This window comes from Oryza sativa, chromosome 1 (genome assembly GCF_034140825.1).
Source record: "Oryza sativa Japonica Group chromosome 1, ASM3414082v1".
Taxonomy (NCBI): Eukaryota; Viridiplantae; Streptophyta; class Magnoliopsida; order Poales; family Poaceae; genus Oryza; species Oryza sativa.
In genome coordinates, this window is record NC_089035.1 from 10,662,901 (window position 1) to 10,733,165 (window position 70,265).

Genomic DNA, 70,265 nt, shown 5'->3' on the forward strand with positions numbered 1-70,265 from the left:
TCTTCTAATATTTTTTTATTCTTTAATTCCAAATTTCAGTTACTTCTAAATTGTATTTCTATATAGACTCTATACTCTTCTTTCAATATTTTTTTAAATTTCGAATTTCAGTTATTTCTAAATTGAATTTCTATATGGACTCTAACCTAATTTTAATTTGGAAAAAAGTACGAATTACCCCCCGAACTATCGCGGTCGTCCGAATTACCCCTTGAACCACAAAACCGGACATTCTTCACCCCCAACTATGCAAACCGGATGAATTACCCCATTTCAGAGCGGTTTCGTCTAACGTGGCGCACACGTGGCAATCCAGTCAGCGTTTTTTTAATAAAAAATTGTGGGACCCGCCTGCCATACTCTTCTCTTCTTCCCCTTTCTCTATTCTCTCTCTCTCTCTCTCTCACTCTTTTCTCTCTCGCGGCTCGCGCTGCGCGCATGGCGAGGACGGCACGGGGACGGGCGGTCGGTGTGGGCGGTCGGCGACGGCGGAGAAGGCAGCGACGGCGGCAAGGCGAGGCGGCAGCGAGCGCAGGGAGGCGAGCGGTGGGCCAGGGCGGCGGGGCAGGGCAATGGAGAAAGCAAGCAGTGGCGGCGGAGGAGGAGGTGAGCGGCGGCGGGGTGGGGCGGTGGAGGCAGCGGCGGCGGCGAGGCGAGGCGGCCAACGCCAGGCGCGACAACCAGCCCCAGCACGCGGCCGCGCCTTTCTCCGCTTCGTTGCGGGCGCTGACTCCGTCGTCGTGCTCGGCTCCTCCGCCGCAAAGAGAGGATAGGCCGGCAGCGATAGAGAGGGAAGAGGTGGCCGGCGAGCCCGGTCGAGCTCCGCCACCTCGAGGGCCTCGTGACAGGAGGAGGAAGAGAGGGAGAGGGGAGGAGGCCGACGAAAGATGGGGGAGGGGAGAGGCGCGGCGATCGGCGTTGCCGCCGGTGGGTCCGCCGTGGAGGGGGCGCAACCGCCGCCGCCTCCGGATGATGACTTGGACCTCCCTGACGAGGTATCTCCCAATGCTCTCGCCTTCCTACCAACGGGCTGGTCACCCACGCCGGTCACCCACACCGACACCTCGCCGTCCAGCGCGATGACAATGTCGTGCTCGGCCTCCTCCCCCCATCTCCCGCCATCGATCTGCTCCACTCTGCTGGCGGCCGCACGCTCGCCCACTTGCTCTAGTCGCTCGCCGCCGCCCGCTCCACTCCGCCTGCCGCGCGCTTGCCCGTTGCCCCTCACCGCGGGCACTTTGCTCCACTTCGCCGGCCGCCGCCGCCGCCGCCTCCTCCGCCGCGCTCGCTGCCTCCGCCGTCGCCGACCGCCCGTCCCCACGCTATCCTCGCTGTGCGCGCAGCGTGAGCCGCGAGAGAAAAAAGAGCGAGAGAGAGAGGAAGAAGAGAAGAGTATAGCAGGTGGGTCCCACAATTTTTTATTAAAAAACGTTGACTGGATTGCCACGTGTGCGCCACGTTGGACAAAACTGCTCTGAATTGGTTTGAGGGGGGTAATTTGTCCGGTTTGCATAGTTGGGGTGAAGAATGTCCGGTTTTGTGGTTCAGGAGGGTAATTCGGACGACCGCGATAGTGGGGGTAATTCGTACTTTTTTTTCCTTTTAATTTATTTTTTTAATTCTGAAATTCCTTTAGTTCTAAATTGTATACGGCATGGACTGTAGTTTCCTATTTCAATACTCCTTACTTTTTTTTAATTCCGAATTTCAGATATTTCTAAATTGTATTTATATATGGACTCTGTTTTTTTTTCTTCGATTAATATGAGAATTTCTAAACCGTGAGAGCGAACGTGGAGGCTCCTTTTTCTACTACTTTAATAAATTAATAGAAGATTCTTGATCGGTACATATATGTGTCTATGCCACTGTTAATTCCTCCGTTTGAATCTTTAGAACATGTCAATATATTTTTGCCAATCACTTTGCATTGCTTAATATATATATCATGTTTTATTCAGTCATAGATGGACGAGGAATTATGTAATTAGTTTTGTATTCTAATTACTCCAACACATACTTATATGCATGCAACGTGCATGTCCGATTCCTCATCAATTAAAATTTTGTAATTACTTCTCAGTTTTCTATTAGGACAGAATAGTTTAACTTAGAGCAGTAGTTTCTATTCATACTCATATCTTCAAATTAATCTACACCGTTAAAATCTAGTCAGTTTGTGATCTAACGGTTCAATATTTTTTGTTTTTTCTTCGATTACTGTGAGAATTTTTAGCCCCCACAATGACGTAGTACTTTCTTTCAAGCTGTTTTAATAATACAATAGATTATTGCATATTTGTTTCACCTGATATGTCCATTTCTTCACTTTATAATTATACTAAAATAAAACTAGTTAGTTAACACCAAAGCAATTCTTTTTGTGTGTGGGCGGTGGGGATTATTGGTCTAAAGTGGCCTGCATTGAATTTATCATGATAAATTTTATCTGATCTGTATTTGATTTGATGAACGATGGTGATTGGTGAATGGGATCGTCTATGAATGAAATGGTACAAGTTGACTGGAATTGGTTGAATGTACAAAATTACGCTACAGATACAAACTTAACAGGCGGGTGATTTGATTCTCAGTAACTGCTTCATGGAAGTTTGGTTCGGTTTAAATGACATTATTTTCTTCATTCTACTTTTAAACTTCTATCTTTTTAAATTTTCTTTCTCCCTCTTTCGCTGTACTATCTCTGTTCTGCATTGTTATCTCGTTCATCTACTTTGATCAGACTGGGCGGATCTTTTGCATGCGGAATAAGTTCACCGGAGGTCCCTCAACTTAACAGCGGGATTTTTTATGGTCACTTAATTGCAAAACCAGAAATCTTCATTCCTAAACTATACAAAACCGTCTAATTTAGGTCCCAAAACAGTATAGGTGGCTGGTTTTGATGACGTGGCATCCTAGTCAAAAAAAAATAATAAAATAAATATGTGGGGGCCCACATGTCAGTGAGAGAAAATGATGTGGGCCCCACATCTCTTTTTTCTTTTCCTTTTCTCTTCTCTTCTCAGTTCTCACGCGCATGCGGGCAGATAGCGGCCGACGGCAGGGCGGGCGGGGCGGCGCGTGGGGAAGAAGCGGGAGATGGGGAGAGGAGGTGGACGGCGCGACCGCCCGCGACGGCGGGAGCAGTGGCCGGCGCCCGCCTCTCCCCATCCGGAGCCGCGGGGGGTGAGCGGGCAAGCGGCAACCTCGCTGTCGCCAGCCACGCCGCCACCACGGCGCCGCGCACCTCCTCGGTGCGACACCGGCGGAGGATGCGGAGGAGAGCGGCCGGGGTGGATGCGTGCGCCGATGGGAGTGCCGGGAGAGGGCCGACGGCGAGCATGAGGATTGGTAGGGAAGGGTCGAGCGGGATGGACGACGACGACGCGGGGCTCTCGGCGGCAAGCGGCCGGAGCGGCGGTGGCGGAGAGCGGAGTCGACGGATGAATGAACAACACAGCTAGATTGATAGAATTGTTGTCGCTTTTTGTAATTTCAAGCAATCGATAACTTCGTGCGTGATGGCAAATCATAAGAACGCAACCATGACAGCCACATCGATGTATATCATCCGCAATTCAATTCATGAAATACTACAGACCGTGGGATGATGGCCTTACACGGATGAGGAGAGGGAAGTTGCAGCCGGCGAAGCGGCCGGCCCAGCAGCTGAGCACGGCGTAGACGGCGCCGGCCTAGGCGCGCGGCGGCCTCCGACAACTTCCAGTCCCGCTGCCACCGGTTCCCCTCCACGCGCAGGCGGTGGCGCGCGGGGAGCGCAGGGGCCCCCACGCCCTCCACCTCGGCGCGGGCCTCGCGCTGGCCGCCTCCCTACCCTTCTCTGGTGCCGGCCGCCTCCTCTCCCCCTCTCCCGCTTCTTCCCCGTGCGCCGCAGAGCCCGCAGCGCCGGCGGCCGCGCCCGCTCTGCCGTCGGCCGCACACCCGCCTGCGCATGAGAAGTTGAGAAGAGTAGAGAAAAAGAAAAGAAAAAAGAGATGTAGGGCCCACATCATTTTCTCTCACTGACATGTGGGCCCTCACATATTTATTTTATTATTTTTGCTGACTAGGATGCCACGTTAGTGAAACTAGCCATCTATACTGCCTTGGGATCTAAATTAGACGGTTTTGTATAATTTAGAGGTGATGATTTCTGGTTTTGTGGTTAAGAGATTTTAAAAAATCTCGCTGTTAAGTTGAGGGACCTCCAGTGAACTTATTTCTTCGCATGCTTTGTCTCAGCGTTTTTGGCCCATTTCAACTGTCCAGCATGAAGCCCAATCTTCGGACCACCACAGGTATCCTAAAGGAATAAGTTCACCTTAGATCCCTCAATTTGTTGACTAGTCTGAAATTTGTTCCTGAACTACAATATTAGATATGATGCATCCTTCAAACTCCAAAACCAGTGTAAATAAGGTCCAAGTCAGTTTGGATGGCTGTTCCGGCTGCCATAGTGTTGACAAAATCCTTAAAAACTATGAGACCCATATATCAGTGACTGTTCGGTTTTCCACTCTCTTTCCCCTCTTCTCCCCCTTCCTCCTCTCTCGCGCCGTAGGGGTCTTCTGTGGCGACGGTGGACGCACCTGGCCCATCGAGGCGAGCGAGGGAGAGGCAGCGCCAGGAGTCGAGCTCGTAGGCGCCCACGGCAGCGTACACGAACCACGGCGCCAGGTAGGTGTACAACACGAGTAGGCGCCACCTCGCTGCATCCAGGGCGAGCCGTGTCACCGTCCTCCCAGCTGTGGGTAGATAGAGAAGGAAGAGGATGAGGACGAGCATCTCGCCGCTGCCTCCTTGGCCCTCACCCCGCCGAGCAAAGAGGAGAGGGAAGAAGACAGGAGAAAGAAGGAAGAAAACAGAAAAAAAGAAAAAGGATATGGATGGAAAACTTAACGGCAGTGGCACGATCCTAGTTTTGTAAAATTTCAATGGCACAGCTACGAATAGATGAATTGTAATATCATTTATTTGAATAGGCAAATTTGCAATAGCATCGATCCAATTAACCCCTAAAATAAAATGGGAGAGGATTCTAATACCTCAAGGAGATGTCCCCTCGTATATTTTTTTAAAAAAATCAATGTAAATGATTGCACAAAATTCTAAAAGAAAATAGGTAATGTACAGTATAATAACGCCTACAACTTCGCTAAAGATCATATTTAAATTCGATCTACACATTAAGAAATGAAAAACATAAGATTTGAATGGGTGTTGGATTTGTCTTTTTTATTTCTTAATATGTAGCTTATGTTTTGTGGGTAGTATAGGTATATTGTAGGAATGTTATCAAATTTTTTTGCGAATTTTTAACAACTATTTATATGGTGTTTGAATAAATCAGGGACGTCCTCTCGAGAGTTTAAGACTGCGTTCGAGAGTGAAGATTCGAAACCATCTCTATCGACCTGGAGTGAGGGAGTACTTGAAAACAATCTGATCACTACACTCGATCTCGCCCCGTGCCATTCACCACCGTAGGATTATCTCGAATGGGTAACGAAAGCAACATGTCTCTCATTAGTTGCAGCTCTCGAGCTCCACACAAACTAGTGGCCTTTGGCCACTGCTTTGCTCTTTTGACACAACATACTCACTATTTTCAGAAACTGTGGCTCCAGGTTGGCTTTTCTTGCCTGCTGAAATTTGCAAAGTGCAGGCATTTCTGTCTTCATGCCGATTTCAGAGAGGGCAACAACAACGCCATCATCGTCATATTACTCGTTGGAGTTGGATCCACTGTTGAGTGATCTCGCAGAGAAGAAGCTTAGCCTGAGGAGAAGCTTGGCTTGGCTGGATGCAGAGCTCAAGGATGCCAAGATCAAGCTTGCTTCCAAGGAACAGTTGCTTGCTCAGGAATCAGAAAACAGGAAGGTATGTTCCACTCTCCTAATCATGACTTCTCGATGTTCTGTGAAAAAACAATTGCACTGAATTGATGAAATATTAGAAGTTTGCTGAGTCGAGGGCGAGAAGCATGGAGGAGGAGGTGAAGAAGCTGCATAAATGTTTACAGGACAAGGATGAGCAGCTGCGAACATCAATATGTAGCACTGAACAGGTGATCATCACCCCCTTATACTACACTTACTGTCAATCTTCCAGTGTGATGTGTTCAGGTAACTGTTATGTTTTGGTGTAATATTTTTTTTTGACCTAGTAGTTTCATCAACTGCAAATCAAATGGGAAATTTTCATGTCAGCAGTATTTGTCTTCCTACAAATTGGATATTCTTAGATCACAGATTTCAGTGGCACAAGCCACTGCAGAAGCCAGTGCAGAATCAGCCATGTTGGCACGGTTGCAGTGCTTGTCCCTGTCAGGAGGGCATGAGAAGATCAATTCTTTGGGTGAATGCGAGCTTCGAGTGAAGAAGGTAGAGGAGCAGCTAGATCTTGTTCAGAAGTTCCTTGAAGCGAAAGAGCTCTCGCAGGTCGTTATACGCTTACAAGTTACAAATTAATTACTTCCTTGATCCACAAAATACATTCATTTAGTATGTTTTTATATTGAAATTTTAAATTATGCTTTTATTCAATTTAAATTTGTTGGTAATATATAGTTGGAGAAGAATCAAATGACAACGGTTCATGAGCTGAAGAAGAAGGTACTGAAACTTGAATGCACCCTCAAAGTATCAAGAGCTCAGCTGCGAAAACTACATAAGGTACTATGCTTACCACTTGCAATATTCAGGGAATGATTTTCACCTTCAGAGGATTACTGATCAACATGAGTGCAATCACATTTTTTTTCATTTCCTGAAAATTAACCATCTATCTTCTCTCTGCTAATCTAATCATATATGTAGTTGGAATATCTTGCAATCATACATGTTTAATCTTCCTTATGTAGATGGTAGAGCGAAGAGATAAACCTCTCAAAAAACTACAAAGCCGATTGCCGCTGAAGCAGCAGACCGCCTGCGACAAGCAGAAGTTGTGGGAGAGCTCAGGCTTCAGGATCATAGCCTCCATGTCAATATTGGCCCTGGCTATGCTGTCGAAGCGATGAACTGAACAAGTGATGATTGACGTCGTCGTGTATCAGTTGTCTATGGCAGACGCAAATGTTCCTGTATTGGTGTCAGGGTTATGAGATAGTTGATGGTATGAATGATAAATCTGTGTAGCATCATTACCAGTTCTCCGTACCAAATTTGACGAAATTCAGTGTACTGTCGTAGACTTCAGCGTGGTGGAAACTTAAACCAATGCACTAAATGAACTTGGGGAAGAAGATCGTGGCCAGCGGCGGCTAAGGTGCGCCATTTTCATTTCTGAATCGGCCATTTATTGTGCTGATGCTGATGATGAGATTGGGTTTGAATTTGATGGACAGAGAGCCTCCAGGTTTGGCTGATAAAGATGTAGAAAAATAAACATGGTAAAAAATTAAATTTTAGAATTGGACTTGTCTATTTCTATTTTTAGCAGTTTAAAAATTAAGGCTACTATTTTTTTTAAAAAAAAAGAGACTAGAAAATTTTGAAACTAAGTTAAAAATTCATTTGTTTTTCTATGGCTAAACAAACAGCGAGGGTACAAATCTTGGAATAACCGCATGGCCGATTGGTTGTGCCTTTGAAATTTATATCTCCTTTTGAGCTGTAAAAACCGAATGAAAAAAAATACGGCAAGAATTCTATAGAAATGGTAACTGTTTATCCATTTCGTTTGTGAAAATGGAGTGAAGAAAACGCCTATTATTGTCGTACGATACTCTGCTCCTTCTCCCTCTCTTCTTTCGCTCGACCTACTAGAAATGGCAATGGGACCCGATCACTGATTCCCCGCGGTAAATTCACATATTAGGGATGAGGATGGTTGAAATCTATCTTTTTTTTTTCTCGAACGCGCAAAAGGATTGCACGTCAATATATTAGAAGAATATAATGTTTGTTACATGACGCAATCAATCAGACCGACTTATGCCAAGAAAGGGGAGAAAAAAGACTAAAATAAATAAGAGACGAAAGGGTTGAAATCTATCCTCCATGGGGAATCAAATGTTTCCAAACTAATCACCATCAGGGATGACGGGGGCGGGGATGGTGCTCTATCCCCCGTCCCCGCCCCCCGTGGTGACCCGTATTAACTGTATGTAGGATCAATTCTAGATTTTCCTAGACATTTTGGCCCATAATATTAAAGCCCACTTAGCAGGTATATATAACACCTAAACCCTAGTCAACTAGTCAATCTCCCCAATCCCTAGTTCCATATCGCACCAGCGCCACCAGGCACGTGCGCCGCCGCCTCCTCTCACGCGGGCGCTATCCCGTCCCAACCGTACGACGCGGGCGCGATGTCTGCCGCTGTCGTTGCGCCGCCCGGAGCCTGCAGCCGTCATCGCGAGCGTCGTCCGCCGCCAGCGCCCTTCGTCGCAAGTGCCCTCCGCCGCTAGCACGCCCTCCACCGCCAGCGCCGTCCACCGCCAGCATGCCGTCCGCCGCCACCGATTCTCCATGCCGATTGCCCATTCCCCTACAGATGAATATGTTGTTTGACGGGGACGGGATAACCGCGGGGATAAATTCACCACGTAGGGATCAGGGCCGGAGAAAATATAGCCCCGTCGTGGTTGACGGGGGCGGGGACGGTAAAACTTTATCACCACGAGGACGAAGACGTGGATGTGACCCCTACGGTGAATTTCCCGTTGCCATGAAACGGTTTGTCATAGTGAGCCGCTAGAGGGCGGTGGAGAAACAGGATAGGGACATATCATCACGGAGGCTGGAGAAGACGATCAGCTCACTCCATCTTTACTAAACTCCTTCCTATTTTTTTTTTGTCTCCTAGACGTGCTGACACTAGTAACGGAGCTATTCTCAACTGTGAGCAAAATACATTAAGTACGTCAACGTGGGTTCTATATAACTTTTTATTGTTTCATGTGTTCTTTCACTATTTTTCACATGCAAAAGGTGTATTTGCAAAAAAATCCGTGGGGTCATAGTTTTTACAAGGCCCGGTCACTGGTTGACACACGGTCACACGGATCACCGTGTGTAAAATGTAAACAATAGATAATAATGCATGCCTTTATGTGAAAATATTAAATAGAAAGTGGTTTGATATCGAACTTTAGTAAAAGTAACCATTCTAATAGAATTTAGGTAATATCTATTATATTATAAAAGGAATAGAAAATGAGCCTCCACGTTCGCTCTCATGGCCTTGAAATTCTCACATTAATCGGAGAAAAAAAAGCAAAGTCCAAATAGAAATACAATTTAAAAATAGCTGAAATTCGGAATTATAAAATAAGAAATATTAGAAGAGGAGACTAGAGTCCATATAGAAATACAATTTAGAAATAGTTAAAATTCGGAATTAAAAAATAAGGAATATTAGAAGAGGAGACTAGAGTCCATAAAGAAATACAATTAGGAAATAACTGAAATTCAAAATTAAAAATAAGGAATATTAGAAGTATAGTATAGAGTCGATATAGAAATACAATTAGGAAATAATAGAAATTTGGAATTAAAAATAAGGAATATTAGAAGTAGAGTATAGAGTCCATATAGAAATACAATTAAGAAAAAAATAGAAATTCGGAATTAAAAATAAGTAATATTAGAAGTAGACTATAGAGTCCATATATAAATACAATTAAGAAATAATAGAAGTTTAGAATTAAAAATAAGGAATATAAGAAGTATAGTAAATAGTCCATATAGGAATTTAAAACTAACTAAAATTCGGAATAAACATAATAAAATTAAAAGTAGAGTTAGAGTTCATATAAAAATACAATTTACAAATAACTAAAATTCAAAATTAAAAAAACATGGGAAGAAGAGTCTAAATCAATATAGGAATACAATTTAGAAGTAACTGAAATTCGAAATTAAAAATTAAAGAGTATTGAAAGATCAGTTTAGAGTCCACATAGAAATATAATCAGAAATAATAAAAATTCAGAATTAAAAATAAATAATATTGGAAGAAGAGGCTAGAGTCTACATAGAAATACAATTTACAGATAGCGAAAATTCGGAATTAAAAAAAGAAAAATTGAAAGACGCTCTCATGGCCTTAAAATTCTCACATTAATCGGAGAAAAAAAAAAGCAGAGTCCGCATAGAAATACAATTTAGAAATAGCTGAAATTCGGAATTAAGAAATAAGGAATATTAGAAGAGAAGACTAGAGTCCATATAGAAATACAATTTAGAAATAGTTAAAATTCGGAATTAAAAAATAAGAAATATTAGAAGAGGAGACTAAAGTCCATAAAGAAATACAATTAGGAAATAACTAAAATTCGGAATTAAATATAAGGAATATTAGAAGTATAGTATAGAGTCCATATATAAATACAATTAGGAAATAACTGAAACTCGGAATTAAAAATAAGGAATATTAGAAGTAGAGTATAGAGTCGATATAGAAATACAATTAGGAAATAATAGAAATTTGGAATTGAAAATAAGGAATATTAGAAGTAGAGTATAGAGCCCATATAGAAATACAATTAGGAAATAACTGAAATTCGGAATTAAAAAAAGGAATATTAGAAGTAGAGTATAGAGTCGATATAGAAATACAATTAGGAAATAATAGAAATTTGGAATTAAAAATAAGGAATATTAGAAGTAGAGTATAGAGTCCATATAGAAATACAATTAATAAAAAAATAGAAATTCGGAATTAAAAATAAGGAATATTAGAAGTAGACTATAGAGTCCATATATAAATACAATTAAGAAATAATAGAAGTTTGGAATTAAAAATAAGGAATATAAGAAGTAGAGTAAATAGTCCATGTAGGAATTTAAAACTAACTAAAATTCGGAATAAACATAATAAAATTAAAAGTAGAGTTTAGAGTTCATATAAAAATACAATTTACAAATAACTAAAATTCAAAATTAAAAAAACATGGGAAGAAGAGTCTAAATCAATATTGGAATACAATTTAGAAGTAACTGAAATTCGAAATTAAAAATTAAAGAATATTGAAAGATCAGTTTAGAGTCCACATAGAAATACAATCAGAAATATTGTAAAAATTCAGAATTAAAAATAAATAATATTGGAAGAAGAGGCTAGAGTCTACATAGAAATACAATTTACAGATAGCGAAAATTCGGAATTAAAAAAAGAAAAATTGAAAGACGTGTCTAGAGTCAATATAGAAATATAATTTACAAATAACTAAAATTTAATATTAAAAATAATTAATAACTAACATGTATATAAAATACAATATGAATATTACACATAAGTAGTTTCGTAAAGTTAGTATAAAATTTAAAATTATGTTGTCATTTTAATATATTTGAATAATGCATTGAGAAAATATATATGCTATTATATGAGAGAAAATATAATGATGCTAGCCGCGCAATTTGCGCGGGCCACCATGTTAGTTTGTAGTAAAATAGACGGTCGGTCCTTAAGCTTCGACCAAGGTATCATCTAGGGCTGTGTTCGGGAGTGAGGGTTGGGAACCCTCACTCCCCAGCACGCAAAACGGAGCAGCGATTAGCGTGTGATTTAATTAAGTATTTGCTATTTTTTAAAAAAATGGATTAATTTGATTTTTTAAGCAACTTTCGTATAGAAACTTTTTACAAAAAAACGCATCGTTTAATAGTTTGAAAAGCGTGCGCGCGGAAAACGATGAGGAAGAGTTGGGAACCTGACTGCCGAATGCAGCCTAGGTTCATAATCTTATAAAATCCACATTTACATTCTTAAATTTGGTTAAATGTATCACTTAAAGTCCAACTTATAAAATCCACATTTAGATTCTTAATTTTGGTTAAATGTATCACCTGCATATGATGCAGCTCAAGTGCTAACATTTTGTCCACGGTTATGAGAATTTGTGCACTCAGCCCTGTCGCTGTAGTATTTATCCAAAACAGACTCCTGCCACCTCAATATCATCAAATATGTATTTCTCAGCATCTACGAAATTTATAGTTCAAGTAATGCACTTAATTTTTGGGTAGTGGTAGGAGTTAACTTGAGGGCGTACTATAGCGCGAGTAGCCTAAATACAAAATTCTTGCCACGTTAAGACCCAAGGCTACGTTACCTGCACTTTAAATCTTAGATGATACTAGCATATTGCGCGTGCGTTGTAAAGGGATTTTAATTTAAAAAAAATATCATTAAGATGTTATTACAATCTCTTAATTGTTGTACATATTTGTTACTAATATATTGATCTTTTTAGTTTTACGTTTTTTCCTTTCCACAACAAATAGAAAATTGGTAAGATTAGTCGACATGTGATCCTCCAGCCTCACATGTTATTTTTCCTCCTTAAAAAGGTTGGGAGTTGGTAGTGGGGTGATGACAGAACCAACACCACTAGCTCTTTTATAAGGAATAAAGACTAAGATTAAAATTCTAGATGCACAATGTTGAATGTTGATAGATTTATGCGATAACTCGGTATAGGTTCGATCGTATATTTTACTTTTGTTTTTTTTAAGGTCTTCCTAGGACAAATTGAGAGGAATCGCCTCCTAGAAATAGTCAAACGGAACAATTTTGGTGAAAGAGCACCACAAGTGTTTACGGATTCCTACTCACTCGGTGTCAGTGACGGCGGCGAGTAGAGCTAGAGCATCGTGTCTTTGGACCAGGTCGTGGTAAACACAGGCGAAGCGACGACGATGACCTCGAGTCGACGCTGCTGTGCAGGGGTGCAGCAGGAGAGGAGACGCGAGCGACGACGACAAACAAAGCAGCGCTCCTGCTCCTCCCATGCCGTGCCTCCCCCTCCCTGCCGTCGCTGTCCATGTCCTAGTGAAGGTGAAGCCGCCAATGAAGACGATGTGAATATGCTGCCCATTGCACAAGATTGGGCGAGGGAGGGAGGAGTCCAGATCCTGCCTCCCCCAGGATACTTCGCCCCGCGTTCCCCTCCCCCCCTCACTCCCACGGGACACGCGCCGCCCTACGCCTCCTCCTCCCTTCTCCAACTCCCCCAAGACTGCTTGTGAGAGAAGCTACTCTACCCTGCTCGGTTTCTTGATTCTCTCTCTGCCTGTCGTCGGTGAGTAACTTTGCGCGATCTTGTCCATCCTTATCTTTGCAGAAATATCTTTTCTTTCGGTATGTTTCCAAGCTTTCCCATCAGCTAGTGGTTCGCATCGTATGCAACGGATTCTTTGGTTCTTGATTTCCTTTTTCTTTTTTCTGACCATTTCAGGATTTGTCCCAAGTTATCTTTTTTTTCCCTTTTTTCCCTTCTTCTGGTCATTTCAGGATTGGTTCCAAGCTGTTGATTTTCTTCTCTCTTTTTTTTTTGTCATTTCAGGGTTGGTTCCAAGTTCATGATTTTCCTTCTTTCTTTCTTCTTCTTATTTTTGGGCCATTTCATGATTGGTTCCAAGTTGTTGATTATCTTTTCTGGTTATTTCAGGATTGATTGCAAGATCAAGATAGGCTGCACAGTGGCGTGTGTGATTAATCATGTGTGCCTGATGCACTTGTAGCTGGGGATGCAGGTGAATCTGAGGCCGTTACTGTACCAAGAACAGGAGGTTCAATAGAGGGGAAGAGATTCTTGACGAAGCACACAAAGGGAGGATCCTAAATTGATGTAGCAGGAATGTCGAGTGGGCTCAAGAAGAAGGGCCTGGAGTGGGATTTGAACGATTGGAGATGGGATTCAAACCTGTTCTTGGCCACACCATCCAACGCTTCTCCATCCAAGTGCAGCAGGAGGGAATTGGGCCGAGCCGAGGGGGAGATCGATTTTGGTGTGGTTGATAAGAGGAGAAGAGTCTCACCAGAGGACGATGACGGCGAGGAGTGCATCAATGCAGCAACCACGAATGGGGACGATGGCCAGATTTCTGGTCAGAGAGGAAGGAGCAGTGAGGACGAGATGCCTAGGCAAGGCACCTGTTCTAGTAGCGGTCCGTGTTGCCAAGTCGACGGCTGCACGGTCAATCTCAGCAGTGCCAGGGATTACAACAAGAGGCATAAGGTCTGTGAGGTGCATACCAAGTCGGGAGTGGTTCGTATAAAAAACGTAGAACACCGGTTCTGTCAACAGTGCAGCAGGTTAGTCGGTGATCTCCTTGTCAAATTAACAAGTTGGTCATGCTACATGTACCTTTGTGCATTTTTCAGTTTAGTGCATTTATGCTTGTGACATAGTCCTATTATATCTACTTCAAAATGCCTTCAACTGGGACTCTTCTCTGATTAGAATTTTACTCTATGGGAGAGGGAGAAAAAAAACAAGTGAAGGTAATGTTGTCAATAAGTCATAAAACCTTGAATATAGATAGGCTATAAACATCTTTCTACGTTTGTTATATCGCCAATAAAAAAACATGTTACATCCTGTAACCAAACGTTTACTTTGATCAACAGTACCTCAATATATAGACTGGCTGTATGACAAAAATACAAAAAAAAAAAAAGAGATTTTCTTCAAAAGATACTGATTTTATTCTTTTATCAGTCTTGAGAAACATATCACAACAGAAATTGGTACTCAAAATTGTGATTTGGAGACTGAATAAATGCTAAAAAAAAACTTTACTTCTAATTGAGGAATGATATATATTTTTTAGAAGCAACAGATAGGTTCAGAAAAGGTTGTTCAATGTTTGAATGGTAGTTTAAGTGACAATTTTAATTAATGATCAACAATTGCGGAAAGTTAGTCACGATCAATTCTCTATCAAATCAACAGCTAAAGTTTCACTTGTAGTTTATGTTCAGTTGATTTGACAAGAAAGTTTCTGTATGCATTGATCCAAAGTTCTCACACTCTTAAATTGTTAAGTCTAAAAAACACCATAGTTCTAAACTGAAGCAGATAATGGATTCAAGGTGTGTATGAAACGAGGATTTATGAGTATAACTAAATTCAGATTGTTCACATAATTAGAAAAAAGTCCATATCTTTTAGGTAGTCAGAACTCATGAACTGAAACAAGAGGGAAAATATATAAACACCACATTAATCACATGTTTCACTTTGGCCCCTCTACTGCACTTTCGTTCATTGCCATCCTAAGTTGAAATGGTGTACATAAAGCCCTCCACCCAAATACTGTATGCGGGCCATATTTTCCAGTTCCAAGCAATTAATTACTATGTGTTAACTTGATGTTAAATTGATGCTTACATGCTAGACTAGCGTGCAATTTGTGGATAACCCTGGTCTGATATACACATGGTTCCTGCAAGAAACTATGATAAATAGTGAAGAAAATTTAATGTGGTTGACATATCAGGGGCTTATGAATGATACATCCAATTATGCGGGTATCAATGAACAAAAATGATGTGAAGATTACTTGTGTGTCTTTTTTTGTAGTTTTATGGTAATTATTTGACATGCCTTGTCAGGTTTCACTTTCTTCAAGAATTTGATGAAGGAAAGAAGAGCTGTCGCTCACGGCTAGCACAACATAACAGAAGGAGGAGGAAAGTACAAGTGCAGGCTGGTGTAGATGTGAATTCCTTGCATGAAAATCATTCTTTGAGCAACACATTACTCCTGTTGTTGAAACAACTTTCTGGCCTAGATTGTAAGTTTTTAGAATTCTATGAAACAGTTTTAGATGCAGCTATATATTACTTCATATGTGATCAAGCCATAGTCATGCAACTGTTATTATTTTGGTGGCAGCTAGTGGTCCATCTGAGCAAATCAATGGTCCTAACTATTTGACCAATCTTGTGAAGAATCTTGCTGCTCTTGCTGGTACACAAAGAAATCAAGATATGCTAAAGAATGCAAATTCTGCTGCAATAGCATCACATACTGGTAATTATGTTGCAAAAGGCAATAGTCTACATGACTCAAGACCACATATTCCTGTAGGCACTGAATCCACTGCAGGTAAAAAACAACTTGATTATCTGCTGCTGTTACGCGAAGGCTAATGAATACCACACTTTCAAATAAACTGTGTTTCACATTTGTTACCAGAAGAACCTACAGTGGAAAGGCGTGTGCAAAATTTTGATTTAAATGATGCTTATGTGGAAGGAGATGAGGTCAGTTACTTTGATTTTTAGATGTCTTTCTGATGTACAATTTAGAGTTTGTCTGGTTTCTCTGACATTCACAACATTTGCAGAATCGAACAGATAAAATTGTGTTTAAACTCTTCGGGAAAGAGCCAAATGATTTTCCTTCTGATTTACGTGCTCAGGTTACAACCCATACTTCAAACTGTACTAAATGTTTCTGTTCACAGCTTTGTTGTTGAGAATATATTGAGTTACTCTAACAGCTTAACTCTCTCATCAAATTATTTTATTTACAGATCCTCAGCTGGTTGTCGAATTGCCCAAGTGATATAGAGAGCTATATCAGGCCTGGCTGTATCATCCTAACTATTTACATGCGCCTCCCTAATTGGATGTGGGATAAGGTATTGTTGCGCTACGCAAACAGTTGTATCGATATGTATATCTCTTCTCTACTACCATCTCCGTTTCAGATTATAAGACTTTCTAGCATTGCCCACATTCATATAGATGTTAATGAATCTAGGAACGCATATATATCTAGATTCATTAACATATATATGAATGTGGAAAATACTAGAAAGTCTTATAATATGAAACGGAGGAAGTATGATTTACCAGCTAACTTGCTTTTATCAGCTTCAGCTACTAAAATGGATAAACAGCATATAAATTTGAATTATAAACCTTGGATAAAGAAGCAAACTGCTTACTTACTGCTAATTTTCTTTGCTGAATTTGTCAAAAGCTTGCTGCCGACCCAGCTCACTGGATACAGAAGCTAATTAGCTTGTCCACTGATACCTTGTGGAGAACAGGATGGATGTATGCAAGGGTGCAGGACTACCTGACATTGAGTTGCAACGGTTTGTTCACCTTATTTCTGGTCATTATTTTGCTGGTCATTCATCCTTGTTCCTTATAAATTTTGTATTCATCTACTTGAGCACCAGTTTCTCATATTTTGCTGTTTCCCTCGTCTTGCAGGTAATCTTATGTTAGCGTCTCCCTGGCAGCCTGCAATAGGCAACAAGCATCAGATATTGTTTATAACCCCTATTGCAGTTGCTTGTTCTTCAACAGCAAACTTCTCAGTGAAAGGTCTCAACATAGCTCAACCAACCACAAAGTAGGTACTTCGTGACATTGAACATCTCCACTGACCGAGCTGTCGTATTTATTAATAGAATGTTTGTATTCAGATTACTTTGCATTTTTGGTGGGAAGTATCTAATCCAAGAAGCAACAGAAAAGCTACTTGATGATACTAAAATGCAGCGAGGCCCTCAGTGTCTGACCTTCTCTTGCTCCTTTCCTAGTACTAGTGGAAGAGGATTCATAGAGGTACAATTTTTATGTCGTTATGTATGCTCTCATTTTCCCCTTCTTACATTGCAGAATTCTTGTTTTCTTTTCCAGGTTGAAGATCTTGATCAAAGCAGCCTTTCATTTCCCTTTGTTGTTGCTGAAGAAGATGTATGTTCTGAAATTCGAACACTGGAACATTTACTGAATCTGGTTTCATTTGATGACACCTTGGTAGAGAAAAACGATTTGTTGGCTTCTCGAGATCGAGCCTTAAATTTTTTACACGAATTTGGTTGGTTTCTTCAAAGGAGCCACATACGAGCTACATCTGAGACTCCAAAAGATTGTACTGAGGGCTTTCCTGCTGCAAGATTTAGATGGTTGCTGTCCTTTGCAGTTGATCGGGAATTTTGTGCTGTTATAAAGAAGCTTCTGGACACCTTGTTTCAGGGTGGTGTTGATCTGGATGTCCAATCAACAGTTGAATTTGTCCTGAAACAAGATTTAGTATTTGTGGCTGTCAACAAACGGTCGAAGCCTTTAATTGACTTTCTGTTGACATACACAACATCTTCTGCTCCAATGGACGGAACTGAAAGTGCTGCTCCAGCTCAGTTCTTGTTTACACCTGACATAGCTGGTCCATCAGATATTACACCTCTTCATATTGCAGCCACATACAGTGATACTGCTGGTGTTTTAGATGCTTTAACTGATGATCCTCAGCAGGTACTTACTCTAAACACCTGTGATTTTACAGAATCGACACATGCATTTCTGTTTCTTATCTTCCCTTAATCTATCAAATGCATGGTGCACAACTATGTTCAAGGTAACATACATCTTTGAACATTTGGTGCAACAACCTAGTACTTTTTTCCTGAGATGGGTCCACTACCACATCCAACAGAAATTCACTTTTTACCCCCGAAAAAGAGAAAAAAAATAAAAGGAATATCTTCAAAACTTGGTTTATGGAGTTATCATGTCCTGAAGGTTAAAATCGGCACTTCCATCCATCACATTTAAATTACTGCCTACGTTGAAAATATGAACTGTGGTTATTCCTTATTTCTGCATAACTGTTACAGCTGGGAATCAAAGCATGGAAGAATGCTCGCGATGCTACTGGATTGACTCCGGAGGATTACGCTCGGAAGAGAGGCCACGAATCCTACATCGAGATGGTCCAGAACAAGATTGACAGCAGGTTACCCAAAGCTCATGTGTCTGTCACCATATCCAGCACCACATCCACCACCGACTTCACCGAAAAGCACGCGAGCCAATCGAAGACTACAGATCAAACCGCATTTGATGTGGAGAAGGGCCAACAGATCAGCACAAAGCCACCACTGAGCTGCAGGCAGTGTCTCCCAGAACTCGCTTACCGGCATCATTTGAACAGGTTTCTGTCAACCAGGCCAGCAGTACTCTCCTTGGTCGCCATTGCTGCTGTCTGTGTCTGTGTAGGGTTGATCATGCAGGGGCCACCCCACATTGGAGGTATGAGAGGTCCTTTCCGCTGGAATTCTTTGCGTTCAGGCCCCAAGTGATATGGTAGATTGACTGCCAAGCATCTGCAAATACAGTTCAGCTGTATCATGCAGCATGGAGATGTTTTGCTTCGAGTCTGTATATTCTTGTAACATAGATTTATCTTTTCACGGAATAACTATATTTGTTTACTACTTTACTGTACAACATTTAGAATTCGAAACTTGCATATCTAGAAATTCCATTGGACAGGCATCCTGACCTTGATAGAATGCAGTACTATCTGAATGGTTTTACCGTGAGCAGAGCAGCTGACAGAGTGACAGTGCTTCCATGCTCTTTAATAATACTCCATCCGTCTCATAATATAAGGAATTTTGAGTTTCTACTTGTACTGTTTGATCACTCGTCTTATTTAAAAAATTTGTGCAAATATAAAAAACGAAAAGTTGTGCTTAAAATACTTTGGATAATAAAATAAGTCAAAAAAAATAATTCCAAATTTTTTTAATAAGAGGAATGGTCAAACAGTGCAAACAAAAACTCAAAATCCATTATATTATGGGAAGGAGGGAGTAGAATGCAGTATAGCACTATCACAGAGAGTAAAATAGCTTTGGTTTGGATCTAGCTGTAATTAAAGTCGAGGATCTCTGGTTGGTGATATGCCAGATGTTAAAATTGCTTTGGTTTTTTTATGGGAGGTCATGGAGGCTTTGTAAAAATCAGATCCAGTTGTCCAGCTTATCTTTTTAGAAAATTATTGTCACAACAAATTTTGGTAATATATTTGTTTTGCAACACGGTATGGTACAAGTTTTTCAGCCTATTGTTTCACTTGTTCATATGCTTATTTGAATCGCTTATTAGCAAACAAAAGATAATTTGTGAGTAAAACCTTTACATGCATGTCCTTAGCAACTCAAAAGCAAATACTGTAAAATAAACAACGATGGGAGAAAAATTAAATTCAAATTTTACTTCTAAAATTCAAATTTTGGCTAAGCATAAGCATAATCCAACGAGGCCTAATTCCATCTGTACGCGAAAGCGTCTTGACAAAATAGCATATGCAAGAGAGCTTGCTTAATTATTCAGAGATCAAGCAAGACACCAGATTTGGACAGAAGTGCACTGCGCACAAGACAAGGACCAATGAGAGGCTTCAGTTTCTTTATAGTTTCATCATCCCCTCCACCACTCACCACACAAGCTTCTTTAACACAAGAACACTAAGCAGCATAAGACCTTAAACATACCTGCCTGCTACTAAGGCAGTGAAAATAGATACATGTAGTGACGGTCTGATTAAGTTCAGAGGCTGAAGTGTAGATAAAAACATCTCCAAAATCAATGGAAACATTTCCAAAACAGTTTTAGAGGCTGCAAGTGTTTGTTTATGCAGAAGGCTCCTCCCACTTGAGGGGTTTCACCACCTCCCAGGTGAAGTCAGGGTCCTCCCTCCCGAAGTGCCCGTAAGCCGCCGTCTTCAGGTAGCGGCCATTGCCACCCCTCATCAGGTCGAGGTTGATGATGATCATGCCTGGCCTGAAATCGAAGTTCTCCGTGACAATCCTGAGGATCTCCCTGTCAGGGATCTTGCCCGTGCCGTAAGTGTCGACGAACACCGAGAGCGGTTCCGGCACGCCAATGGCATACGACACCTGGACAATGCAGCGGCGAGCGAGGCCATTGGCAACGATGCTCTTGGCCGCCTGCCTTGCAATGTAGGCTCCGCTCCGGTCAACCTTGGTCGGGTCCTTGCCGGAGAACGCGCCACCACCGTGTGCTCCCCAGCCACCGTAGGTGTCGATGATGATCTTGCGCCCGGTGAGACCTGCATCTCCATGAGGTCCACCGATGACGAAGCGACCTGACGGGTTGAGATGGAAGATGGTCTTCTCATCAAGGTACTGCTCTGGGATGACAGGCTTGATGACATGCTCCTTCAGGTCAGCCGCGATTTCGTCGTTGGTCACGGTCTCATCGTGCTGGGTGGAGATGAGCACGGTGTGGACGCGGAGAGGGACCATGGCGCCATTGTCGTTCTGGTACTCCACTGTCACTTGCGTCTTCCCATCAGGCCTCAGCCATGCGCATGCCCCGTTCTTGCGGACCTCGGTGAGACGGGCACCGAGCTTGGTAGCAAGAACATGGCTGAGTGGCATCAATTCAGGGGTCTCATCGGTTGCATATCCAAACATATGCCCCTGGTCACCGGCACCAATCTCCTCTGGGCGCTTGGTGAAGTGCCCATGGACACCCTGTGCGATGTCAGGGGATTGCTGCTCAATGTTGACAAGCACCTTACAGTGTTCAGCATCAAGGCCTACATCATTGGACACAAAGCCGATGCCGCGGCAAGTATCCCTGACGATCTTCTCATAGTCAACATTGGCCTTGGTAGTGATCTCACCAAACACCATGACCATGTTGGTCTTGGTGCAGGTCTCACAGGCAACCTTGCTTTCAGGGTCTTCAGCAAGGCACGCATCAAGCACCGCATCGGATATCTGGTCGCAGAGCTTGTCAGGGTGTCCCTCATTGACGGACTCGGAAGTGAAGAGGAAGGTGTCAACCTCAGCCATCTCCTTCGACCTGCACAAAGCAGCACATGGTTTGCATATCTCAGAACTTAAATTTGCATCAAGCAAAATTGTTCAGATCCCATAAGTTCAACTTAAGAAAAGAACATCCCAAATGATTCCAACTACACAACCTTAAAATACAGCTGAAAACTTCGTTTTAACAAGTAGTAATGAGTTTCTTAAATTCTACTAATAAGTAATAACAGTTGGTAATCTAGTGAATTGCTCATTAGTGTCAGGTAGCAGCAATGGAAGTATATATTTCCATGACATAGACAGTGCCCAAGTGGGAAGTAGGCAACTGGGCATCAGACAAATCCTGCTGAAGTCCTGGACTTGGCCTGAAAAACATGAGTCCATGTCGGGCAAGATGCCGATTGCCAAAGGTTCCAGGAACAAAAGAATGACCACCGCACTCAACCCCCAACTGTTGCAACATGCGAACTCAGCATCCCCACATCGCAAAAGCATATAGATCGACACGCAGCAGCTTTGTTCTTAACAGGAGTACAGCACAAGATTCGAAGAAAAAAAATTCGATTCGCTAAATTATTCGCACCAAAAGCTACAGTTGAGCTGTTACTGACCCAGTTCAGAGAATTTTTACTATTCCTGATGATGTACTGCCACATTTTTCCTTAAAAAAAAAGAAATTTGTGTTCCAGCATCTTATGTCACCTCCATACTAGAGAGAAAAATACCACAAATTAACACTAACTAAAAATATGACACACCTCCTCAAGCGACAGTTTTCGTAAAATCACTCCCCCCAATTAATTGTTGCAAACCGCATACTCACCTAGCTACCACACTTATCTAGGACGGGGAAAATAAACGCTAATCCTTCCCCCTTAGTTCATAGTAAGATCGATAGCAACAAGAACGGCCGCAGGGCACGCGCGCAACCCAAGAACTTTGCAGATAATAATAACAATTAAAAAAAACATTAAAAAAAACTCCAATCTAAATCTACCGGAGCTGAACTACTACTATAGCTGGATCTATCGATCTAACCGAAGAAGCAAAGAGGAACAAACCGAGAGGCAGGAGTCCGCGCGCGCGGGTTGCAGCGGCCGCGGCGGCGCGGGACGGTTTGAACGGAGAGCTTTGAGGTGGCGGAGGAGTGAGGAGAGATCCGGCCCGGTTTGTTCGCCGCAGGGTCGTCGGCGGCTTCTCTCCCCTTTATATAGGAGGGAGGCAGAGGCAGCGCGGGTGCTAGTACTTGCACCTAAGGTGGGTGGCTGGGCCGTAGGATGGGATCCAACGGCGGAAGACGGCCGGAGTTGGGACCCACGCACCGGTTTACGCGCGCTAGGAATGGGACGCGTGGAATCGGAGTCGCACGCCGCACACTCTCTCGAATAATTAAGCCCTTGATTAGTTTCCAAGTTTTTTTTCTCAAAATACCAATTTTTTCATCATATCAAAACTTTCCTACACACACAAACTTTCAACTTTTTCGTCACATCGTTTCAATTTCAACCAAATTTTCAATTTTAGTGTAAACTAAACATATAGTATTTGCTACTCTTACCAGTGACACTTAAGAATTTATCACTGTACCTATATATATCATAGACACATTAGGGTCCACATGTCAGTGACAAATACTTAGTTAGAACATCTTGAAAATGACAAAACCCCCCACTCTATCGCCTTCAAGGCATCATCGAGCTATGCTCTTCAACTCCATCCTCTCCTACCTTCGTTTTAAAATATATAATTTTTTAAAATAAAATATATATTATTATTATAAATTTGGATAGTTATTATATATTTTGAAACGAATAAGGTATTAAAAAAGAGGAAAAAAGGACGCGGTGCTCTGCTTGCTGACCAGACCAACCAATCCCAGTGGCTTGCCGAACGGTATGGGCACGGGCCGCTCCATCCTCCATGCAATTGCAACTTGCAAGCAGTCCAACCTCAATAAATTTTGAGTTTCAAAAAAGAAAAAAAAACTCAATATAGTTTGGCAGCTCTCCTCCATAGGAAGGCATATGGATCTGACCTGAATTTCTCTCTCTGCATTTTGGTTGGTTAGGTATGGTCAAGGATACTAAATTAAGCTTTCTGCTTTCGTGTAGGTATCAGTCACGAATTTAAGTCCTTGCCTCCTTGGTTCGTACCGCTGCGAAATTGTTGAGGCTTGTGTCTCGTTGGTTGTTGCACAAATGAGCGAGTGGCCGCTCAGCTAGTCAGCTGGTTAAAAAATTATTGACGGTGGAGTCTACTTCCCTTTACTTTAGACTTAGGTACTCTTCAGTTTAGTTGGGCTGTGGCTGCACAGTCACAGTGCTGTAGCACTGGAAGCAGAATTTTGCTTGCTGAGTACTTTAGCTGCAGCTTTTGCAGCTATAGGTAGTTGTTCCAAATGCAGTTTTAATGTAGGTGTTCACTAATTATTCTTTCAGTGCAACATACTAATCCGACAGCGAAGCATAGTAACATCGTCGATATAAAGATACATGTTGTTTCAGCCTTATGGAGACGCGCGTGCGTTTATACTATGTTTCCAAGATAAAAGAATAAAGAAATAAATCCACGGTTTTGACTTGGTGTATCATGCTTATCCCTTTGGATAAGACTTCCTCGCCAATTACACTAAACCGATAATTAGTTTCTAGTGATCGGAAAATCTTGTCCATGAGAGAGTATTTCCACGTTCATATATCTAAGCATTATCACTTTTGTATGTCTGTGATGGTCATAATGGAAAACCAGAGGATTCAGGATTAGGCCACGTCAAGTCGGATCGGGCTAACTTATGGCTTTCAAGAGTGGCCTTTCCTGTCCCAGCTCGTTTTCTTCCGAGGATTTTTGTTGTCGTATAAATTCGAATGTAAAAAGCCCACGGGCCATTCGGCCCAGTCATAACAATCGTACGAGAAGCTAGCTAGACCACCAAAAATGACTTCAGTTTTCCTTAATCACATGGATATAATTTGCTTAATAAGCATTTAAGATATATCCAACAACACAGATGGAAAATCCAGCACTATCCTTTTTAGGTTGGCTAGATGACATCGACAGAGACAAATGACCATCACTTCTCGAAGATGTTGTTTTGGAGTGTACCTGCATTTCTAGCCTTCTCTTCATGATTTTTTTTTTGAAGGAACTCTTCATGATTGTAATAGAGCAAAATGCCGCAAGAACATGATGTCTAGGTTTTCTTTTATCTTTCTTTTGCTTTTTCGTTGTTGGTTGTGTACATCGTCCTCGATGCCAAGCCTGGATGGTTTTATTGAGTACTGAAATATTCCATTATCTAAGAAAAACAACATAGATGGTGTATATCTAAATGGTACTAAGATGATATATATTCCGTGCCTTGCTAACGAATTTATGCCAAGCAAATAAATAACTTAAAAAAATGCCTACACTACAGCCTGTGAGAATAACTAGTAACCAATATCAGCTAATGAATTATATATAGAAATTGAGCATAATGTTAGAATTACTGATGGAAGTGTTAAGTTGGTGTACACAGCCAAAAAAAATACACGAGTTCTTGGGCTCTAAACCTCAATACTGAGGAGAACACATAAACACAAAAGGAAGAGCTAGAAAACTAAGTTTCATTCTCCATTGACGAATTTTTCTTGTCCGTCGTAGCACGAGAGGGGAGAAGCGGAATTTGTCCACGTTGCACGTTGCTACACCATCCCTACCACAACGGATCTCTTGACGCCGTGGCGCAATCCGAATGCCCCTAGTGCGTCGCGAACCCACTAAACTGCGCCACCACCATTCTCCGCAAACTAAACGTTGTCGTCACCGGTGGCGGAGCGAGGAGAAGAGAGGCTTGGCCCCTGCTACTGTCCAACACCGCCCGAACCGGTCACTGCATGTCGTCACCACCATGTCCACCAGCTGATCACTGACGCAGGGCGGAGGTCTAGCCTCAGCAGTTGCCCATCACCAGTAGTCTTGTTCGTCGTCCGTCGTCACTACCAAACCATGCGCTCGATGCCACTATTGGTCACCGCCAAGACACATCACCTCCGCCTCGTACTCCTGTGCCACCGAACTAGCGAAAGCAAGCGAACCGTGCCACCACCAGGCTTGCAAGTAGATCAACCCACCGTCCTCGTTGTCGGTACTGCTAGCTTGGCTGATCTAGCCATCGGGCGTCGCTCCTCACACTACTTGCGAGCACCCTCCAGCCACTAGGCAACGTCGCACCACCAGCTTTTGGCCGGTTATTGCAAGGAAAAATAAGATCTGGATTTAGATCTTGAGGAAAAAAAAAAAGAAGGAAGAAGGAGGAAGGTAAAATAGGGTGAAGGACGGGAAATGACTAGGGTTGAGGGGATGTGGGCGAGAAGAGGTGCCACCCTGGTAATCTAACTAAGTTATACATCGCACAAAGTTCTCTTTTTTAGGGGCAAATCCTTTTTTTTCATTGTATTTCAAGGATGTTGATTAGGTCCTATTTGGCAAATCTCAAGATCAAAATTTTTTAAGCACATTTATCATCATATCTCCAATTATCCATGAATATAAAATTAGAATTAAATTAATTGATAATTTTTTGATGAATTATGTTGTTCCTATTTCTTTAAATATATAGATTTTAGACTACTGTAATTTAATTTACAAACTTCAGTTGCATTGATATGGGATTTGTAATTATGCCAAACAAGACCTGAAAGTATAGAGCTATATATATGTTTCCCGTTAATTACTTTTTCTTTTTCAAAATACAATGCAGATGCTCATATATACGGGCGAGCACTCACCCCTACGAAGGTAGTCACACATCCTACATATAAGCACTCCGATGATTATGTCGGTATATCCTAAAATTAATAGAGTCAACACTGACAACTTGCTATCGACGGGTATATATGTTTCTTATCACTTAAAGACTAACTAGCCGTCAATATGAGTACCTGTGCGCTAAATTTGGGATTTAATCCGTGTGAGCAGATTCGATCCACCACAAACGACATTATACCAGCTGAGTTAATCGGTGCTAATTACTTTTGTATCTGCCGGGTAGACCGCCGGTAGACCGCCGATTTGTGTATTCGCTGTGTTTAAATGTACGTCTACTGAAGATGAATCTGCACCTAGCTGTCAGCAAATTATTTTATTGTGCAAAATAAAATAGTGTAATGCGATTGCACGCAAGATAGAATATATACTAATCTTCATCTGAATTAAACAGAGAATGGTGTATATAACAAAACGCATCCATGCATGTATCGAGCGACTTAACAGACGATCAGTACTAGTACTGTACCGACCAAGACCAAGTCAAGCAAACTTTTGCAGGCTAGCTGCAGGGGAAAAAAAGAAAAGCTAGCCTGCATGCCTGCAGTGAACAGCCAACGCCCAGTGTACTGAACGAATCCATATATGGCATTGGCATGCAGTTATGTGTTTAATTCAGAGCTAATTGAGAAGAGCCATTGGGAGATGCCCTAACAAGAAGAAACACTTGTAAGTTGTAAAAACATATATATTTATGCTATTACTAACAGTATATTAATATATGTACCAACCTAACCCTAAACTACTAGCAGATCCAAGTATGAGTTAAATTTTAGAATTAATTATTAATAACTAAAGATAACATAGTAACTAAACTTTGGAGGAAATTAAGATAACAAACAACACCCAATTAAATCATAACGAAAAGCTACTCACAGCTGAACAAGGACTCACCTAACCCAATTTCATGCATCCACATCTATACCGGTCAGGTCTAGCTACTTACTGCAAGTGCAACCTACTCACCCCATGCATGAATAATATATTACTGGAAGTCAGGAAGTACTATAATCCAATATTTACATGTTATTAATTAACGTCTCAAAGAGCATCAATTATTTATCCAAGTAGACCAAAATAATACATGCAAACCATGACATACCAAAGATCTCCCAAAAGCTAACACGAGTCTTTACCAATCCAAATTAAACAGTCTAAAATTAAAAGGAAATTAATTAAAGAGCTACTCAGTACTCATGCATCCAAGAACCCTAGCTAGCTAGCAACATAGAAACTTTCATCATATCGATCGGTCGGTCGGCTAATTAGCTAGCTCGAGCTAGTTAGTACTCATCCACCACTTCAATCAGCCTGCTGGCCACTGCACTTGCAAACACTGGAGATCCCGAATGAATCTGCATGCATCGCATCCAAATAAACAATAATAAATCAATGATGAGATTAACTAGCAGCAATTTATTTGCATATATAGGTTTATGTTGATCACAACACGATAAAATTGTTCTAGAATTAATTACTATTATGAGATTGGTTAGTTTTGTAGATAAACGCGGGGATATTTTTAGTTGGTTGTTGTGACCTTGGTGTTGAACATGTAGATGTGGCAGTCGCCGATCTTGCCGCCGGAGAGGTGGACGAGGTCGAGGCGGAGGTCGTCCAGCGCGCGCGACGCGGCGGCGAGACAGCCGTCGCGGCGGCGCTTGGTGAGCTTGATGTTCACGTCGTCCTCCACGATCCGCACGTCCACGAACGTCTCCTTGCTCCGCCGCTGGATGTACGTGCTCCGGATCGGCGCCTGCCGCGGCGGCGGTGCCACCGCGCCCATCGCCGCCGCCGCCATCACCTCGCCCTCCGAGCTCTCCGCCGCCTGATCCATCCCCGCCACCACCGACGACGTCGCCGCGTCCACCACGTCCCCCTGCATCTCCCTCCGCCGCCGCTTCTTCTCCACCAGCAGCGTCAGCTCCTCCACCGTCCTCCCTAGCTCCTGGATGTACTCGATCGCGTCTGAGATCACCGTCGCTCTATCCTCCTGAAAAAGAAAGACAAAATCATCATCGATCGATCCATGGATGAACACAAGAAGAGATCGAACTACCGAAGACGATGGTAGCTAGGGCATGTGATATACCTTGGTGCGGTTGGGGATGAGGAGCATGAGGGCGTTGTACTTCTCGGTGAGCCGCAGGCGGCGCTGCTTCTCCTTCTTCTCGACGCCGTTGGCCGGCCCGCCGCCGTGGAAGCCGGCGGTGGCGCGGCTACGCTTCCTGCCGCCGCCGGACCGCGGCGTCGGGGAGCTCTCGAAGGGTCCGACCATGAAGGCCGACTCGTCGTCGGCCGGGCCGAACACGAGCGACGACGACCCGGCCGTCCTTGGCCCGCCGCGGAAGTACGCCTCGGTGGCCGCCGCCGCCGCCGCCGCCGGCGGGTAGTGGCCGCCGTAGTAGTCGCGCAGCATGGCCACCGTCTGGTGGTGGTGCGGCGCCGCCAGCTGGTCGTACTGCATCGCCGCCGGCGGCGGCGGCTGCTGGTCGGCGCCGCCGAAGAAGTAGTCGACGGTGGGCTGGGAGGAGGCCGAGGCGGCGGTGGAGGAGGCAGCCGCCGCGGCGGCGTCGAGCGAGTGGAGGAGGTGGAAGTTGAGCTCCCCCGGCATGGCTGCTGCGACGGCGGCGGCGAGGTGCGACTGGCCGACGTCCATCTCCAGGCTCTCAAGCGGCATCAGGAGCTCGCACTGCGGGTGATACATCTTCCTCGCACTCTACCACCTGCAACAAATCAAGAATCCAAACCATGAAACTCTTCTCGCTTAATCAACCTATGTTCAAGCCCAAATTTAAAGAACAAACTCAAAATCGTCCAAGCATATGCAAGAACACACACAAAAAGAAAAGCGATGGTTTAAACTCTAAATTACTAGAATTAATGAATCAAACAGTAATGAGAAGATGAGATGAAAGGGTTCAATTTGAAACAGACCTTTTTCTTCAGAGCTCAGATCGATTACTTGAGCTCGCAGTGCAGCAGGGATGAACCAACTAGAGCTAAATTAACTAGGTTTGTTGGTTGGGGGTGTGAGCTGATGAGAGGAGAGGAGAGAGGCCGATCGAGAAGGTGATGAGAGGAAGAGTATATAAAAGGGGCAAGGGTGATATTGGGTAGGAGAAAGCAGTTGGTTTCTTGTGGATTGGCAGAGAGAAAATGACACTTGTACAAAATGCTCGCTTGTAGTACTAGCTGCAATGCAGATCACTCAGCTGGCTGGCCTTTCATCAGAAGAGTGGTTTGTTGCTGGGATTCCTCCCAGGAGGGCCCCACTGACCCTCCTCTCTCCAAAGCAAACCAAAATCTGCAACACACTGACAGTTTAAGTGGTACATGATCATGCAGGTTTCAGAAAGGCATCCATGCATGCCCCCCCAGTTGCTGTTGGTTTGATGTACACTTGTACACCGGCTGCTGCCTAGCTTTTTCTGAAGCCTGCACGAGGGAGAGAGACAGAGAAGTGGCCGGCATGGTTGGTTATGTGATCAGAGGTTAGGAACCTATTAGGGAATTGGGATAAGATCAAGGGTGTTGTAGTGTTTAATTAGTTTTACTGTCTGGTTGATGGTTAGATCGATGTAGTTTTTACTGTATTAATTTGAGTGCAGCAAATAGTCCACATGCATATATTTTCTTTCTTCAGGTGACAACCAACTAGCAAGAATAAAGATGATACAGTATGTGAGTAGTTTTCTTTCCCTCTCTTATTTCAACCAATATAAAGAGTAAGTAGTACAGTCATAACTATTGTGGTTATTTTTACTAGGTGTAAATGTAGTCATAAGTGTAGGAACATGGTATATGAATATCAGAAGATAAGTTCCCCTGTTAAATAAACCTCATGAAATCCTGATATATATGTACGTCGTCCAACTGGCGTGTTCATGTTAACAATGTCCAGGTATGTTAGTTACTTAACCGTTCGGTTTAACTAAAACCAAACTAAGGATTATTGAGCTAATTATTCATGCCACGTTTCCAAAAAAAAAACAAATTTCTTCAAATGCTTTCCTTCATCAACATTGCTTTAAAATTTTCTTTCCCCAAGGCATCGGTTAGCTTTATATTATGTAATATTTAATTAACCTTCTAAGAAATAGATCATCATATCTATCATCCGCCATTTCATCTGTTCTAAACTTTGGCATTAGTTTGTTAATTAACCTGACCATGTAGGTCAGGTTAATTCTGTACTGTAGTCTCTGCATCCGAAAAGAGTAGTAACATGTATTGCATCGACGAGTGGCATATGGCAGAAGATGACATGCTTAAACACGTACAGGAAAAAGAGCGGTACACAGCGCACCGACCAACAAAAACCAAGTCAAAAGCTTTGGCAAGCTGAAAGGGAACAGAAGAAAAGCATATCTGGATGTGCTTGCGACGGCATGCATGCATGGTGCATGACCATCATCAAGGGAACCACCAAATTAAATGATCAGTGAAATGAAATCAAACAGATACAAATAACATAACTCTTTGTTAAAATTTCTCAGAATACTTTTCAAACCAACTTGTTATAAGATATTTTGACTTTGGTCAAAGTCAAGCTATATCAATTTTGATCAAATTTATATAAAAAAATAGTAATATTTTCGATCCAAGATAAATTTACTATAAAAATATATTTAATTATTAATTTAATAAAATTAATTTGATAATATAAATATTATTATATTTGTCTATAAACACAGTCAAACTAAAGCAGTTTGATTTCAACCAAAGTTAAAATATCTTATAACCTAAAATGGAGGGAGTATATTTTAACCCTTTGTGCCCACAAATAATGGTGACAAACTCAGTTTCTTTCATAATATATATAATATATAGTCCGATGAGAACGCACCCTTTAGAAAAGTATACTTTATCAGATTAGGGGCCATGTACGATTCAGAACAGGGATGTACGATTCAGAACAGGGATGCAACTAAAAAGAGTGTGAAAAAGAAGGCAAATTGGTCAACCTTTGACCGCATTATTTGTAACGTACTTTCGTAGGAGCCTGTTTCTTGTTTATTTAAAAACCATCAGAGCGGTTATAAAAATTCTTGAGAAATTTTACAATACTCATACAGCATATATATATATATATATATATATATATATATATATATATATATATATATATATATATATATATATATATATATATATATATATATATATATATATATATATATATATATATATATATATATATATATATATATATATATATATATATATATATATATATATATATATATATATACACACACACACAAAATTTTAAGTCAAAACTCAACTCACACAACGAGATATAAAAAAAGCGAATTAAACGTATAAATAGTATAATAGCGTATTGTTCACACCTAATTTTTTTTTCTCAATGTGTAAGTCAAATTCAACTTGATTTTGGTGGATCGATTCTTTTTGAATTTTTTTCATAACTATTTGTATTGAAATTGAAAGAAAAAACTACACGAGAGAACATTCTTTCGAGATATTAGAATCCATTCTAAAAGAACATGTTTAATTTTCAGGTTTTACTGCATAATTAGTGTGAATGTGTGATGGCTAGCATATGCATATGCATAGGCGTGCATGCACCACCCTAGCTAACTGCAAATACGTCCATGGATCTCTTCTCTGTCCTATAACTTGATACGCGTAATCATTCATTTGTTACATCAGCCATCAGGCCAGGGGGTCAGGGAGAGAGAATCAGAGGAGATAGAAAGGAATCTCCAAACTGTAAGCCGTGCATACATGCAAAGTTAACCTCATGATCTGGATTGCTGTTAGGCAGGGCGTCCATGGAGGTTGGTTGGTTCACGCCATTTCTTCACGTCTTCCTCCCGTACCATCAGATCAATCTCGATCGCAGCCAGCACAGCCAGCTATGGCTATTTGCTCCGGGCTCGTACTAACTTGTTTGGGATTTAACTGTGTGACTATAAATGTTCATATCGAATATGGGTATAAATTAATTGTTGGTTATAAAATTCAACTTAAATATATAATGTGTACAATTAATACATAATTAGTGTCTAACTATTTCTTAAATTAAGAAAGACACATTTAATAACCACATGTTAGCAGTAGCATATATGAGAATAACTAGCCGACAACTTAGCCGGCCGATAGTTGTATATACCCTAATACACTCTAATAGATCGGAAAAGATTATCCGTAATCAATGTCTGAAAGATATAGGCTGTGATTAAACTCTGTTACCAAATATTGTGCATCATGTCTTCATCATGTTTCGATTTTTTATGACGTTCTTCTGTGTTTGCTCACCGATGTCAATTTTGAGGCTGTCATCGTAACAATATAACTTTTTTTTTGCGAGGAACATAACAATATGAGTTGTATTCGTTTTGTTTATTTCAACGGGATGTACCCGACTACGATATTTGTAAAGCATTGGGAACATTGATACCAACACATGCGAGATTGCGGTAAAAATATGTGTGATAGATTTTTATACGGGTTCGGACATGACGGGTAATAGCCATACTCCTGTTGGTTGAAGCCGATGTTACCATTATATAATCATAATATCTCACAAGTACACTTGGAAGACTTTTTTGAAATGGAATTCTTTACTTATCTACTCAGGACTTTTACCATTTGTTTAAGGTTTGATTCATATAGGTCTTGATGTATGGTGGGCCCTGCCAAGTTTAATAGACAAGTACTGGGTATCTCATATTTATGACAGACTGTTTATATTTATTTTTTATGTCAATTGTTTGTTTTATTGCTAGGCAAAGAACAGGGAGAGAGCTACAAATAGGACGTCCGATGGTATAAAAAAATCGAATGGTCAAATGTTTCAGTTGACCGTTGGTGCAACATTATGTTATACATGGTGAAACAAAAAAATCAGCCTCTGAAACATACAGAAATTTTGTGAAACACAATTAGAACACACGGTGAAACATATTGCTATCACGTATGAAACATCAAGTTTTTATTGTTTGAAACATATGTTTTTCTTTCACCAGAATATAATTATTTGATATCTTGTTGTAAAAAATTAATTATAACAAATTCAATGGTATGATCAAATCGTTCATCGGATAAATAGTTTAGAAGAAAAAGTATTTTTAAGATCACTAAATACATGCATACATGCGTGGTGTGGGGAGAAAGCCAATCGAATGATAGGAGAGAGTACTAGTGACATAAACATCATATACTTTTTCTCGGTCATTTATGAAACATTAGGTTATATATATGGTGAAACAAAAAATTCAGTTATCGAAACATTTAATTTTTTTTATGAAACATAATGAAAACATGTGTTGAAACATATTGTTACTGCGTCGGAAACATTAAATTTTAACGGATTGAAACATATGTTTTTCTTTTATCGGAATATAATGATGTGATATCTTGTTGTAAAGATTTAATTATAACAAATGTAATGGTGTGTCATATCATCGATTGGATAAGTAGTTTAGGAGAAAAATTATTTTTAAAATCATTATATTATATAATAGATGTATGAAGTGGATAGGGAGATAGTAGTTTGCTCATCCAATTTTTCATGATACGTCCGATACTAAGCGTTTCTGAAAGAATAGGGCACGATATGTCGATAAGGATACAAGTATACAACTCAATTACTCAAGCGCTGGCATTTCCCATTTCTGGCCTACTTTGGAATGAAACATTTTCAAAGAAACTAGCCACTTAATCGTGCGTTCCACGACTTTGGGTGCCCATAATGCTCAATCATACTTAATTTTGATTTTTTTTTTCTTTTACAAAATCATACAACTTAATAAACTGTTAGTTAAAACTATAGATTCAGCTCAAGCTATATTTGAACTGAAGGTTCAAATATTATATCCAGGATCAAACTCTTACCATATACCGTCAAAAGATGAGAATGTTTGCTCAGCGATATGATGCATAAAGCATACAATAGTCAAACCTAACGCAATACACAGTAGCAAACTAAACGGCAATCTAGTCCATGATTTGAAACCAACACAAATTGCTCAAAGATCATTTGACCTCTGAGTATCTCAAGAAGATAACATAATAAACATCCCAAAATAAAAATGCACAATTTTGTTATGAAGTGTAGTAAAAAATCCAGAGTCATCACAATTAGTGTAGTTTGTCTGTTTGTGCAATGTTGCCAACCAAAAACACTTCAACCCAAAGCCAAGGAGATTTTCTCAACTCTTCTCTCTAGGCCTGAGAAAGTAGATATGTATGAGACAACTAATTGCAGGAAATTCACTTCAACAAAATATAAATCTTCAGATAGTTTCTCCTAGCCAGCAAACGAATGATTACAGGTTATTCTCATCCTTGTAAGTGATGGTGCTGCCCTGAATAATAATTTCAGAAAATATAGTTCATGTTTCTTTCCTTTGAAGTTGGTAAGCTCTACTTCTGGGAGTAACTTCGTCAGAACATTCTGAGCTCCCTAGCTTGGTGGTTGATGGCAGAAGCAATTCAATGAACATGATTCTTCCCCCTGAAATGAAAAAAATATTTAGGTCTAGTTGAAGTTATAGTTTTGGAATAAAAACAAAACTAAGATATGAATATACTGATTCTCTTATGAGATGTTAAGCTGGAGACAGCATAAGTAGATTATAAAAAAGAGTTACAGCTTAGAAGAAAAAAATATTTTAAGGGTAAACTCAATAAGAAAATATCTTTTTTAGATTCCATCTAATGTTGTCATCTAATATTTTTTCTAATTCAATGCAAGTGAAAGTGCTTCAGTTTTTCAGCAAAATTATTTTTATTGTCTCGTAAAAAACTGTAGTACCTCAGGTGCCCTTTCAAATTTTATTGACTCTAAGTTTTTAATACCTATTATCACGTGTAAGGAGCAAACATAATTGCTTGGCGATCTCTAAATGAAAGCTTAGCGTCTTGTTAGTTTTGCTATACAAATTGGCTAAAGGAGACTATAATAGCATGTCACTTGCAGTTAGTAGTCTTGCTTCGTGTAATAGCACCGGAAAGTATAGAATTGAATTTTACTGCTAGATGTCCTTGAAGATGGAATTACTACTTAAAGTATATAATTATGTATTTATGTAGTTATGCATTGCTACTTAACTTATATAACAACATTTGCATTTTGCCTTGACCATTACACAACAAATAATTACCTAGATGCGATGCTTATCGTAGAAAATAAAAACAATGAAGAATTCGGCCCATCTTTAAATCCCACAAAACCTTGATATGAGACTCAAAGCCTCAAAATCCTATATATGAAAGAATGAGATGTAGTGTTTTGCATAAATAGTAGAACGAATGCATTCTATTTATCTTTGCTTCCTCCACACCATTACTCACGATCTATGGTGATCCTAGACCTTTTTTTTTTGTGAGGGTGATCCTACACCAGTTCATTATATTGTGCTGGCACATCTATCATTGTGAATATCAATGTAATATTTATCATGATTCTAGCCATACAGAAATTTGTGCCTTGCTCTTCATCACTCCATTTGCTGGTGTCGTCTCTTCTATCTGAGCCGATCTACAATAGTAGGCCACAGCGTGGGAAGACTAGGGATGGCAATGGGTCCCCGTCCCCCGATTCCCCGCGGTGAATCCTGCTATTAGGAGCCGGGGGTGGTATGAATTATGCCTCCATGGAGGATTAAATGGAGGAAAAATAGGCTCCATCGGGTCTGGTGGGGGCGGGTATGGTTCACCGTCCCCCGTCCCCGCCCTCCGTGGAGGCCCGATGCAACAATGTGTGTGCTTCGTTTTATGTATATTTGGCCTAGTTAGCCCATAGAAACCAGGCCCAAAACATAGAGTATATAATGAAAAACCCTAGGCACCACCCACACAGGGGATACAACTCCACTCCCTTCTGTCCCTGTTCCCCACGCCGCCGTCCCAGGCTCCCAGCGGCACCGTCCCGTGCAGGGCCACCCCGCGCGCCTGTGAGCGCTGCCAGCGCCGCCTCTCCTCGCCTCCACGGCCTTTCTCTCGGCGGCGCCGAGGACTCAGCAGTTAGCACCGGGAGTCGACCTTCTTTCCTGCCCTCCCTTTGTTCGTTCCAAATTTACGATGCGTCACATTTGGGCTTATTTGTTTTACTCTGCTGGGATGGTGGATGCAGGTGAAGGCTACGACAGCAAAGAAAGGGGAAAACGACGGGTCCACATGAACGGCTAGTAGTGTTGTTGCCTGTTGCATCTGATGAACGGTCAGCAGTGCTGTTGCTGCAGTGCCGTTGCCTGTTGCATGTGATGAAGAGCTTGTGAGCTTGTTGCGACGTGCATTTGTGAACCTGTGATATGAATTTGTGAACTTGTATTCTTGTATAATTATGTTGTTGCTGATGTGCTGAAATTGCTGTTTTTAGTGATAAATCTTGTGTATGAGAATTATTATTTGATATATGAAATATACATGCTGAAAAACTTGAGAGCGGGGATGGAGCCTCCATGTGGATAAATTACCCACACGGAGGCGGTGATGGTGAAAGATGCTGTCCCATTGCATTTCACGGGGGCGGGGACGGGGGAAATTCTCCTCCGTGGGGGCGGGTCTGGTTATGTATCCTCCGACGGGGAATTCCCCGTTGCCACCTCTAGGGAAGATAGATAGGAGGGGATGGGATATATTGAGTATGTAACTTACCAGATACCTGGGATGGGATTCAGTGGGTTAGGGAGGAAGAGATGGCGACACTGTTTTGTTGGAGTCCTTCAGCTTGAATTTGTGATTTGATTTTTTGACCTCGATCCACCATCGTCGACCTTGATCTTGCTCCGTTCTTTGGAGCTGTGATTCAGATCGATGGGGAAGCGTAGCGGGGGCGGCGGAAAACGCTGTGGTGGGTGGTGGTGCGGATGGGGAGGTGTGGTGGAAGGGTGGACAGTGGAGGCGAGGCGGCGGCGGTGGCCGGTGGAGGCGACGGCAATAGGGGCGGAGAGCGAAGACGAAAGAGACAGCTGTGCACGCGATTGGGAGTACGGGTTTTGTGTGTGTTTTCTCCACTAAAATCTGTGAGACCGCGATTGGGAGTACTGCGGTGGATTTTGGACACGTGGGCTTGACGTATTCGCGAGCCTTCCAGCCTTTCCGTCTACTCATGTTATGTTAAAATCCAATGGCCCATGATGAATGTACTGGTGCATCCGACGGTCATATTTATTTGGATGATGTGGCATGTTCTGGTGGTGAAAAACTTTAGTTTTTTTCACTATTTAGATCCCACGGGAACTGAACTTAATTTCTACTAGAAATTTCTGGAAAAGACCTGCTTTTCAAATGGGACGCCGAGTCGCTCGAACAGTAGACAGGCAAAAGCTTCATAGACTTCCAGCCTAATAAGGCCTCATTTGATAGCCCTACTTACCCGGCCCATAATCACGATGGGCCAGGAAATCAAACTAACTTTCCAGCCCATATCTGGGATGGGCTAGGAATCGTGGCTATTCACTTCAGAAATACGTATTCCACAATACGTTAACTAGTTCGTAAAGCGTATTTTGTTAGTGAAGAATGTCTCTTCCTCCACCTCACCGTTCGAAACTTCCCTTAAACCCGCACATCGCATCATGCTTCTTCCGGCCGCCGCCGCCGCTGCCGGCGGCGTCCACCGCCTCAAATCTCTCTGCCCCGTGCGCCGCATCTCCTCCCTCAAGGTTCCCTGGCGCCGCGACGCCGCCCTCGACGCCGCCATCCTCCGCGACCGACGGTACCGCCTCGCCTCCCGCCTCGTCCGCGAGGTGCTCCTCTCCCCGGGCCGCCGCCTCCTCCTCCGCTACCTCTCCAAGCGCCGGCAACGAATCCGCCTCCCGGTGCTCGTCCCGACCTTCCTCCGCCGGTACCCCACCCTCCTCTCCGTCTCCCCTCCCCCCAACCCCGTCGCCTCCCCTTCCCCGCACCTCCTCTCCTTCCTCGAGTTCGCCTCACGCCACCACGCGCTCCACTCGCCGCTCCTCGCCTCCAGGCTCGCCAAGCTCCTCATGATCTCCTCCACCCGCGCCCTCCCCGTCCCCAAGATTGCCGCCGCCAAGCGCGATTTCGGCCTCCCCGACGATTTCCTGACCTCGCTGGTCCCGAGGTACCCTCACCTCTTCCGCCTTGTTGGAGATCCGGGGCCTGACGCGTCCGGCAACGCGTTTCTTGAGCTGGTTTCGTGGGATGATCAGCTGGCGAAGTCGGTGATTGAATTGAGGGCTGACAAGGAGGCCGATGTGGTTGGCATTCGGCCGAGGCCGAATTTTACGGTTAAATTGCCGAGGGGATTCTATCTCAAGAAGGAGATGAGGGAGTGGGTGAGGGATTGGCTTGAGTTGCCATATGTATCGCCCTACGCCGATACGTCTGGGCTTCACCCGGCGTCACCGGAAGCAGAGAAGAGGTTGATTGGTGTTTTACATGAGGTTTTATCCTTGTCTGTAGAGCGGAGGATGGCTGTACCAATTATAGGGAAGTTCTGTGATGAGTTTAGGCTGTCAAATGCGTTTGCTAATGCGTTCACGAGACATCCGGGGATATTCTATGTGTCGTTGAAGGGTGGGATCAAGACGGCGGTGTTGAGGGAAGCATATGATGAGAATGGCGAGCTTGTTGATAAGGATCCAATGATTGAGCTGAAGGAGAGGTTTGTGGCAATCATGGATGAGGGGCATAGAGAGTATTTGGAGGAGTTGAGGAAGAAGAGGGAAGAGTTGGAGAAACAGAGACTGCAGGAGGCTTATAGGGGTGCCAAAGTTGGCACAGGTATTGAGGATGAGATGGAGGAGGAAGGCACTGATGAGTCAGATGAAGATGATGATTCAGAAGAAGGAGAGGCCCTGTGAGTTGTGCATATGATTTCTGTTGCGCTTCTATGGTTAGTATGACCTGGGGAGCAGTGGCCAAGGTAAATTGATGATTCATTCAATTCTTAGTTTGATCAACTTTCTGCAAATAAATAAGATGACTGGTTGATGTCCAACAACTCTGTTTCTGAAATTATGCTGAAATGTAGGTTTTATGATGTTGTGGCCGTTGATACTGTTTTATGGCAAGATTGCCTTTATTCATTTATGACTTAACTCATTTTCTTTTCGATTAATTCTTTAAATGATGGCTTTGTTTTTGTCAGTTGACTCGATCTGGGGTTGGAAATGGAATCGCAGCATTTGTTTTGGAACCTCTAAACAGTCTGTCAAGACTTGAGGATATTCTTTGTAAGCATATCACTCAAAACCTTTCCTTTCATTGAACTATCTAAACATGTTTGCATCATGTCATGCTTTAGACAGGTGAACCAAATATTTGTTTGTGCTATCTGATTCTCATGAGGACACTGAACAACTAACAGTGCAGAATATTTGTTTACAATGACCTATAAAAATTTGCTACATTTCTCTGTAGGTGATTACTAGATATGCAAACCATATCCAGCTGTGTTTTTTTGAACAAATAAAATCATTATATGTGTTTTTGTTGCCATAGCAGATATTGCTGGTTAACCAAATGTTGAGACTTTGACAGAATGGACCTCTTTTTCAAGATAGGGACTTCATTAACCATAATTACATGCAAGAACTTTTCAGGAAAGTTCAACCATTGCTGATATTGGCGCACACAAACAGCACCAGTATGTGCAACTGACATGAAAATAAACTGCAATCTGATAAGTGATAATGAACAGTCTCTACAAGTAACAAACAAAAAAACTGGAGTTATAATATCTGTTCTTGTAATATTTTATCCTAGAAGAGCCTATCCCAACCACAGTTTTATCTTCCCAAGTCCCAACTCACAACATGTTTTTGAGCATGGAAGTGGAACACTTCTTGGCCAACAAGTTATTCATCACAAAGCATGTCTTTATCCTTTTCAAAGGGAGACATCCATGTTTTGCAGAAAATTTACTAGAGGAAACCCATCCAAAGAGCACAAACTGTGCCTTTTCCAGCAGGATCAGTGAGATTTGAGAATGATCTGTTGCTGACACTTAGTATAATATGATAAACATTAGGGACAATTTTGTTTTTAGCCCTATTTCGATATACAATTGTGATTTTGCCCCTACTTTTTAGGGTTTTCGTTTTTACCCTTGTTTTTCTGAAATGAAACAGGCGTTTACCCCTAGTTCTCATGGAAGTTAGTGGAGCTGTAATTGTTGTAGTAAGGAAATTGAAAATAAAATAAATAATGATTTTGCAAATTGAAGATTTACCTTTGTACCCCTGGCCGTCTCGCTGGCCCGAGCAGTACCCAAAACCCTATCACTAATCCCCACCCCCGGTGGCGGCGGTGTCCCGGCCAGGAGCAGCCAGCCACGGGCAGGAGGCCACGGTGGGGCTGCTGGCCCCGTCGGCGGTGTCTGGGCTGGGAGCAGGCGGTGGCGCACAGGAAGCCATTGTGGCGAGCGGGAGGCCACGGCGGCGTGGCAGGGAGCAGGAGGCCAGCAGCTGCACGCAGGGGCTGTGGCACGCGGGAAGCAGGCAAGCAAGCATATTTGTATCAGCTGCTCATAGGTTCTTTAGCAGGATGCACAAAAAATTGCTAGCAGGTGAATAGAAGTGTTAGAGTATGCAAATCTCCAAATCAATACTCAACTGCGTAAGATCTTTTGATCTAGTTTCAGATCTTTCTGATGTGACAACATCACAACAGAAACAGGTGAAACTGAAGTTAAATTAAGATGATCTTTCATTAATCTGATGCAGTTTGATTTGAACATGCTGATGCTTTTTTGCTGTAGCATCACATTTTCTTATGATCTTAATAATGTCATATAACTGCAATATTTGTCGTATGCCCTATGGATCACACGTAGTAAGTTACACAGGATAAGGGCACAAATGAGGGTGGAAATACAATTATTGAACAAAAGTAGAAGCAAATGTGCAACAACATGTAAGGATACAAAAGTCTTTTCGCCAATAACTTAACACCGTTAACTTTATCATCCACAATAGGGGCATAATAAGGGCAAAATGTTACTTCGTTTTAAAAAAGCAAGGGCAAAAACGAAAACCCTAAAAAGTGAGGGCAAAATCACAATTGGATGTTGAAATAGGGGTAAGAATGAAATTGCCCCGTTTTATGTTTGTTTAGCTACCCAATAAATGTTCAGTTAGTTTACTTTGGAATATTGATGTTGTTATGGTCTAATCCTTCACATGGAAATATCAATGGAAGCAGCAGCAACACCAAAACCAGGAACAGCATGTCCGAGAACACTCTAAAATCTAGATATCTGTATATAAAAAGTTTGTCAAAGTTACCACATGCATGCTACAACAATTTATATTTCAAATAGATAATATATCCATCACATTAGCCCATTACTATTCATGTGGACATGTGGTCACTGAATGTCAGCTTTAAGTGTATTAGTTTGATGAATGTACTAAACAGCTGTTTAAAACGGGTGGTGGTGCGAGTTTATTTTGTCAATTTTTCATTGTCCGTTGTTTTTTTAGATTTATGATTTATGCGGTTTCAGCCTAAATGAATCATGAATTCACAGATCACTGATCAAACATACAAGTCATTCATAAAGACAAGAGATTCGCTTTCTTTATACAATATTTCTAACAACCACAAATACATTCATTCAAGCTAATAATGCTGATTCCTTTTGTACGTACTACTTCTATTGAAATCTGCTGAAGGTATGATTACCCACAGCGATTTCAGTTGCATTTGTTATTCATGTTTATACTCATCTGAAGTAAATAGGATGAATATTAGAATGTGAATTCTTATCAATCAATTTGGCGAGACATCATTCTCGGGATGGAGGGTCTTTTATTTCTAACATGCTGTCCCTGTTTTCCGGTTAATCTTCTGACATGCTTATCTAGAGAATCGGTTGCACAATCCAAATTACAAACCGTTCAACTCTTCTCAGAAGCCTGTTGCTGTCATCTGAGTGCTAACTGCTGAATCCAATTGACTCCAATTGCTGATGACCATGTCCTTTTCAACTTCAGTCTGAACAGCCCTGGCGAGTACCTGTGAAGAGCATTTCACGAGTTGAAGAAATGGAATATGACAGATGCCATCGAAAGGTTACCTGAGGTATTTCCTACATTGCTGAAAGATAAACTTCAACATGATTGTTAGGAAATATTGTAGTTTTCCTAGGATTAAAATCTGGTTTTGGAATCGTTTTCCTATTGAAGACAGTTATTTTATCTGTAGTCAGATGTTTGAACTGAAGAATAACTGCTGCATTGTACTTCCTGAAAAAAAAAGAAGAGGGGCACCACATTGTCAGTACACACAACGCTGCACTATGAATCTATAATTGATAACGACAGCGGCTGATGCACTTGTATAATTGTAACTGTGGAAACCCATAATTCAGGTAGACTTGCTCTTTTGACGCTTAATTATTTGTTGAAATTTGGGTAATCTATTATATTTTTTGACATTTTAAACAATAACACGGTCTCCAAAATATATATTGGACTATGATTTTCTAATATGATATATACAATAAATAAATACAATTTTATTTTTGTTGTTGTACCATGTAAGACGAATCTACACATATTGTTTTATATTGTTCTAGTATCTTTACTTTAAATATTTTAGGAGTTATTCGTAGTCAAAATTATAAAAGTTTAATCTTAATTTTGTTCAAAACGTGAAGAATTAAGACCGCTGGAACCGGAGGAAATACTAATTTAGTCCTTTCGTTTCTGCCCGACTGAACTTTTATGAGGCTTCATCGTTTGCTTTCTTTTTCCCTAGAAAGAGTGATAGCATCCACAAACCCCAATGCGTGTAAACTTCATTTCCCTTTATTTATTCAGTGATCGAACCTTCCAATACAAACACAATCAAGTCATTAGAATTCGCCATCACGTTTTTCAAAAAGGAAAATAACCATATATATGCATGCATGGTAAACTAAACCACTAATTCTAGGAGATTACGCCAAACCTCATCATGGCACATGCTTGGAAGAATTCTAACGTTGCTGGTCTCCCTAATACGTTAAGATGTCAAGCAGTCGAAGAGGCTTATTTGTGACATTTTGTTTTTTCACGTGGAGCTCCATCTCTAGAAGGCCTTATTTGTGGTTGTGGCTATGCCTATGCATAGCTCGAAGCCTCGAAATAAGGTCTTTAGGAACCGAGTTCATTCATCAAGACGCATGCATCCACCACTGCACTCTCAAGTGTACTTTCCTAACGCAATTTCAATAAACAGACCATATGGATAAAACACAATTCTTTTTTATCTTTAAACCACAAATTCTTCAATAGAACACACGTGGATACATTATAATTACCCCTCCATTTTATATTATAAGTTGTTTTTTCTTTTTGCTAATCAAATTTTTTAAAGTTTGATCAAATTTATAGAAAAATATAGTAGTATTTTCAATACAAAAGAAACATATTAGCAAAATATATCTAATGATAGATTTAATAAAATTAATTTGATAATTTAGATGTTGCTAAGTTTGATCATATTATAGAAAAACGTAACAACATCTACAACACTAAATTTGTTCCCTTACATTTAACATTGAATATATTTCGATACTATATTTGTATATTTGTTTTGTATTGAAAATATCACTGTATTTTTCTATTTTTCTATAAGCTTAGTTAAAGTTAAAGAAGTTTAACTTTTAAAAAAAGTTAAATTATCTTGTAATATAAAATCAAGGTAGTAATAAATTATACAATGGATGTTATGACTTATGATCATTAGAAAGCCGTACAATGAATATTGTTTAATGACATAATAAAAGAACACACGAGGCTTCAATAAGTTAATTAGCAAACAACTACTAGCAGTAAAAATCCATTTCACAGCCGCAGCATCGAAGCGGGTAGCTTCATCGATCCGTGGAGAAGAACTACAGTACTAGCTGCTAATTTACTCTATTGCAAAATTTCCTGATCTCCCCTTGGCTTCCCGTGAGTACGTCGAGGTTGCCCATCTTGACCATGGCGGCGGCGAACCGCGACGCCCACAGCTTCCGGTTCCGCGCGTACAGGTCGACGAGCGCCGCCGTGTCGCTCTGGCTGACGAGCGTGGCGTCCGACGTGAACAGTACCTCCCCTCTCTGGATGTTCTTGTAGTACTGGTTGTCGAGCACCAGCTTCGTCACCGGGTCAAGGTCCACCACCCTGTCCCGCCTCCCCGTCGCTGGCGGCGCCGCCGGCGGCGGGCACCGCGCCCTGAGCTGCGCGGCGTAGGCGGCGTCCATGTCGGGCGCGACCTGCGGGTAGAGGCGGAAGGAGAAGGCGGAGCAGTGGGAGCGGCCGAAGGAGTGCGCGCCGGAGAGCACCACCATGTCGTCGGCGGTGAGGTTCTTGGCGGCGAAGCCGGCGACGAGCTGGGTGGCGTTGAAGAACGGCGGCGGGAGGTTGTTGAGCACGTCGGACTCGGCGGAGACGGCGCCGTCGCGCCTCCCCGACGGCACGGCGAAGTCGATCCCGCCCATGATGCCGCAGGCGTCGCGCGCCGCGAACGCGACGATGTCGGCGCAGGAGACGGTGCCCCGGCAACGCCGCTCCAGGACGCGCTTCGCGCGGTCGATGACGGCGAAGCCCCGGAGGCTGGGGTTGTTCGCCTGCGACATCTTCTCCACCCTCGCGTTGCTGCCCGGGACGGCGTCCAGCAGCACGGACGCGTCACACCCCTACGTACACACACGCAGAGCAAAAAAAAAAAAAAAAAAAAAAAAAAAAAAAAAAAAAAAAAACACAGGGTCAGCCTTGACCATGCAAACGAGCTTAGTTAGCTACTCCCTCCGTCCCAATACGTAACAATCTCATTCTAAAACTATGAATTGACACATCTATCTATTATTATATACTAAAAGTCTATTAAACTACTTAGAGCAAGGATAGTAATGGGTTATAAGCAAGCTATATGCTTATGTGGAAGAGAGATAAAGAAAAGTGGGTAGTTTTGACTCTCATGCAAGAGCCAGCTCCACACAAGCTCTAAAAAAATTGCATTAAATTCATAGAGTGAGAAAGAGAGAGAATGGAAAAAATAAAGTTAACCTTATAGCTAAACTATTATACAAGTTAGCTCCAACATTGACTTATAGTAAAGCAGTGAGCTCTGCTATTAAACTTGCTCTTATAAACACTCTTAAACTGCCATGTGGCTACCTCAAAACACTCTTATGTTGCCACGTGGCATTCTAATAAGATAGATAAATCTGACCATCGATTTTTATTTAAATCAGTGGACCCATTATTTTAAATCGTTAGATCTGTCACATCTCCTCCTTCCGCGTAGGTACGTACACGAGCGTACGCACAAGACCGAACAAGACATCCGTTTCCTCTGCTTCCCCTCTCCTTTTCTCTTTCCTCAGAAATACTCATACAAATGCGTACATATGTCTTATTTCTGGCTTGCTACTTTGTAAAGGTGAGCAAAGTTAATGCAAATATAAATACACTGTGATCATATGATAGGTAATTATATATAGATTCATGTAGATTATATCATCATATAGCTCATTCCAAATGTGCGAAACTAAATTAGCTATGTAATATTTAATATTTAAAAATAAAGTTTACACCATTATATATTTACCCAATAAATAAATAATATAAGATAGTTTTTTAAAAGTCCATTAAACTCTCTGTAAACATTCTCAAGCTGCCATATGGCTCCCGCAAAACGCTCTCATGTTGCCACGTGACACTCTAATAAAATAAAGAAATTTGACCATCGATTTTCATTTAAATCGATGGGCCCATTATTTTATATCGTTAGATCAATCTTAAAAATCAAAACCTCTCACCGGCCCCACCTCCATGCAGTACGCACTTACTGCTCCCCTGTTCCGTTCTTCTTTTTTTCCCCTTTGTTCCTTTCCTTTCTTTTTTCGATCATAATTAAAATTGAACTTATCTTTATAGAAAAGAATACCTCCACAAATGTTAAAGTCCATTAAATATCATATAAATATTTCTAACCATTGTGTGGCACTTTTAAATTAGAGAAACATCAAACCATTGGTTTCTACTAAAATAGATGGACACATTATTCTACATCGTTATTTGATCTATATTAACCAAAAGTCCATGAAACTTTCTGCAAACACTCTTAAATCGCCACGTGGCATCCTAGAAGTGATCCTAAGCCGCCATATGCCACTCTAACAAATAACCGTTGATTTTCATTACATTTGATGGACCTATTATTTGCAACCATTATATTTATCTTATAAATAAAAAGTTAACCACCCAAACCTAACCCACCCATCCTGTAGATAGTAGGTACGTACTTATATCTCATATACAACTACCTATTATATATGAAAATAATAATAATATACCTCTCATATATTATTGTTGTTGTTGTTGTTATTTTGATACGTTGACCGTAATACATATATATCACGTGTCTGCCGTTCTCTCTACTTTCTATTTTATAGCTAGCAATTCAAGGTAAACATGATGAGCTAAATTGTCATGATTTAGTTTATAATTAAACAAATTAATTTAAGATCAATAAAATCCAAAAGTTCTAAGTAAAATGCAAAACATCATATTATCTATTTACACTCAAACCGATGAAAATATTATTTCGATGATTAGATTAGATTTATTAGACTAATTAATCCCTCACTGCGAATCTCCTTCGTAATTTATGATTAAAAAATTCAAAAAGTTGTGAGAAACATGCAAAATATGGCACCATCGATTTACACTTATCCTATTATTTTTAACCATTATAGATCTATTAAACTACTTAATCCCTCTGTCCTAATCTCATAGGTAATTACATAATTATAATAATTGATTAATATTACACCACCCTCTTCCTAGATTAACTCTTCATTCTCATATTTTTATACTTTATTAGTTAGAAAGAGAAATCTTCTATTATATACTAAAAGTCCATTAAACTTCGTACAAACGCTCCTAAATTACCACGTGACATCCTACAAAACGCTACTAAACCGCTAGGTGGTGTTCTAATAAATCGGTGGACCCACTATTTGTTTAATAAATCGATAGACCCACTATTTTCAACTATTATATTTATCTTTATAAAAAATATACCAAACCTCACCCCTTCTCCCAGCGGCCCACCCTATCCTCTCCTCTGTAAACGTGTATGTATGTACATACGTAGTGCAATGCGATGCTTTCTCCTCTCCTCCAATCCTTCTCTTCCTATTTCTAGATGAAAATTTTAACGTGTAAAAAATATTATAATAAAATATCTAATCTTCGCTTTTCACTTAAATCGATCGGTGAACCAATTATTTTAACCATTGTCCCTGAAAAAATATTTTAACGATTATTTAAGCCGGTGAACCCATTAATCTATATAAAAAGAAACACTTCCCTAAATTTTACCATAGACCATTGTACTTTGCATGAAAACCAAATATGAACAAACATTAAAAACCATTAGATTTTGGTATATAGATGGTTTAAACCGGTGAACCTATCAAATCTATATATAAGAAAAACACTATATACCATTTTTTCTTTGCATGACAACCAAATAAAAACAAAATATTAAAAATGGCAATATATATTATGGAGTAAATTTCACAAACCCACATAGATATATCTATCTATTATATACTAAAAATCCATCGAACATCCTAAAACCGCTCCTAAACTGTCACGTGAGATTCCTAGAAACGGTCCAAAGATGACACATGACGCTCTAATTAATTCCTAGAAAATCTATGGAAAAAGGAGAACATCTAACCATTGGTTTTATTTAATCTGGTGGACCTAATATTTTTTACCATTAGATGCCATTAGATTTATCTTTAGTAAAAAAACTTAAGATCAATCAGGCGGTACAAGTCCGCCCAACGCACGTACATGCTTCCATCCATACGCATGATAAGAGTCTGTGTGATTTTTTCCTTGCTCACCTCCTTTTTTTTTTCTAAGGTAATTAAGTTAAGGCTTAAGGGTATCTAATATCTTCTATATTCGTAAGTTAATTCCATCTTACTTTCAAAGACTGCATGCACTTGCAAACATAGACATATAATATATCTCATACATATTGATCTTGGTATGTTTTATAAATAAATAAAGAATCTTCAATAGCTGTAAATTTTAAATTATATATTCAATTTATGATCTGTTTGAACCATTATATTTTTTTAATTAAATCAATAGTTTAATATCTATACCAACTATATTTAATTGCTAATAAAATCATTATATTTTGGACCCACATCCATACGAAAAAAATCCTAAAAGTTCTCAATAAAAATCAAAATATCCACCTTATTTTTTTTATAAAATCAAAATAACCTATAAACCGTTAACCTTAACCTTAATTATAGCTTCAATGGACCTATTGACTCACAACCAACTTAATTATATCTTTCAACGTGTATGTGGATGCTATTTACTTAATCCCAATGCCTTGATAAAAGATAGATCTTCTTTTAAAGATAAATGAATGATCTTATGATGTGTTCGGTGCTGAGAGTTGGGAAACCTTAATCCCTTGAAAGTTGGACATTAACTTATAGCCCAAAATACCTATATCGCGTTGCTCAAATCCAACAAATACACCAAGAATAGAAGAAGGAGAGAGGGGGTCTACAGAGCTGTCCTTATGGATATTTTACTAATAAAAATTGATTTTAGATACTTATTTGTACTTATTAAATTATCTAATCACTAGAACAAAGGAACATACTGTCCATGGAGTGAACAAATTGGAGGGCTAGCCAGTGCATCCCGGTGTGCATGCATGGGTATAGGATATTTTTCTCAGACGAAAAGAGGGGTATGAGATAGTTATATGTATTATGCATATACATGTCGGGCACTTTTTTTTTCTTCTAAGTATGATGATGCGAGCATGCTGCCTGAGGTACGAATTAGCATGTCCACTGTCCGTGGTGAGGGAAGACGAATAATTTGGTTAGTTGGACTCTGCACGATATGTTAGATAATCTATATATCCAATGGCTAGAAATAATGGTCTAAAATCGAGGGTCATATATTTTGTTTTATAAATTAATTATCAGTTTTTCTATATAAATCAGTAGAGCCATTAATTATATATGGTTGTGTATGTAATGCCTTTTATAACTTAAGTTTTCTCTCTTTCCCTATGGAATTCATAATTTCCTATGCGGAATTATCCATAGCTATGACCAATCTATGTTTGCCATCAAATAATAAATTGATTATCAATTTTTCTACAAAAATGGGTAGAGCCATTAATTATATATGGTTTAATTATATATGGTTGTATATGTAATGTATTTTATAACTTAAGTTTTCTCTCTTTTCATATGGAATCTCAAGAGTTAAGTTTTCTCTCTTTTCATATGGAATCTCAAGAGTCATATGTCTCAGATACCATTTTTTATACTGTAAGTTACCAACCCTAATCTCCGGTAATTTTATAAATAACAATTAAATTCGTCATACAATTCTAACAAAGAAAATTTATTAAAAAAACATAATTTTAAAACTTTGCAGATATTATTTCGTTGGTATACCGCCTTTATAAGTTTCTCAAATTTATCCTACGTACGGTACGTGTCCGCGTGAATGCGCGGGCTACCTTCCTAGTTGTCTAAATTTGTAGTTCTAGTAAAAGTCTAATCTCATCCTAATTAAATTAGGACATACTGGGACGGAGAGAGTAGCTGGTTTGCGGGTGTTAGTGTACTGACCCTGACGAAGCAGTCGTGGAAGAAGAGGCGGACGAGACCGGGGCCATTGCCGGGGTCGCGGAGGATGGCGGCGCGGACGACGTTGCGGACGAGGTCCTCCGCCCTGGGGCAAGTATAGTTGTAGTATCCGACCTGCAGCTGCGCCTCCGACGACGCAAAAACGGAGAAGAACACGATCGCCCACGCTATGATCACCGGCGAGCCGTGACGACGAACACCGCGTGCTGCGCTGCACATCTTCACTGTCACTTGCTCTGATCGCAGTGACCGATGCGTCGGTGTTGATCGATATATATGCAGCGTGTAGTAGTGTAGTGGTGCAGCAAAGCAGGAGCTAGGCGTGACGGTGATTTATATACGTGGATCGATGGTGGATGTGCGTGCCGGGGTGCAGTGATTAGTGACATATCGAGAGGGGAGCAGAGTTGACCTGGAAGGTATAGCTAGTACACGTACCTCGGTAAACTGAAGGCGTCACGTTTGATTACATGGCTTTCCCACCCGTTGCCGCGACCTCTGTTTAGAGCAAGGATAATAATACAGCCAGCTGCTTACTTATAGTCTATCTATTAGCTTATTTATATAATGGTTAACTCTTCACTATAAATATATGGTCCACATGTCTGTCTCACAGATTTTCTTGGTTCCTATGCCTAAACCGGCTGTAAACTTACAGCCCGCTTCTCATCTCTCTCCTCTTTTCTCCCATCCACCTCAGCATTCAGCTTTCTTATAACCCACTATTATACTTGCTCTTAGCAACGTGGTTTAACCTTTCGCCGCTGAGCCATCGTGGTAGTAATATCACGTTGTAAAACTGTGAACTACTAGCTAGAGAAGAAGCGCGCGTGTGCAGGCCGGTTTGGAACGACGAGACGCCGCGCGTCAAAGATAGTCGTTGCGCCACTGACAGGCGGGCGTGCCCGGCCACGGCCAGAGTGCGGGCCTCTGAGCGCGAGCCCGCTCGATCGCCACGACGAGGCTACACGAGACATGCAAGCGAATCCGGCGCCCGCACGCCGCGCCGACGTCGCCCGCGCTTCGTCCCTAGCCGTCGTGCGCTGCACGCGTCGGCCTCGACGTCCCTGTCGTCGTTGATACCGGTCGGGTGATGCAGGTACTGACGCATGCGTGATTGTGCATCGTAATTCCCACCCTCGGTGACTAATTTTGGGTACTGATACACTTCGATCGTGTAACGGCTAGCTAGCGCGCGCGCAGCTCCCAATCCAAGCTTGCACGTTGTTCACTAGCCAAACGTAAGGTTGTCAGTATTCCGATCCGTATTCTAGTATGTGAAGATACAACAATCCTATTAAATTGAAACGATACCGATCCTACCTAATATCTTAGTTTTCATAGTATCTTTGATCCTACTATTCATTATTACACGATACTACAAAGTCTTAGGTAGTATCCTGTTCTACGATTCTTACGATCCTTCAAAATATTATATAAAATAAGATAGTTTGAAAATAATATAAATAAATATGTTCAAGTTTATATAAAAATCAGTTAAATATACCAAAACTAATGTGGCTTCTCTTGATAAATGTCTCTATTTGCATGACATATATTATTACTATATTTTTTTATAACGAATAACTATATGTAATTAATACAAATATTAACTAAACTTAAAAAAAGAAAATCTCATAGTATCCCGGTACTATGATATGATACTATTTTAAGCAAAACGATACTAACTAGAATCCCAATAGTAATAACCTTGGCCAAACGTATGGCAGCAGTGTGGGTGCCGAAAATATACACCAGAGAGAATCTTATAGGTAGGGAATGAATAGTGCATTTGTTTTTTTGGAAATCTACTCAAATTCAAATCTTCTTTTTAATTCATAACTCAAACTCAAATCCATTTTGTGCGAAACTGGTCGCATAAACGGCAAACTGGCCGTCTTGGTAGTTGGTCGGTGCCAGAAACTGGATCACCCATATGTGGTCTAGCCCAAACACCTGCCTCTAGAAGGGCTCTGCACATGAAGTTTTGGACCACGGCCCATGACTGGATGCTATTTGAAATCATAGTTGCTAAACCCCGACCATCTATTAAATTATTAAAGTAATAGAAAAACGAGCCTCTACGTTCACTCTTACAGCCTAGAAATTCTCATATTACTCGAAAAAAAAGAAAAACAGAGTCCATATGAAAATACAATTTAGAAATAGTTAAAATTCAGAATTAAAAAATAAGAAATATTGTAACAGGGGACCAGAGTCCATATAGAAATACAATTTATAAATAACTGAAATTCGGAATTAAAAAATAAGGAATATTAGAAGTAGAGTATAGAGTTCATATAGAAATATAAATAGGAAATAATATAAATTCGGAATTAAAAATAAGGAATATTATAAGTAGAGTATAGAGTCCATATAGAAATACAATTAGGAAATAATAGAAATTCGGAATTAAAAATAAGGAATATTATAAGTAGAGTATAGAGTCAATACAGAAATTTAAAACTAACTAAAATTAGGAATAAACATAATAAAATTAAATGTAGAGTTTAGAGTCCGTATAAAAATATAATTTACAAATAACTAAAATTTAAAATTTAAAAAATGGGAAGAAGAGTCTAAAGTTAATGTAGGAATACAATTTAGAAGTAGCTGAAATTCGAAATTTAAAATTAAATAATATTGAAATATGAGTTTAGAGTTCACATAGAAATACAATTAGAAATAATAAAAACTTAGAATTAAAAATAAATAATATTGGAAGAAGAGCCTAGAGTCTACGTAGAAATATAATTTATAGATAACGAAAATTCGGAATTAAAAAAAAATTGAAAGATGTATCTAGAGTACATATAGGAATATAATTTACAAATAACTAAAATTTGATATTAAAAATAATTAATAAGTAACACGTATATAAAATACAATATGAATATTAAAATTATGTTATCATTTTAATATATTTGAATAATACATTGAGAAAATATATATGATATTATATGAGAGAAAATATAATGATGCTAGCCGCGCAATCTGCGTGGGGGCATCATGCTAGTTATTGATTAAACCGGCTAGTCCGTTGGTTCACTGATTAAACTCGATCGACATGTAGTTTTCTTCCGACAAAATCCGTTAGCAGTTATGTAGCGGATTAAGTACAAGAGAAAAACATGGAATTGCTGTATGACGAGTACAATGATGGCAATCAAGGGGCATTTTTTTTGTTTAATTTCCTATCAAAAAAATATTTTTTTTGATAGTGTTAAACTTTAGGTGGTGTTCGCAAGTGATAAACAAGAGGATTAAATAAAGACACGTAAAATGGCAAATCATCCATTACTGCATGATTAATTGAGTTTTAATTATTATAAACTTGACAAATGATTTTATTTGATATTTTAGAGCAACTATTGTATACAAAGATTTCGCACAAAACACCGTTTAGCAATTTATAAAACGTGCTAACAAAAAATGAGATATAATATATATCTTAATAAAAAAGGGGTCTAAAGGCAAGTCATGTCATTACATATTATCTCGAATACACGGAAAATGTAAATGCACAGACACTACTACATCGTGGTCACAGACACGTGAATGTGCCCTCTAACATTCTTAAGGAAATGGAGACTAATGATAAATCCTTGGTTTCATTAAAAATCAAATTGAAAGCGCACTGGTGCACGTGTAATATTCTTGGACATCAGCACTTGAAATTCCTGGTCATGACTCCTTCACCACTCCGGCTGTGTTTCCTGGAACTACCAATATTTTGATAAAATAGTATTGATAGTCGTATAAACTTGATAACTATATTGGATTTAATTCAAATATTTGGCAGAGTTCTATTTAAATGACCAAATAATAGGTCGGACATATTTTGGCTTCAAACTAAAACGCCCCAAATCTTTTACATGAGCCATACAACCAAAATACTATAACCAGAGTCCAGAGTGAATGACAAAGGTGGTTAATTTTCCTCCTCTTTTAGAACAAGGTGGCAATAAAAAATTGCAACATGAATGGTGTGTGCATGTATGGTGTAGATTGGAGAACAAAAACGTTTAATTAGGACGAGGTGCAAACTTGCCACTAAGCAAAAACGGCATGCACACAATGGCACACGTACGTTTAATTCTTCACTCGAACCAGTATAGCTTAGCTTTTTAGCTGTTGGTGGCGTTGCAGAACCCCCTGACCTCCCCCCGCGCCCCGGTGAGCACCTCGATGCCTCCCATCTTCACCATCGACGCCGCGAACCGCGCCATCCACGCGGTCAGGTCGCCGGCGTTCTCCCGGACCTTCTCCGCCGTGTCGTTCCGGCCGGCCAGCAGCGCCGCGTCCGACGTGAACAGCACCCGCCCGGCGAGCGCGTTCTTGAAGTACTGGTTGCCCAGCGTCGCCGGCGATACGGGGCTGTTGTTCACCACGCCGTCGTCGGCGGCGGCGCCGCCGCGTAGCTCGCGTCCAGGGAGGCGTCCACCGTCGGGTACAGCCGGTTCTTGAACCCCGAGCAGTGCGCGGTGCCGATGGAGTGCGCACCCGAGAGCGCCACCAGGTCGTCGACGGTGAGCCCCTTGGCGGCGAAGCTCTGGACGAGCTCGTCCGCGTCGAAGAACGGCGACGGGATGCTGGAGAAGACGGAGAAGGCGGACGACACGTCGCCGTCGCGGCGGCCGGAGGGGACCGGGTAGACGAAGCCGCCGGACTTGGTCACCGAGTCGCGGGCGGCGAAGGCGAGGATGTCGGCGCAGGAGACCTTGCCGGGGCAGACGGCCTCCACGGCCGCCTTGATCTTGTTCACGGCGTCGTACCCGCGGAGCGGGATCGCTGTCTTCTCCGGCGAGCCGTTTGCCTTGGTGGGATCAAGAAGGATGGACGCATCACAACCCTGCATGATCAAAAAAAAAAAACTTAGTTTACATTTTTTTAGGGACAAAATGAAGTGATTAATCATCAGTATCTAAGCTTTGCATGCAGTAATCTTGTGAGAAATTAAATAAGCTATCAATTCGATCATAGTTGAAAAATTAAATTAACTTGTGATTAGCAATTAAATTACCATGACAAAGCAATCATGGAAATGTAAACGAAGCAGCGCTGGGGCCATGGAAGGGTCAGCATCGATCAAGCCGTAGACGACATTGCTGATCGTCTGCTCGGCATTTGGGCACGACGAGCCGTAGAAATTGTACTGCAGACTTGCAGTTGATATGGAGATGAGGCTCATAGCCTGGAAGGCTACCATGAGAATTAGCTTCATCCCCCTGCTGAACATTCTGAATTCTGACAAGGTTGTTCACGAGGAGACAGCAAAGAAACGCCTGAAACTGAATGAATATATGTGTAGTGATCGCTACGTCAAAGGATTGGTTGATGTTTGATGATGTGACAGGCAAATATTCGATGTATTTATAGGTACAAATGGATGTGCAAATTGATCATTGATAATTGAGCTACTCCTTTTGAAGGAGGAGATTGATTAAATAAGAGATTTGAGGAATATTTGGAGAGCAATCATCAGAATAGTTTGCCAGTTCTTGTTGTCTAACAACATGGGGAGCAAAACAGCTAACTGATAAAACGTGTAGGCGTTGACATCGATCAATACCTGGCGTTGTGACGGTGAACTTAATTTAAATTCGGCTCGAGTAAATTAATTGGCCGTTCAGATGCATCATGCATGTGTCAACCGAAGCACAGTATTTGATGGAAGGATGGCAGAGCTAGAAAGATTTTTGAGCCGGACAATTTTCAATATAACTGGTATTGCTATAGAAATTTCATCATCTATTTATTCATCAATATTAAAATTTTGTGTAGTTTTCGCTAACGAGCCCGAGCAGCCGCCCGGTGGCTAGCTCCGCCCGTATGAAGGAGGTCAGTTTATTTGGTCGATCTGACAACCAGTGGCGGATCCAGGAAAAAAAAGTAGTGGGGGCTGAACTAACTAAGCCAGCATAAATCGAAACATCTCACATATAAATTGGCTACATGTATAGTTCAAAGTAGACACGTCAAATTAATGATAAGTAGAGAATTTTGTCCATACCAAACCAATATCCAATAGATGATGTTTCACTGCCAGTCACTTATTATTCTTCATTAGTAATCTGTACAAAGAAAAAAAAGGCAAATGAACGATTAATCGAAAATGACTTATTTTGAATTCAAATAATTTAGAGACTTAGGGAGAGAATGGAGGCATGGAGCATACCACTAATTTCTGTTGAAGCACTAGCATTCGACGCTTTTTCATCTCTTCAAAGTGTTGGATGATTTTTTCATCACTAATACTTCTAAAAATCTGCTTCTCAGTGTAGCAAATCATCAAGTCATTGAGCCATTCATCCCCCATTTTGTTTCGCAAATCTATCTTTATAAGAGACATAGCTGAGAAGACCCTCTCAACTGAAGCCGTTGCCACCGGAAGTATCAATGATAACTCAATGAGCCTATACACCAAGTGATAAGTTCTATTCTTTCCGGTTTGAACCATTAATTCAGCAACCTTTGCAAGATCTTTACATCCAAGAAATTCTTTACTTCTCCTAACATTGCTAATAAAATTTCCAAGTTGAGTTCGTAGTAGCATAAGATCACCAACCAAAAAATCTTCAGCATAAATTTCAGCAAGCCTCACAAGCTTATCCACATCAAAATTGGAGAAGGAATTCCGTGGATTAAGAGATGACATGCATACTAATAACTCTGAACTAACTTCACTAAAGCGATGGTTCATTTCAACCAAAATGGCATCAATGGCTGCAAGATAGATCTCAACATGATAGTAATGCTTATTTGTTACCTTGTGCCTTCGATGTGTAGATGTCCCTCTTTCATTAACTTCCTTGTCCATTTTTGGCACTTTAATCTCATGTTTATTACAGAATGAAATCACCCTATTCAATAGTGGCTCCCATCCATTCTCCCTCATGTCCTGCAAGAGCTCTTTCACATCTATGAGCAAACTCATTGCCTCAACAATATCTTGGTCCTTTCTTTGCAAAGCACGTGACAAGTCATCTGTAATGCTCAACATGTCTATCATCAAATGCATGATGAATACAAAATCAAAGCTTTGCATTTTACCCATCAAACCAAATGCTCCACCATTAAATGTTGGTTTGGTTGAATCTTTCTTAACAATCTCGAGCACATCTATGATAGCCTCCCACATTACTAGAATACGAAGCAAAGTTTTAAGATGTGAACCCCATCTAGTATCTCCAGGCCTAGCTAGGCTACTTTCTTGGTTCAGGCCTCTTCCAGTGGTAATCTCACCATTCTCCACCTTTTCTAACAATACATCGTGATGCTTTGCAAGCAAGGCATCCTTTCGCATACAAGATGCACCCACAGTGTTGACTATTAAAGGCACATAGTTAAAAAAATCTGCAATGGCTGGAGTAGAAGTTGAAACAGCAACAACTACTAGTTGTAGCTGATGGGCAAAACAATGGACATAAAAAGCATAAGGATTTTCATCCCGAATCAATTTTTGCACACCATTAAATTCCCCTCTCATGTTAGAAGCTCCGTCATAACCTTGGCCCCGAATCTTAGAGATGGTTAACTTATGACTAGAGATCATACCAAATAAAGCTTCCTTCAAAGCAATAGCCGTACATCTCTCAATATGTTGAAGACCAAGAAACCTCTCCATCACCTTTCCTTCATCATTCACAAACCTGCACAACAATAATTATTTCTAAGTTAGTACTCAAAATAGAATCTGAAAAATCAAACATATAAAACTACATATGTGAACTACTAACCTCAAGATGACACCCATTTGCTCCTTTATTGATACATCTCGAGACTCATCAATAAGTACAGAGAAATTTCTATTTCCAATCTCATCCATAATAACTGCCGTCACTTTTTCTGCACAAGCTTTAGTAAGATCCTTCTGAATATGATGTGATACCATTTGGCAATTTTTAAGGCCCTTTTCATATGCATCCTTCACTTCAGGAACCTTGTCTTTGTACCAATCAACCATCTCTTTAAATTTACCCTTGCTAAGGGAAGTATCAGACTCATCATGTCCACGAAAAGCATCACCTTGTTCAATGAGAAACCTTACAACATCTAAAGAAGATGTCAACCGAATCTTGTATCTAATTTCTTCCTCCTTGCTAACAATCTCAATTTTTTTAGATACACTTGTTCTTTGGTTCATAAAGTCTTCACATTTATTCCTAGCATCATTGTGAGTCTTGCAATTACTATGTACGGTAAGCCTATCTTTACCTTTCTTCCAATTGACATAACCTTCCTTAGCAAAGACAGCACTCCCAAACTTTTCAGGTTTTCCCGGTTCAAAGAAAATGTAACAATACAAGCAATAAGCTGCATCCTTTGAAACACTATACTCTAGCCAATCAAACTCATTGAACCAAGTTTTTTGAAAGGATCTCCACTCACCACCTTGCCATTTACGAGGAAATATAGTAATATTAGGTTGAGTTGGGCCACTCAATGCATATGCCCTCTTTACTTGATCTCTAATTTCAGGTGGATAAGCTTCAATTGGTTTGCGAAGCCCTGGATCACCAATTATATCTGATTGACTAAACTCTGCCCTAGGCCTCTTCGGCTGACTTAAATTCTCGGTGCTAGGTGAAGGATCTGTGTTGCTTGAACTAGAATAATACGTGAGTAGTGTTCTTTTTGACATGTTGACAATCTAAAAAGTAAAAAGGTATAGGAAACAATTATAAGTTTCTGTCAGAGAATCACTAACTCACTGAAATTGAAGTCACTGAAAATCTGAAATTGAACTCTTGACACAATTTCTATTCAGAGAATCAGATGTTAGTAGTTTACCCAATGGCCAATGCAAAGTAGCAGTCTAGCAGACTAGCAGTGGCCTGCCCGGCTGCCCCTGTGCTGTGGCTGTGCCCAACTGCCCATGGCGTTGCCGGCGCCGCTGGCCGCTTGCGGCCTGCCGCCTGCCCGCCCGCCTTGCGGCCTCGCTGGGAGCTGGGCAGCTGGCAGTCGAGTCGCCGGCGCGCCGCCTCCCCTACGGCGCGGCGGCGCTTTCCCGCCGGCTGGCCCGCGCGGCCGCGCCCGCCTCCTGTCCGCCCTGCCCGCCCGCCTTGCGGCCTCGCTGGGCGCTGGCAGTCGAGTCGCCGGCGCGCCGCCTCCCCGACGGCGCGGCGGCGCTTTCCCGCCGGCTGGCCCGCGCGCCCGCGCCAGCCTCCTGTCCCGACCCCGCCGCGGCGCCGCGCCGCCGCCTGCGGCACGCCGGTGTAGCCGCGCCGTCTCCACTCGCCGGATCCACTCGCCTCCACTCGCCGGCCGCCTCCCGTCGCCCCCGTCAGCCGTCGCCCTCCGCGCGCCGCCGCGCCGCCCAGCGCCGCCCACTACGCACGGTCGCAGGGAGCAGGGAGGATTGGGGATTTGGGGATGAAAGGATTGAAATGGACGGTTGCCCGGTTGGAGACTGGATTAGTGGCCGAGTGGGCCAAAATTTCTTCCAATGGGCTGGGCGCCTGGGCCAAAATGGAAATAATGACCTCAGAGGTGGTCGTGGGCTGTCTTTCCTTTATATTTTTGGCCCAAATCACGAATTTCTCTTCCTCCAGCCCCCACATCCCATAAAAAATTTTAGTGGGGTCTTAAGGGGGTCTCCACTGTCCCGGGAGCGGTAGTGGGGTCTCGAGACCCCCCCGCCCCCACAGTAAATCCGCCCGTGCTGACAACATGTATCTTTATTTCAATTCAAGTGCTGTTACCTAAGAGCGATGTATTTGTAGAATTTCTTTTCATGTACAGTAGTAAATTAATTAACTTTCACGTCAAAAGCTCTTCTTGTATTAAGCGTATCCACTGGAAAGGACGCTAACACCATAAATACATATCTTTAGGATTTTGAGGGAACTATAGCAGGCATGTTCGCTAGCTCAAATCGAGATTATAGTGGTCTCATCAATATTTAATCACTCCATTACTGTTATCTAGCATCCGAACCAGGCTAGATTAATTTAACATTCCTTATTTGACTTCCCTTTTGTTTAAGAGGTCCTGTTGACTGGTTGGGAAGCAGCTAACCTACGTTCATCCCAGCCGTGTGTCAGATATGTCAACTACTGGGCCTATCAATTGGCAGCTGGTGCAAAGCGAGCGACCAATAAGCTAGCAACCCCGAAAATTTCCATGTTTGGACCCCATTTTCAAAAGTTCTCTTCTGCACTCTATTGATTTGGCTAGTACAAATTTATTTTTTTTTCTCTCATATGTGTTCAATGATAATCATGTCAACCACAAATCACTACTACAAAAAGGCACATAGAAGTCAGCATTAATTATAGATACCGGAACAACTAAAACCGACACCTATTACGCTTTACCTGTCCACCGAAGCGCCCGCGGGGGTGCTAGAGGAAAAAATCGGCACCTTTAAGTATTTATAAGTGCCGATTTTGAAAAAAAGACTAACAACTATACTATAGATGCCGGTTTATTTATGTGTGTTTATCTTGTGTTCTTGATGGTCATGTGTGTTCTTAGATGTTCATGTTGCTTTCGTGTTCTTAGATGTTCATGTGTGTTCTTAGACGCCTCAAGTGCAACCACCTCAAATGCTTAGATCCAATCTCTAGAAGTCGCGGCTGCCACCGTGTGTCATCCACCTCATCTCCTGGCTTGGAACCTATGGATTGTTGGCTCTGATACCATATTGTTACGAACCCACTCTATGTGATTTAGTGAATTTCAGCACAAGCACACAATTCTTCCTCCAACACTTGATACATGAGTATTTGGGATACAGATGGGAGAAATGGAATCAAGACTGAGAATTAGCAGTAGATTGGAGAAGAAGAGATAGCTATGGATTAGAGAAGAGAAGAGAGATACAAAGGTTGAAGAAGAGAGAGCATCGGAAGGAAGAACTCAGGTTTCATCTATTTTGTTTGATCCCCCCATCTGTTGGCTCTGCTTCTTTTGTAGAGGCTTGAATGGTTGGCTTATCACAGCGGATTGGGCCTAGCCAGCCATGGGCTCAATATGCATACCGATCCAGCCTAGTTACATTACAATCCACGAGTACTAAATATATATGGGATTTAGTCTATGCACTAACAGATGCAAAATCAGGGACGAAGGTAGTAACAATTCATAACAAGTAAATATATAGGTAACCACAAATATAAATACTTTATATTATACTGGAGTAGTCTTTGTTGTTAGCATACTTTTTTTAGAAAAAAAAGAAGGGAGAAGCTTTGTCTCGTGAGCCTTGCTCCGGTGCTCTCTACTGGTATTAAAAAGCGATAAAAATAATCTATATATCTATTATATACTAAAAGTCCATTAAACTTCCTAGAAACGCTCTTAAATCGCCACGTGGCATTCCTACAAATACTCCTAAGCCACCACATAGCACTCTTTAATCTTACCGTCAATTTTCACTTAAATTGGTGGGCCCATTATTTTACACCATTAGATTAGATCTATTATTAAAAAAATAATAAATTCCTCCTACTTATATGATATACAGAGTATAATGGTGCGTACGTACGTACGATTGAAGCAATTACCTACTGTTTACAAAAAGAATCATACAAACTTAGGTAAAAAAAGACAGTAAAAATACATGCATCCATAAAAATCGATGGTCAACAGACTTACGTAGGTGAGAGAGAGGACAGGAAGAGACTAAATTCTTTATTCAATCTAATCTGGTGGTTTAAAACACTAAACACATCAATTTAAATATAAATCGAGGGCTATGTTTTTTAAAACTATCTATCTATCTATCTATTATATGCTAAAAGTCCATTAAACTTTCTACAAACACTTCTGAATCATCATATGTCACTCCTACAAACGCTCCTAAGACGTCACGTGGCGCTCTAATAAATCAAAGAAAATCATAAGAATTCTAATAAAAACAAAATTTAACCATCGATTTTTCTTTTAATAAGGTGGACCCATCATACATTCTCCACCATTAGATTTATCTTAATAAAAAAGATAAGACAGGGAAAAGACCCTGGACTCGGACGGTCCATCATGCTATACCGCGTGTCCGGTTACGAGCCGGTTTGGCCGTGGCGGCAAGTTTATCGCTAATTAACTTATCTCTGTATATACGTAGCACAAGCTGAGATTAATTAGCTCCCATATTATGTTACTACTAACTCATAGCTATATTTATTATATACACAGCAAAATATATATATATATATATATATATATATATATATATATATATATATATATATATATATATATATATATATATATATATATATATATATATATATATATATATATATATATATATATATAAATGGAAGCTAGGAGATTAACACTGAGATTATACATATATAGCTAATTAAATTAGTTATACTTGATTTCTGAAAGGAGATTAACGGCAATATAATATAGCTAATTAAATCAGTTTGCATGGTTTGCGGCAACATTACATAGCTAATTCGAACCAATGCATTTGGCAGTCTCTAGATAAATTGTCCAGCTTAAATCTGTCTATCTAAGATCTGATCTGCTTTAAATCATCGTGATATCTTTAAAATTTAAAAATGATTTTTTAAAAAACAAAATACATGATAATCGCTTTAACTTAAATTGTTTTGAAAAATTAGAAAAACAAAGTCCCCTCCACCCCACCCTGACCATCACATACGCACAACACTTTCCGCCCCCTCCACTTTTGGCTTGGGTTATCCGCTCTCCACTTCTCTCTATATCTTTTAGAGTAGCAATGATAAAAGAGAAACAACCAATAATATCGAAACTTCCATAGTTATATTAAGCTACATGTCTCATATCTATTCTAATTGTTGATCTTTACATAATTAAACCAACAAATTTAGATTCATAATAACTGGTATAAAATAGAAAAAAATTATCAATAGGGGCTAAATTGAACCAATTGTAGAACATCTAACAAATTTGTAAAGAAATGGTTTTTAATTTTCACTTAAACTGAAACAGCCGTTGCCATATCAATTAAATTGGCCTTCCCTCTATCTATGATGCCATGGTATTATGAATTACTTCACGTATTATTATATATATAATTCACACTAAAATAGCAACATATAATTGCTTAAAAGTTATATTTGTTAGTATTAGATTTAAAATTTAAGACTCATATTGACTAGGTATATTTAAAAAGCTCTATAGGTCACACGTATCATAGGGAAGCAAGGTCTAGATTATATACATCTCCTTTGCATTTATTGATCATATAAAGTATGTGTAAGAAATTACATCAATATGAACAAATTAGAGAGAGGGCTAGCTTGATAGTACAAATAAACATATTTATTAGCAACAATTGTTTGTTAAGATTTGTAAAAAAAGCTCTAAATATTCAATTAAAAAAAGAAAAAAAACACCTTACTTTTTATCCAAACTTAATTTATTAGAAATGTATGATAAACAAACAAACTAAGTCTATCTTATTTTTAAATAACTAGGAAGACTGTAAATAATTAGTTGTATATATGCATTAAGTACTGTTATATAGTATAAAGCTAACAAATAGCTTAGAAAATTTATTTGAGCAATACCGATACGATAAAGAAATTTGTGAGGAAAACGAACTTATGAAGCATGGTATGTGCCATCCGTTTGATATTCCACCCATATAAATTCATCAAAACCATGATACATGCCCGCGCGGGCTACCTTCTTAGTTGATTTAATTTGATCGAAGGATTTAGATGTATTTCTACTACCATCTCATCTAGCAGTAGTAAAATCGTGGAGGGGCATATTTGACCAAAGAAATGTATCCACAGAGGGGTATATTCATCATTCAACACTTATTAACCCTAGCAGCGTATACGCTCCTCTCACCACAACATAAGACGGCGCTGCTCGCGTCTGAACGCTCCACTCCTCAATCAGCCGACGCCACCGCTCGAACTCGCAGCTAACGCCACCACATGTTGTCTTCTCCCCAATCGGAGGCTCAATCAGCTGCCGCAAGTCCAAGCGAAAGCAACATCAAGTCCTAGGCTCTGCCAACGCCGATGGTGGCAATTGACAACATCAAGAACCAGCGACGCGCCTCGGCGTCGTCCCCACCACGGTCCAGTAGCAGCAACACGAGCCCCAAGGCTGCTGCGATGACAACCCCGACGACTCTAGCCATGCCATCATTGAACACCCATCGCCGTCATAAACCACTCTACGATGATGAACTCCTTCCTGACGGACGTGCGCCGGAGCCCGGAGCCATGGAAGCGACCATGGGATTGATGATAACAAATTGACATAGAAGAGAGAAAGAGAAAGATCAAAGTTACCCTTAATCTGTACCAGTACATTACTAATTTACTCTGAAGAATAAACGGTTCAGATTATTTCTACCGGTACCACCAGAGCGTCGCTCTTGTCTCGTATATATCGATAGAGAGTGGGTCGTCAACATACTTGTACGTAACCCTGCAAGTCGTGTCTGAATTAGTGTACTAGCGGTGGTTGATGGAGCTGCACTTGTTCCTGATCTCCCCCTTGCTCCCCGCCGGCATGGGCAGCTTGCTGAGCTTGAGCAGCGAGGCGGCGAAGTCGTGGTCCCAGAGGGCGGCGTTGTCGGCGTACTCGTGGACGTGGCCGCGCGCCTCGTCCTGCGTCAGCAGCTGCCAGTCCGAGTTGAAGTTGACCACCTTGTCGAGGTTGTTGCGGTAGTAGGTGTTGTCCAGGGCGCTGACCGGCCGCAGCTTGCCAACGAACGCCGGCATGAACCTCGCCACGGTGGCGAGGTCCTCGTCGCGGGCGTTGTTCACCACCGCGGGGTCGGCGCCGCCGCCGCGGGAGCACTTGTAGTTGAGCAGGTTGCGGTAGGATGGCGTGATCTGGTCGGGCGGCGCGGCGAGGCGGGCGGTGAAGGAGGAGCAGTGGCCGTCGCCGACGGAGTGCGCGCCGGAGAGGACGACGAGCTCCTCGACGGTGAAGTTCTTGCGGGCGAAGCTGTCGATGAGCTGCCGGATGGTGAACGTGGGCTCCGGGAGCTCCGCCTGGGCCTCGTTGGCGGAGGAGACGAGGCCGTCGAGGCGGCCCGCGGGGACGTCGAAGCGGACACGGCCGTTGCTGAGGATGCTGCTGGCGTCGCGGGCGGCGAAGATGAGGATGTCGGCGCAGGAGACCACGCCGGGGCACCTCCTCTCGAGATCGGCCTTGATCTCCTGCAGGATGTCGAATCCTTCCAGCCCGATGCTCACCGGCGCCACCTTCTCCGGCCGAGGGTTCACGCCGGACGCGTCAAGGAGGACGGAACCATCGCAACCCTGCATTATTCATGCATTTATTGTGCATGCAACAACTCATTTCTCAACTCCCAACTTTCCAAGTTCTTGAAGGACCGAGTTTGAAAGTCGAGTGACACATGACATTATAATCTTAATTATGTTATTATTTTTTTAAAAAAAAATTATAGTCGTTTAAATATATAGCATGCGAGACGTAGATGACAACACGTATGTCCATTCGATCGAGTTCGTTGTAATTGACTTCACTTTACCGTGCTTAAAACCACCAAAGTTAGCTAGGTGGGTCAGTTTAGAACTTTGAGAAGGCATGTGTGTCCTGAAGGTGTAAATAAATTAAATTACTTCCTCCCATAAGACATACATGAATTGGATTTTAGGTTCATTTTACTCATGCCGTTAAAATAGTTAAGAAATAATCCTCCAAAAAATATTAAATATCGATCATAATGCCGAATATTTCTACACGAACACAGAATATCAAATTATTCGATTTGTACCCTGACAAAGCAGTCATGGAAGATGAGGCGGACGAGGGCGGCGCCGTTGCCCCTGTTAAGGATGATAGCCTTGATGACGTGCGACTTGACGACGTCCTCGACGCCGGAACATTTGTCGTCATAGTAGCCCACCTTCAGCTCGCCGGCGAGAAGTGTTACCCACAGCTGGACGGCGACCAGGGAGCAGATGACTGCCACCGTGAGCCTCATGCTGATCACAAATTAACCTACTCCACCTAGCTAGGAGACCAAAAGCAACAAAGCTGCAGGGAAAACTGCTTGAACTGCGAGAGCTAGCTGATGCTAAAACTCATGGTATGGAGGGGTATATATATTATTTGCCTGCAGGGCTTGGCCGAATTTTTTTACGGCTATATGTACTGACTGTACTGAGAGTAATGCAGTGATATTTACGGTGTTGAGACAGTGGATTATGTGAGTACCACTAACACTGTAAGTATACTCTACACAAACACATCGTCCTGTCTACTGTGAAGAGCTAGAGTACTATACTATAATAGTAGCAATTAATCTTGGAGAGCTAAAGTACTTTATCGAAAATAGAAGAACTGCAATAATAGAGCTATAGTGCCAGAAAGACTTTGCCACCATATAAGGTGTTCGTTTTTCTGAAGTCCCATCGTTTTGGATATGGCACTTAAAAAGTCATCAATCGACAGTTATATTTGATTTGTATTCAACTTCGAATTAATTTGAACATGCGTGCCTATAGAAAATATATATCATCTATTGATCGTTATTTTTTTAAAAAAGCTAGCAATTGATTTTTTTATGGCATAAAAATTTAACCGGTTCTTAATTTAATCGGAACAATTATGATTTTGAGTACCATGGGAAAAGATTAGTTCTTCACTAGTGAAAAGATGAGAGGACGTTCTCTCTCAAGGGAAAAAAACACTTTCCCTCCAGATTCAATTCTCAAAGTGACTGTCTTCTCTTCAGTTGCCTGGAAACAACAAAAAGGGTCAGTCAAATTTGGATGGCCAGGATTTCTTCAAGATTCGAGCAGCCCTAACCTTATCCTCCTCCTTCCCCCAACTCCTGACACCATCATCACTCGCCACTTCTCCACCGGACCAGCCTCCCCCCTCCCCGCACCTAGTGGCGTATCTAGGACTTAGGGTATTGGTCGCCGACTTAAAAATATTTGATAATCACTGTAAATATAACAATGCTAATGTATACGAAGTAGACTAAAAGTACACTATGATATATTAATAAGGCATCTTGAAAGCATTTTAAAATTAACAATTAAGTAAAATTTTGAGTTAAAAGAAGCTTGTATGCCTAGAGAAGTTTGAAGAAGATTACTATACAACAACTGGGGAGAAGAAGGCAATTTAGAAGTATTCTTCTCTCCTGAATGTTTCTGAAAAAGAGATACTATATTTTCATCTCTATTCATATTTCAATCATCAACAATCTACTGTACAATAGTACAGTTTAACATCAAAACTCACAAGGGTTAAAACTATAAATTAAGAGTAAGTCTAGAGGCCTTAAATACCTTGCTTACAGTTTTGTGTGGGCATCGCCGCTGCTCCTGCCAGCTGCGTGCCGCAGCCCCACGTGGCACCGCCACGCCACTGTACCTGCACGATGCATTAGGGCGTTCACAGTGCGTCACTGATTTTTGTTGTTTCTTATATGCCACGTAGACAAAGAATCTCGTAAGCCTTATACTCCACAGTGCAAGTTGCCTTGAGTAGGGTTCACAGCTTTTCCTCTCTCCCACTCGGCTTTTCCTCTCTCTTCCTCAACGGAAGCACCTTCCCTCCCCTCTCTCTCTCTCAGTGCATCGTGGATTTGTGGCCGAGCAGCCAAGCGGCGACGGCGGCGACCGTCGGAGGAGCGGCGGGGCTTGGCTTCGCCGGCGCACCACCCTCCTCTCCCTCCGCCCCCCCAGCACCCGCGAAAAAACGGCGAGCGCCGGCCCGCGGAAGCGGCGAAGGATTCGACGGCGGAGGACTCGGCGGCGGAGGGCTCGACGGCGGAGGAGCTCGACGGCGGAGGGCTCGGTGGCGGACGAGCTTGACGGCGAACGAGTCGGCGGCAGTCGATCTGGGACGGCGCCGGGCGGTAGGGGACGATGCGCGGGAGCTCGACGGGGGACGACGCACGGGAGCTCGGCGGTGGAAGGCGTGCGGGGGCTTGACGGCAGATCTGGCCTCCTCTTCCTCCGACGCCAACAACGAAGTTAGGTGCTGCCGCCATCTTCCTTCTCCTCGCCGCAGCCTCCTCTTCGTCCGGCACCCCCATCTTCCTTCTGTCGTCGCCGCCCCGTCGTCGAGCTCGCCAGATCAGGCCTCGAGTTCGCCGGATCTGGCGAGTGGCACTTCTTTGGGGGTTCGGCGCGGTTTGCTGGGTGTGGTGACCTCGCCAGCGACCGAGAGGAGGAGAACGCTGGCGGCGCGTGAAGCCACGGAGTGACGAGGCAATGACCTCCACAACGCCGCGCCCCACCTTTCTCCCTGTGCCGCACACCTCGATTGAAGCGAGGTCCGTATGACCACTTTTGGCTCCGCGGCTGGCCGACGTGTCGTCGAATATGCGAATCTTTGGCGTAAGGCTGAATGACACGTCCTTGCATTGTGAATGCCCTTATTGCTGCATACTGGTTGCTGCATGCTGGCTGCCGGTGCTGTCACAGTGCATTGGAGTGGAGGCTGGCGTGCGCGAGAGAGAGAGTGTGTGTGTGTGAGTGTTACGGACTCACGGTCGAACGCTGGCTGGTCGCGTGAGGTAGGCAACTAGGAGGCAGAGCCGCTGAGAATGGCAGAAGCCAGACTAGAAGTGAAGCTGACTGGTCGCTTCGGTTTCAGTTGGTTACTTTCATTTTTCTTTTTTTCTTAATTTATAAAACCTATATTAAGATGGGTCTTGGGCCAGCATTTTTTTGGTTCGGGGACCACCCGGACCACCCTACAGATCCGCCCATACCCCCATCCCTGCCTACCCCTCTCTCTTCCTCCATAAGATGGAAACGGCAGCATGCTCGCGCGTCGCCATCTTCCCTGTCTCCGGAGGCTCGTGCCGTCATCGTTGCCGCCTCCTAAACCCATGGCCTCACACGCCCCTGCCGCCAACCCCGGCCACCATCCTCATGTCTCCAACAGCACCCTCACCGCCTTGATCGCCCTCCCATCGACGCCGTGGCCACCGTCCGCCGGTTCGACTTCCACCTAAGGCCATCTCTATGCAGAACACTAGCAAATATCATTCACAAATGCACTAGAAACACACGAAATTAAATGACACCAAATGCATGACACTTCGATTTGATAATCGGTAGGAGTATATATATTAGCATGTACCAACCATATAGTCTTCTTCTATAATCCCTCTGTTTCAAAATATAACTACTCTTAGCATTCAAATTTTCTATTTTAGTTAGTTCTCCATATGCCTTCTCATCTCAACCAATCATAATTATGTCTTATTTAATTTCTCTACCTACTTTCTCATTCCTTTCTGGGGGAGCTGTTGAAGACAAGGAAGATGGAAGGATGGAGAAGCCGCCACCAGCCTGCGCTACAATATACCAGGCCTTCCTTAATGCGGATCCATCGTTGCTCCATGACGAATTTGCAAAAGGAAAATCATTATAAAGTTTAGCATCAGCAAATTCTAACGACAACTCGAGGTCTTGGTCATAAGGAGTGTTCCCAACAATAAATAGGATCGTCACAAACACTGGGGGTTTCATCGTTAGCAGTTAGACTATTACATCATGATGAAGAATTTCGTCATAGAACTTGGTAGGTAGGATCCTCATGGTTCCACAATGTTGGTCCCATTTGTGATTCTGAGATTATATGGAGAAATTTGTCATAACATTTGGGCTAGCGCACACGTGATAAAGTATTTTCTCCACAGAACTAACGAACAATAGTTTTACGGAGGTCCTAGATGTAAGATGTGAAAAACGTAGAGGAGATGATTTGTCCGGTGTTTACATGGACAGTGTGCATTTGTCCGATGTTTGTTTTCCAAATCAGTGTGCGTATCTATGCTCTCATTTTAGATTATTTACATATGACACTTTCACCGGCCGGTGACCGCATCTTACAGACCAGTGTGGTTGAGTTATTTGAGAACATATCGACCAAAACGATCTAGCCCCCGTTCTGGTCAGTAGTGAAAGTCGAAGAGACATTCACATTAGAGCAAGTTTAATAGTATAGCCCACTACTAGCTCCAAATTATCTATAACCAATGTAATAGCTAATTCATATAATTGCTGCTTACTATACTATTAATAACTGGTCCCACCTGTCATACACACATTACGTCTTGGAGTTCGTGCTGCAGTTGGTTATAGATCTGTAGCCCGCTGCTCTTCTCTCTCTTCCTTTATCTCTTTAAAATATGTTTATAGCTGGCTTATAGCCTGCTATTGTACCTTCTCTTATCGTTCCAAAGGCGCTATTAACACGTATATTTCTTGACAAAAGTGTCTTGTCATGGAAGATCGGAACCATTATAGTGTTGGGGAGAGGGGAGCAGGTCATCCAGGGAGGGTGTGGGCAGCACAGGAGACGCAACTGTCTAGGTGAAGTTGCAGCGGTGGGACTGAGTGAGAGGGAAAGGGATTAGGGTTGGGAATTGTTGCATGAGTCTCAAAGCGATGGAAGGGTGTTTTACGTCAAATGCCATGTATACAATGCCCTTTTTCTTTTATTGTCACTTTGACATATATCATTGCGGAATGCATAATATATATAGCGAATATGTAAAT

General features: G+C 41.6%; 7 protein-coding genes and 1 pseudogene across 29 annotated transcripts; 3 read left to right on the forward strand and 5 right to left on the reverse strand.

Moving 5' to 3' along the window:
- Positions 1-5,551: 5,551 nt before the first annotated feature.
- Positions 5,552-7,290, forward strand: LOC9269676 (nuclear envelope-associated protein 3). 5 transcript variants are annotated; one of them, XR_001540708.3, is made up of 6 exons: positions 5,552-5,883; positions 5,960-6,070; positions 6,216-6,443; positions 6,573-6,677; positions 6,866-7,119; positions 7,197-7,290. XR_001540708.3 is itself a non-coding variant. In XM_015758824.3 (5 exons), exons 1-5 carry the CDS (start codon positions 5,683-5,685, stop codon positions 7,022-7,024), a joined length of 804 nt encoding a protein of 267 aa, XP_015614310.1. In that variant the 5' UTR covers positions 5,552-5,682; the 3' UTR covers positions 7,025-7,249. The 5 variants fall into 5 exon arrangements, 4 of the variants coding, with proteins under 4 accessions (XP_015614310.1, XP_015614332.1, XP_015614323.1 ...); XM_015758824.3 differs by having other exon boundaries at positions 6,866-7,249; XM_015758846.3 differs by having other exon boundaries at positions 6,255-6,443; positions 6,866-7,249.
- A 5,371-nt stretch (positions 7,291-12,661) lies between these two features.
- On the forward strand, positions 12,662-19,173 carry LOC4325162 (squamosa promoter-binding-like protein 1). 8 transcript variants are annotated; one of them, XM_015758793.3, is made up of 12 exons: positions 12,662-13,036; positions 13,406-14,052; positions 15,355-15,536; positions 15,638-15,850; positions 15,941-16,008; positions 16,092-16,166; positions 16,281-16,388; positions 16,733-16,850; positions 16,972-17,113; positions 17,187-17,328; positions 17,383-18,021; positions 18,384-19,044. In XM_015758793.3, exons 2-12 carry the CDS (start codon positions 13,595-13,597, stop codon positions 18,846-18,848), a joined length of 2,610 nt encoding a protein of 869 aa, XP_015614279.1. In that variant the 5' UTR covers positions 12,662-13,036; positions 13,406-13,594; the 3' UTR covers positions 18,849-19,044. The 8 variants fall into 8 exon arrangements, with proteins under 8 accessions (XP_015614279.1, XP_025880633.1, XP_015614286.1 ...); XM_026024848.2 differs by having other exon boundaries at positions 17,404-18,021; XM_015758800.3 differs by having other exon boundaries at positions 15,944-16,008.
- Positions 19,174-19,861: 688 nt separating this feature from the next.
- On the reverse strand, positions 19,862-22,533 carry LOC4325163 (S-adenosylmethionine synthase 3-like). Of its 2 annotated transcripts, none has more exons than NM_001409408.1 (2): positions 22,415-22,533; positions 19,862-21,387 (listed from the first exon to the last, which is right to left on the reverse strand). In NM_001409408.1, exon 2 carries the CDS (start codon positions 21,375-21,377, stop codon positions 20,187-20,189), a length of 1,191 nt encoding a protein of 396 aa, NP_001396337.1. In that variant the 5' UTR covers positions 21,378-21,387; positions 22,415-22,533; the 3' UTR covers positions 19,862-20,186. The 2 variants fall into 2 exon arrangements, with proteins under 2 accessions (NP_001396337.1, XP_015614357.1); XM_015758871.3 differs by lacking the exon at positions 22,415-22,533 and adding an exon at positions 21,509-21,642 and having other exon boundaries at positions 19,938-21,387.
- Positions 22,534-27,184: 4,651 nt separating this feature from the next.
- Positions 27,185-29,527, reverse strand: LOC4325164 (transcription factor TIP2-like). Its single transcript, NM_001409411.1, has 4 exons — positions 29,097-29,527; positions 28,252-28,885; positions 27,700-28,152; positions 27,185-27,514 (listed from the first exon to the last, which is right to left on the reverse strand). The coding sequence occupies exons 2-4, from the start codon at positions 28,864-28,866 to the stop codon at positions 27,443-27,445; spliced, it is 1,140 nt and encodes a 379-aa protein (NP_001396340.1). The 5' UTR covers positions 28,867-28,885; positions 29,097-29,527; the 3' UTR covers positions 27,185-27,442.
- An 8,166-nt stretch (positions 29,528-37,693) lies between these two features.
- On the forward strand, positions 37,694-42,499 carry LOC4326712 (protein WHAT'S THIS FACTOR 1 homolog, chloroplastic). 11 transcript variants are annotated; one of them, XM_015767041.3, is made up of 4 exons: positions 37,694-39,024; positions 39,250-39,334; positions 41,969-42,185; positions 42,309-42,499. In XM_015767041.3, the coding sequence occupies exon 1, from the start codon at positions 37,712-37,714 to the stop codon at positions 38,960-38,962; it is 1,251 nt and encodes a 416-aa protein (XP_015622527.1). In that variant the 5' UTR covers positions 37,694-37,711; the 3' UTR covers positions 38,963-39,024; positions 39,250-39,334; positions 41,969-42,185; positions 42,309-42,499. The 11 variants fall into 11 exon arrangements, with proteins under 11 accessions (XP_015622527.1, XP_015622529.1, XP_066162813.1 ...); XM_015767043.3 differs by having other exon boundaries at positions 42,313-42,499; XM_066306716.1 differs by having other exon boundaries at positions 42,016-42,185.
- Positions 42,500-43,794: 1,295 nt separating this feature from the next.
- LOC107281419 (peroxidase 5) lies at positions 43,795-50,095 on the reverse strand. Its single transcript, XM_015788021.3, has 2 exons — positions 49,777-50,095; positions 43,795-44,772 (listed from the first exon to the last, which is right to left on the reverse strand). Exons 1-2 carry the CDS (start codon positions 50,011-50,013, stop codon positions 43,999-44,001), a joined length of 1,011 nt encoding a protein of 336 aa, XP_015643507.1. The 5' UTR covers positions 50,014-50,095; the 3' UTR covers positions 43,795-43,998.
- Positions 50,096-53,646: 3,551 nt separating this feature from the next.
- Positions 53,647-55,030, reverse strand: LOC107281495 (peroxidase 5-like; annotated as a pseudogene).
- Positions 55,031-64,030: 9,000 nt separating this feature from the next.
- On the reverse strand, positions 64,031-65,804 carry LOC4326715 (peroxidase 2). The gene is made up of 2 exons (XM_015791891.3): positions 65,507-65,804; positions 64,031-65,027 (listed from the first exon to the last, which is right to left on the reverse strand). Exons 1-2 carry the CDS (start codon positions 65,714-65,716, stop codon positions 64,212-64,214), a joined length of 1,026 nt encoding a protein of 341 aa, XP_015647377.1. The 5' UTR covers positions 65,717-65,804; the 3' UTR covers positions 64,031-64,211.
- Between the last annotated feature and the right edge of the window lie 4,461 nt (positions 65,805-70,265).

Bases quoted from the DNA above. Each gene is read 5' to 3' on its own strand.
- LOC4325163 (NM_001409408.1), bottom strand. From the start codon at position 21,377: ATGGCTGAGGTTGACACCTTCCTCTTCACTTCCGAGTCCGTCAATGAG.
- LOC4326715 (XM_015791891.3), bottom strand. From the start codon at position 65,716: ATGAGGCTCACGGTGGCAGTCATCTGCTCCCTGGTCGCCGTCCAGCTG. The intron at 65,028-65,506 runs GTACAAATCGAA...TGAATAATGCAG, and splicing joins TCCATGACTGCTTTGTCAGG to GGTTGCGATGGTTCCGTCCT.
- LOC107281419 (XM_015788021.3), bottom strand. From the start codon at position 50,013: ATGTGCAGCGCAGCACGCGGTGTTCGTCGTCACGGCTCGCCGGTGATC. The intron at 44,773-49,776 runs GTCAGTACACTA...GTGTGTACGTAG, and splicing joins TCCACGACTGCTTCGTCAGG to GGGTGTGACGCGTCCGTGCT.
- LOC4326712 (XM_015767038.3), top strand. From the start codon at position 37,712: ATGCTTCTTCCGGCCGCCGCCGCCGCTGCCGGCGGCGTCCACCGCCTC.
- LOC4325164 (NM_001409411.1), bottom strand. From the start codon at position 28,866: ATGTATCACCCGCAGTGCGAGCTCCTGATGCCGCTTGAGAGCCTGGAG. The intron at 28,153-28,251 runs GTATATCACATG...TTTCTTTTTCAG, and splicing joins TCATCCCCAACCGCACCAAG to GAGGATAGAGCGACGGTGAT. The intron at 27,515-27,699 runs GTCACAACAACC...CGATGCATGCAG, and splicing joins TCTACATGTTCAACACCAAG to ATTCATTCGGGATCTCCAGT.
- LOC9269676 (XM_015758824.3), top strand. From the start codon at position 5,683: ATGCCGATTTCAGAGAGGGCAACAACAACGCCATCATCGTCATATTAC. The intron at 6,071-6,215 runs GTGATCATCACC...TCATGTCAGCAG, and splicing joins CAATATGTAGCACTGAACAG to TATTTGTCTTCCTACAAATT. The intron at 6,444-6,572 runs GTCGTTATACGC...GGTAATATATAG, and splicing joins AAGCGAAAGAGCTCTCGCAG to TTGGAGAAGAATCAAATGAC.
- LOC4325162 (XM_015758793.3), top strand. From the start codon at position 13,595: ATGTCGAGTGGGCTCAAGAAGAAGGGCCTGGAGTGGGATTTGAACGAT. The intron at 17,329-17,382 runs GTACAATTTTTA...CTTACATTGCAG, and splicing joins GTGGAAGAGGATTCATAGAG to AATTCTTGTTTTCTTTTCCA. The intron at 18,022-18,383 runs GTACTTACTCTA...TAACTGTTACAG, and splicing joins TAACTGATGATCCTCAGCAG to CTGGGAATCAAAGCATGGAA.